Genomic DNA, 68240 nt, shown 5'->3' on the forward strand with positions numbered 1-68240 from the left:
AGTGGTGTGGGAACCGAGAGGCCCCCCGAGCTGAGCAGAGGGAGGGGATCCACTTGTAGCCCGTGGTGAATTAGCATTTTATTTGTGTCCATTTTCCTCAGTAATTTCTGCCCCGCCACTTCAGCCACAGATGGCTAACATGGCAGAGGGATTAGCATTTGTGTCAAAGATGATGATTATGGAAGTGTTTTTCCACCCAAAGAGAGAGAGAGAGAGAGAGAGAGAGACGTTTCTTCTCACAGTGTGACTGACAGTTTAATGTCGGAGATGTTGGGGCAAATGTACAGAATGTTAAATGTATTTCTGGATATTTTTTCGCTGCTTGTGATTGATGTCAAATGTTGGCGTTAACAAAAAAAAGGAGATGATGTTATGGCGGCGAATGAAACAACACGCATCTCTTTATGTTGCATTATCCACATGTAACAAGATCATCAAGTTCTCAAATGTTCTGGTTCATCACATCAGTCAATGCCAGAGATAGGGACTAGGACTTGAGACTCAAGCTGCAGTTAAGTCACACACATTGACTGGTGACTTGACTTGGCCTTTCCCCTCAACGACTTGAGACTTGACTTGGGCTTGCCCCTCAAAGACTTGAAACTTGACTTGAACTCTAGGTCAAAGACCTGGGACTTGACTTAAACTCGTCTCTAAAAGACTTGACTTGAAATTAGGCCTCAGAGACCAGAGACTTGACTTGGTCTTTGCCCTCAACGACTTGAGACTTGGACTTGCCCCTTAAAGACTTAAGACTAGACTCGGACTTGCCTCTCAAAGACTTGACTTGGACCTAGGCCTCAAAGACCTGAGACTTGACTTGGACTTGGCCCTCAAAGACTTGCAACTTCACCTGGACTCCAGCTCAAAGACTTGAGAATTGACTTGGACTTCCCCCTCAACAAATTGAGACATGGACTTGCCTCTCAAAGACTTGACTTGGACCTAGGCCTCAAAGACCTGAGACTTGACTTGGACTTGGCCCCCAAAGACTTGAAACTTAGACTTGCTCCTCAAAGACTTGAGACCTGACTTGGACTTGCCCCTCAAAGACTTGAGACCTGACTTGGACTTGCCCCTCAAAGACTTTTGACAAGGGAGTGATGATACAGTACATTGACTTGAACTTGCAAAAAATGACGTTTAAGCATGTCTGGTCCTACATACTGTGTGTATGTTATACTCAGCAGCAGCAAGCGATGCAGAAACATGCACCATTATTGATTTTAAGGTAATATGCAAAAATGAAATTGTAATTAAAATGCGATCGCTCCGTTGCTCAGGATGTCACTGACTAATTGCCTCGGGGTGTCGGCTCAACCACACAGAGCATGATTTCGAGCTTAACAACTAACTTTATGTGATTCGTGTTTACAGACATCTGCCCGCTGGCGCATACAACACGCATGCCCACCGGAGACGCTGCTGCTTCGTCGCACAAAGCTCCATTTGATCGAATTCACAGCTCCCATTGAAACGTCATGCTCTTGTGCGCAAATTCACCGGGGGCAAAGGATCAGAACACATCTTCAGCAGACGGGGTGCCGACAATTAGCAGAAAAGTGGGAATTCAATCAACTTCTGCGGACCACCCAAATAACATGAACGCACATGCTAAACACAGATTTGAATGTGGTGAATGGTTTTTGGAAAGAGATCTTCTGGAGGGCGTGCTGCTGGAAACTTGTCCCGGCACTGTTGGAGGCACACGGGCCTCCGACTCACAGAGGATGAGCTGACATTATAATGCATGTGCAGGCCAGTGTGCGTGTGTGTGTGTGTGTGTGTGTGTGTGTGTGTGTGTGTGTGTGTGTGTGTGTGTGTGGACAATCGTTCTCATCCCGAGTGACCAAGCATACCACACACGGAGGACGCATCAGTGCACCCAGAGCTGTCGGTTGATAATAATCTGAGGCTAAGAGATCAAACAACATAATACATCAAACAAATTATAAAGATATATACTTTGTCTACAGGTTTGAAGATAACGATGTGGGTATTATGAAGTATTTCCTTATTTGCATCCATCTAAATGGAAAAATAACACTTAAGTTCATGATTACACTAAAATCCCCGGTTCCCCTCGCTCCCCTCCCTGGTGTCTGTGTGTTTTAATGCCAAAGTAGAGAGTAAGAGGAGCATATCTGAGACTTTAAGCTTCACCATTTGCATAATGTTTGTTTCCATCCAATGAAATGTTAAGATACATGATGGCGAAAGCATGAAACATGGAGATTATCATTAGGAGGATCTCACGGAGGTGTTCGGGGGTATTGAGGAAGAACAAGGAACTAAGACGGGTAACATTTTACATTTTAATTAGAGATGAGGAGTGGGAGCGTGTTGGTGGAATTAAAGCTGCTCAGCTGGATACATTAATAGGCTGCTTTATTTCTCCACGTTTTCTTTATTTGAGAGAGAATATGTCTTCACTTGTACACTTGTCTGCTCTATATTTGTCAGACAAACTTTGTACGTCCAACAGTAATAACGTGGAAAAACAATGTATTTAATATTATTTTAAATATCATAATAATATGTTTAAGTCTTACGTTTTACTGAAAACACTTCTTTTTCTCTAGGTCTGCTATAGCCTAATGTCACATTGAATGCTATGATCATTGCCGTAGTATTAATATCTTAATGCCAAATAAAATCATATATTTGTTTAAGCCTCGTGCTTTTTAGATAAATAATGTATATGCATCTTTACAACAGACAGCACAAGACATGACTGTCTTTTACTTCCTTATGTTTGAATAGTGGTCAATTCTTGCATTCTTTTAGGGGAATATTAAACAAAAACAGATGCAAAACGGGGAAAACTAAATCAGCTGCAGCTTTTACAGTTTAGCTAATTGCTGAGAGTGCAGGAATAGATGAGAGGAACCTAGATTATTGCACTCCTTGTATGTGTAACGTACTTGGCAATAAACGGTTCTGATTCTGATTGCCAGGAGTATTTTTTTATTTTTATCAACTCCTCTCTTCTCCCCATCTTAAAAATGGCGGCTGTGCAGTCCTTGCTTTCAATGTGCTGCTTTATTTGTAACAGCCTGTAAAAACAAGGCTCAAAATATCAACATAGTTAATACAGTCAATCCAAAACACGACGGACACGTGGGTGTTAGCCACAGAAAAAGTAGGCTACTATTAGTTAGGCTTATATTGGGCCTACTATTGTTTTTTTTTTTATATACTTTAAATAATTGTGCAGCATTTAACATTTCTTATAACCGCAGCAGTGCGATAAACGTACGAAACTGTCTCACAAGTGACTCGACATGATTACACTAGTGAGAGGAAGAAGCAGTAGTACAAGTTGTTGTGCTGGTAGGAAATTACAAGTCTTCCAGTTTACAGACTTCCGGGGTAGCACGCGAAGGCAGCACGCGCGACTCCACTACTACATCCGGGACATTCAGCACTTTCACATGCCAGTTGGTTCAGCTGTCAAGACTTTCCTGCATGTGTAGAAGCTCTCCGCAGCAGCTATTCTGGTCTTAACCGCGTCTTTCTTTCGAGGGTAGAGATGGTAAGTTAATTCACGCACACTAACACACCAGGCATGAAGTTACCAGTCTCAACAGCCTGATGTGAAAATTCGCCTTTGAGCTATTTTTGCCTATATTTGGTCACCACGAGAGCCAGTGTGCTAATGCTAGCTAGCTAGCTGAAAGGTTTGCAGCAGCGCTGACAGGTGGCGAAGTTGAACTAAATTTAGCACGATAGCCATTTGCTAACTTTCATTCATTTTGCAGGAGCTTTCAACACATCCTATGTTACATGTTGTTGAATTCGTCTTTTTCACTGTTAGCTGTTTTAGCTATGATATGCGACTTGACTTCTACCGCAGCCTGTGATATGAGGAGTAACTCACCTTTTTGTTGTGGCAAAAACTGCCTGTTCTTGAAACTCTCTAGGGTCTTTTATGCCGAGTCAACGTTAAATACGGTCTTGACTGACTGTCACAGCTGTAGACAAGGCCCTCGTACTCTCTGACGCAGTACTTACTGACGCATAACATTGGCTGTTTTCATGTCCTAAAAGGGTGTTTTTAGAGTTAGATCTAATACTTCGACATGTGTGTGCGTTTGCTCTGGCAGGCGCTGATGGGAATCCAGCTGGTGGTCAGCTTGCTGGCTGCCAGCATCATGCAGAGGATGGCGCCACATTGCTCATTTGCACGCTGGCTCACCTGCAATGGCAGGTAGAGTAACCCTCACGGTCAGGCTATATAAACGCATGATGTGAATGCGCTCTGTAATCATGCATACCCTACGTGTGCCTGTCGTTCCCTTTCAGCTTGTACCGGTTCAAACACCCGTCGGAGGGAGAGCTGTGTGCACTGGCGGGGAAGCAGATGCCCAAACCGACCAGGAGAGACAGGTGGGAGTTTAGGGAAGGGCTCTGATGATGAAGAAAGCTGCCTAGAGGAAGAAATTGTTTTAAAATGAAAATCTTATTTCTAGATCTGTGCACTCTCAGAAATAAAAAATAAAGAGTAATGCCTTTGCGGTGCCCGATAACAGCAGATTTAACATGGCCGTGCGTCGTCTTTGTTCGATTTCTAGGAGACAGAACGGGGAGAGTAAGCCTCTCACTGTGCCCAAAGACATTGACCTTCACCTGGAGAAAGCTCCAGTCAACGCTCTTGACGCGCTCGGTAAGTAAACACTACTTTACCCGCTTCACGGTGACATTGGTCATGTACAAACACCGCTCAGGCTCCGCCATTGACTCGCAATGCATTTACAGTATTTTTTTTCATAGTCCCTGCTTGATAACAAATCATGGATCATAGTTTTGATTAAGATTCTGAGCCTACTAATGTCTTGTTTCTACCTTCAGTGCTGCGGTTTTTCCTGGAGTACCAGTGGCTGATAGATTTTGCCGTCTATGCGACCGTCGTCTTCCTGTTCACTGAGGGTTACTACAGTATGGTGGATGCCAGCAAAGAGGTCAACCTTGGAGCCATCTGGTGTGTCCTGACTGTCCTCTTCAGTGTGTATCCTTCAACTGTGAAGTCACTTTGTCAGATGTGTCTGTAAACAATTGAGCAGAATTCGCTTATTTCTACAGCTGCGGCCTCTAAGCATGACGACGCATCGGGTCACATCAGCAAAAGTGTGACATCTTATTATGGACTGAATGAATGCTGCTTTTCCTCTCGGTTACTTTGATTTAACCCACAACCCTCAGAAAGACCCTTCACACTCTCATGAGCCACTACTTCCTGTCCGAAGAGGGCGGCGAGCGCTCGGTGTGCCTTGCCTTTGGCTTCCTGTCTCTGCTCGTGGCCATGCTGGTTCTCGTGGTCAGAGAGGACTACCTGGAGTTCGGCCTGGAGTCGGCCTTTTCCAACCTCTTTGACAACTTGGAGGTCTTCGCCAAACAGCAGGGCTACGCCGACTGGTCGTAAGTATCTGTTAAGAGACGCCTCCTCGGTTACCGTGCACGAGTCCCAAACGGACTTTTACCCGACAAAGTATGTGTGCTAGACGCGGCTTAACGGTTGTTGGTTTGACTCCCTTCAGAATCCCAGTGACCAAGCTGACGGTGAAGCTCGGTCTGGCTGCCTTCTGTTCTTACATCGGCGCTCTCCTGGCGTTCCCCGGCCTGCGACTGGCTCAGACGCATCTCGACGCCGTGCAGATGAACTCAGACCGGCCGCTCATCCAGTAAGAAGCGAACACAACTCTTAACGAGTTCTCCGTGTCTGATTAACAACCATTCCGTCAGCGGTGCTTTGCGTTCTTAGATGTCTTTAATGTTTCCTGCAGGATTCTGCTGCACATGAGTTTCCTCTCTCCAGTCGTTGTGTTGATTCTGTGGGTGAAACCCATCGCAAGGGACTTCCTGGCCAATGCACCAATGGGAAAGACCTCAATAACCATGTGAGCGCACGTACACATTTGCTTATTTCATCCCCTCCAACTCGTCACTCAATTCTCAAGACGGAAACAATCGACACTAATGCAAGATGTCCTCCAAACGGCACACTTGACTTTTTTCCCTGATCCTTTTGAAATCTCCCGCCTGCAGAGTTTCCAGTGAAACCTTTGACTGCGTGCGCCTGTGGATCGTCGTGGGGTCGTGCGTGCTGCGGCTGTTGCTGACCCGCTACCACCTGCAGGCCTACCTCAACCTGGCTCAGAAGTGGGTGGAGCAGATGAAGAAGGAGGCGGGACGTATCGCTGCTATTGACATTCAGAGAAAGGTCAGATATTCATGAAGGACTTACCGTTTTGGATTCAGACGTTTTTACATAAAGGGAGGGTTTACTAGAATTAGAAAACCGTTAACTGAGAATAAATATGCTGTTTTTCAGGTCACTCGTATCTTTTGCTACCTGACAGTAATTACTCTTCAGTATCTGGTTCCTGTTTTTCTCATCCTCTTCTCCACACTGGCACTCAAGGCACTAGGTAAGTCAAAATACCACCATCACACGTTGGGTCTTTGTGTGTTGGCAAAATATGGATTTCTGGGAATAGTTGGACATTTGAAATATGTTTCATCACTCCCTTGCGGAGAGTTAGATGAGAAGATCAATACCACTTTCATATCTCTGTTAAACATGAAGCTTCAGCCTGCTAGCTTAGCGTAGCATAAACTCTGGAAACGGGTGAAACAGCTGCTGCTTCTAGCCAAAAATATATGACTTTGGTTTTAGTACGGATTGATCAAACCAGACATAACATGTTGATGAGAGGGATTTAGATGGGCTGACAGATCCTATCACAGAGCCAGGCTTGTTATTTCTAACCTGGATAGCTAACAAGCTGCTGGCTGTCGCTATGTATTTACGAGACAGATATAAGTGTGAAAGCAAATTTCACAAGATGTCGAGCTACTCCTTTTAATGTCACACTGAGACATTTGCAGCGACAGTGGAGTTAACTATTAGACGCATCCATTGTAAATGTCAAGTGACGGTGAAACGTCACTATAAATGGCTTCTGTGGAGGGTCTACTTTCTGCCTTTTTTTTTTTTTCTTCCCCAAGTTGAGCTGTAAAATGTAAATATTGCCCGATCTCTACCGATTCTCGCAGGGGACTTCTCCTGGGCCCCCGGTGTAGAGCGGACCCCCGGGGTGACACCGGCCCTGGTGATGCCCACCGCGGCCCCCGTGCTGCCCGGCGTCCTCGACGAAGACGAAGAGGGCATGGAGGACATGGAGGAGGACATCCAGGCCACAGTGGCCCGCCTGTCGGAGGCCTTCACGGCGCTGCGGTCCGTCCTCACGCCGCTCTTCTTCAGAGGGCTCTTCGCCTTCCTCACGTGGTGGGTGGCCGCCTGCCAGGTCATCAGCTCTCTGTTTGGTATCTACTTCCACCAGTACCTCATGCAGAACTAACTGAGGGGAAACTCCTAGTGTTCAACCTGCGATGCAGCTCCAGCCCTGCAGGTTTCCTTTTGCAACAGCACAAAAGCAGCTAAGAGGACATTCAATCAAAACACACAGAAAGCACCGAGGAGACAGGCGATGGACACTGTTGTTGTTGTTGTTGCAATATTGACTTCCTTGTTGCCCTCATGGCTTCTTTTTTTTTTTATGACCAGCAGGCTACTGGTATCCATAACGCAGAGAGAACTGGGGTCTGTATCACAAAAGCAACATCGACTTAGTCTGGCCCGGCGTCACCGAGTCTAACATTAGAGATCTCTGATAAACCGGTATCACAAAGCTGGTTCTTGTCTGGCTCAGTTTATCAAAGGAACCGTGAGAGGATCACTTAATGTGACTCAGAGATATTCCCGCAGGGAAAAGTTAGCTTGTTGTGGTGATATTCAGTATAATCACACAAGTCCAGTAGCACAAGAAGCTTCAGAAATAGGTGGAGTAATTTCCTTTTATGGCTGTAGATAAGTTAAGAGTGAGGTATTTTCGACATATTCAGTATTCTAGAAAAGTGACGTTCTGTTTCTTTGTTTTACCGCATTATGAGTGAACTGATCCTCTGAAGTTAGCCTTCTCTGACTCTGATCAACAGGAGTTAAGCCCAAAGATATCCAGCTCACCCACTAATGTTACTTCATGGTACAGCCCCCCCCCCCAGACATCCTCCAGCTATTTCAACATGAACCTTTTTTATTTTCAGAATGTATCTATGCCAATGTTACCTGAATAGTTCTGAATAGAACGTTGTTAAATGCTGCATTTCAGATGTTTGATTGGCTCCAGGGGTAAGTGTCCGTACTTCCTCCCTGTGTAGCTCAGACGTCATGTTGTCACGAGGGACTCTTCGTCCCCCGTGAGGAACCGATTCAAGAGTGCTAAATGTTTTTTTTTGTTATCTTGTTTGTTGTTGTTTTTTTCTTCCTGCTGTAGCGTGTTGATTGCACATGTGTAGTAAGACTCAGATCCATCATGCTGAACGCGAGTCCAGCTGTGGTTCCTGTCTGTGTGTCGCTCCAACAACTGAAGGCTTTTCCTTCAGTTGTTCTTAAGTGCCTGGGAGCTCAGGGATTTAGAGTCGATCTTAAAATCTCCTTTCTCCCTAATCATGCGTATTTTAGAATGAATAGAATCCGTTAATAGATGAGATTAACGCTCCAAACCCATTTCTGTTTCCTTCTTCTTTTCAAACACTACTCACTGGCAACGCCTTTAGTTGCAGTGTCTTAATTAGCTCCATCGGCTTTTAGTATTTTGCTGTTTTTATTGCCAGTTATTCATGTGCGTTTAATCAAAGCCTACTTTGAACGAGTTTTGCGTCGGTGGATTTTATTTATTTATTTATGAAACATTGCCTCGAATAACTTTTGTTATTTAGAAATGATACATTGATGATATTCTGAACATTCTGTGTATCGTTTTGTGGCAATTTCCGATTTTTAGATAGTATATTTGAATTGAATGCTCTGAAATCATTATACTGTGAACTTCATATGAAAATGTTATTTTTTTTTTTTTGATTTTCTGAATGCATGGTGTGCAAACTTTTGGCTGTAACCTGAAACGTTTTTTTTTTTTGGTTTGTGTGGCTCAATAAAACATTTATTATTTTCAGATTATTTCCCACTTCATTCTGCTTTCCCTGCGAGGAGCGTGGGACATGCTGCTGATTGAATCATTTCCTTTTTTTTTTAAAAAAAGTCGGCGCTCCAATGGACAAAAGGCCTCGTTCATGACAATGGAGTGTCTCGCCGCCGGGCTGGGTCCTGACCTCTGACCCCCCCCCCCCCCCACCAACCTCCTGAGAGGATCATTTTTAATCACCGATAATTACTATGAACTGGTGCCCCTCAGAGGCTCGGGAAGAAATATTAGCGGATGCTCAACTTGGCAACAGGAAATGGTATTTTTCTGGAAATATTCCAAATCTTTACCATTTGTCAGTGCGGCCTAAAAACATTCAAACTCGATTTAGAAGCTTCGTGACATTTTCAAAAACTTAGTGTTTCATGCCAGTCGTGTATCAAACAGTTCAGGAATGTGACCTCCTCACCAGAGCGAAGCTGGAGAGGCTCTTTGTCTGAAAGTCGAAATGATTTATTGCCGATTATCGTTTGACTTCCACGTCCAATCGAAAGCCTCAAAGGTTCTCCGGTTCAGGGAGGGACGGCCTCTTGGCTGTCTTCTTAAGTGCGCTGGGACGAGCTTCACTGGAGGACACCAACAATCACGAAGTCAAGTGAAGACATTCAGGAGGTACCGGTTAATAACCTGACGTCCCATCTATTCTGTTTGAGAGTTAGCATTGGGATGTCGTGTATCAATAGCATTACATTTTGTCATTAATATAACACTTTCTATGTCTATAAACTATAAACACGTGTTATAATCTGCTTATAGAACTGTATAATTGTTATTTTTGCACTCATAAATATTCATAATGCTATCTAACAATAACCAAAACACATTTTAAAGCATTTTTATTTTAACTTAACGGTCAAGTGTCAAGATACTTAATGATTTCTGGTAACTCATTTTACATATTTTGTTTTACTTAAAGCAAACAATGACCATTTATAGAGAATTATATTTGCATTATGAAAATATAATGTATTACAACCATAGGAATTATAATACACTATAATTCTTTCCAAAAATATGATTAAACTTGGCTGTATAATGAATTGATAGTGTTATGATTGCTGTTGTAAAGCATTGTGAATATTATTGAGTGCTTTCATACAGTGCTGTAAGCAGATTATAACGCATTATAAGTAAGTCCAAAATCATAGACATGGGCGCCATTGAAAGTGTGCCAAAATATGTCCAGTGAAAATGTTCCTGTTACTGTACGACATGACGGATGAACATGACATCATGACGGAGGAACATGACATCATGACGGAGGAACATGACATCATGATGGAGGAACACGACATCATGACGGAGGAGTTGAGTTTCTCCTGTTTGGACGTACAGCGGTGGATCTCTGCTCCTCTCTGAGCCTCAGGTCTGTGAGAGCGCTCGGCCCGATGAACTGAAAGGTGACGAGGTTGACGTATCTATATAATCACATTAATTATGTGCATCTGTGCCGGAGGCCTCGGGGCCCCCACACACACACACACACACACACACACAGCACACAGTCTGAGCTGCGGACTGCAGAGGGGCCAAGTCAGTTAAGTCCGTGCATGTGCAGGACCCAGACATGCCCTACAGACTGGGCCGGCCTGGTCTCGGGGGAGCAGACCAGACATGACCCCGGTGAGAGCCTCTTTTCATTCAGGGAGGAGAGACGACAGAGGAGGAGCCGCGCTCTGCTCTGAGACACTGGCAGAGTTACTGTGAGACAACCAGCTGTGGAAATTCTGGAGAAAAAAATATGTTGTGTTTTTTTTGAAGACATAAAGGTCCCCGGGCTTCTAAGTGGCTCATTCTTGTCGCTCTCGTTCGGTGGCTGCGTGGAGCGCTGCCTGACGGGGGCCAGACATGATAATGAGGGAGTGAGTGTGTTCAAAACGATGGAGCGGAGGTGGGTAAGACTAAATAAAAGGACACATGAAAGCTTGATGGCCACACATTGGATGGCATTTTATCTGTCTTCAGATTGAAATGTACAAGACGAAAAAAAGAAACTGTGGCAACAGTCACATTTCTTTAAAGCAAGGGGAAAAATGTCCTTTGTAGAAAATAAAAAGCAGAGCAAGACAAACGTACAAATCAAACCGTTTTTTTTTTTTTATTTAAAAGGAATCACAACAAATGTCAAATAGAAATCTGTCTTTGTTCTGTTAGTGAAGCATTCAGCAAACATATAAAAATCCAAACCTCCCAAAAAACATCAGAATACTGATCATTTGGTTCTTCATGCTGATATTAATCCACATAACTGCATAAAAAAAAAAAAGATGAAAAGAAAGAGCTAATTCCACAGCAGCACTTGAAGCTTGAAGACGTCTGCAAAGAGCCGCTGCAGTTTGTCGCGATGCATTGGTTTGCATGTGTTCAGGGTGAACCTCTGAACCTGTGTGCTGTCATAGAGATTCATTCATTAGGTAATTAATCACCAATAGTTAAGGCTGGTCTTAATAATTCAAATCTGACCCCTTGTGGACAACAAGTGGAAATTCATTCAAACCCGCAGAACAAAAGTTGAATATGCAAAACTCAAATAAACATAAATCCAGTGCACAAAAATACAGATATAATGAAAACATTCCTCAATAAAAAAAATAATGTGTGTCGGTGTGTTTCTTTAATTGAAAATATTTAGACTCATTCATTACACGGTGACTCATATATTTCTAAATATCATAAGATAAGACAATGATATCAGTAAAGCTCAATTCTACCTACAATATGCAGCTACTAAATAAAGCCCTTCAAATAATTCATATTAAATTAAATTAAATTAGACCCAATACAGACAAACGCATCATGTCTTTGGCTGTTGCAGCATTTGATTGCGATGCATAGAGACGATATTTAAACACTTTGGTCTTTAGTTGTAGACTGCCGTAACTTTATTGACGGGGTAAAGTAAAAAATATTTGGAGGAAAAAAGACAACTAAAGCTTAGCTTATCCACAATTACAATCTCACAAATAAACACAGAAATAAGCCATTTTCAAACTTCCCAAGAAAAACATCATCCAAGCCCCTGAGAGACACTGACGCCCAGACTTTTAAAGGATAGGTTCATGTTTCATTTCAAGTCTGTCTTAAAAAAAAAATCTCTTAATGTCCGTATGTACTTTTAAACAGAGATCCTCTGCTCAATATGAATCCAATGTACAGTAAAACATGGGGGGGGGACAACAACATTCACAGTCCTTCTCTGTAAAAATGCATTTTAAACCTAATCTGGAGTTTATAAATTGCTTAAACCAATCTGAGACAAATCAAGTTAAGATGTGGCAAAATAACAGTATTTTTAGTACAAGTTACTCAAGCGATTAGCCTTCCTTCACTATCACATTGTGCTCTTCAGATAAATTAGACATGGCTCCCTCCACCGATGAGCAGATTATGAGACTACGTGGAAACAGACATGCAAAAGGCCCCACAAGAAACACAGAGTTACTATCGTTGTTTGACCTCTTTTGTGACTTTTGTGGTCATTTTGAGTCTCTTTGAAGTTGCCTGATGTCTCTTTGTGGTAATTTTGTGTCTCTTTAGTCATTTTGAGTCTCTTTGAAGTTGCCTGATGTCTCGTTGTGGTCATTTTGTGTCTCTTTAGTCATTTTGAGTCTCTTTGAAGTTGCCTAATGTCTCGTTGTGGTCATTTTGTGTCTCTTTAGTCATTTTGTGTCTCTTTAAAGTTGCCTGATGTCTCGTTGTGGTCATTTTGTGTCTCTTTAGTCATTTTGAGTCTATTTGAAGTTGTTTTGTTTCTCTTTGTGGTTGTTTTGCCCCTTTTCATAGTCCTTTGTGAGTCTCTTTGTGTTCTCGCTGTTTTATGTTTTTTTATGGTCATTTTGAGTCTCTTCCTGGTTGGCACCTGTCTCTTTAAAAAACATTTTGTGGGTGAAGGCCAGGAGGGCCCCTGACACTTTGGGCCTCTGGGTCCTGTGCCCAGTAGGCCCGTTCAGTAATCCTGCCACACCTCCACCAATGCAGTGCAACACTGTGCGGGCAAACACCAAGTAGGACTTTTGTACTAAAAACACAAAATTTCAAAGATAACAACTTAATTTGACTGATTGAAACCTACAGCCTACAATTAGCTGAATTATAGACTGCAGACAGTGGATTTAGTCCCCCATTTATTTACATTAGAATAACATTTTGAAGGGATTTTTTCACAGACAGGAAGAACAAAGTCTTTCAATATATATGGGAACAGAATGTTGTTTTAAGACAGACTTGAGAACATTTAAATTACTCCTTTAAAATAGTGTGTTTAAAAAAAAAGGCCAAGGCTCCAGTGATGGGGGATAACTGTCTTTATGTGAGGAGACCATGTCAATGATTCTGGGCTAAAGGCTAAAACATTAAAGCTTGTATAACAAGAGGGGCATAAGGTGTGACGGTTTACTGAACACACAGACTAAGGTTTAATCTGGCTGGTGTGATGAGTCGTTTTCCAACTGCATTTTTAGTTTGCTTTTCACTGTAACATTTATATGAAAACAGTGAAAGGTAATTTTACAGCTTTTACCAATTTTCCCACCACACCTCAGTTAAACACTAAAGACCGCTGGGAGAGACAAATATGTACTTAAAAAGTTTTGCTGGTCCCGATGTGCTGCTGTAGCTAACTTCAACGAAGGAAAACAAAAAAAACAAACACATTTCAAATTGTATTTTCGAATTCACATTGGCTCCACGCAGAAAAACTAAACCTAACCAAACAAAAAGAAAATGTCTACGCATCTCGTCTCCTCGTGGGATCAATCGAGTGATAAATTCTCCTTCGCCCAGGAGAGACCAGCTCTGTGTGAGGAGACAAAGAGAGGCATTCCTCTCTGGGATGATGGGGACAAATCGACCCCATCTCGCTATCCCGCTGTGTTATACATCTGTGTGTGTGTGTGTGTGTGTGTGTTTGTGTGTAAGAGAGGACCGGTTTCGATGGAGGATAGCTGATTGAATGGGAGATGGTGTTAGACTGCAGCAGCCAGCTATCTCTGCCACCCATCACTTATCTCCAACTGCCTGATCGCCTGCCCTCCGTCCTCTTCGCCCTGCTGGTAGCCGGCTTTGGGAAAGTCCTTCGTCTCATTGGACGGACGGGCTTCTGGAGGGGTTTGGCGAGCCGAATCGGGGTTGCTCATTGGAGAGTGCTGCCTGAGGTGGTGAAGAGGAGGGGAGCCGGGCGAGGACATGTGCTCCGGAGAGCTGCGCTCCAATTTGATGCTGAGGTTGAGGGAGGGCATATGTGGAGAGGTGGAGGAGCAGGATTGGGAGGGGAAGGAGCACCCTCCACTGGACATCCTGGAAACAACAGGACAAGAGAAATGGTTGAACGTCGTCAGTAAGTTCATACGGTGCAGCTTAAAAACAATCAATTTAAACAAAAGGCTGTTTTGATTGAATGAACAGTTACAAAAAGGATACTTAAACATCTTCCATTAAAACAAGAAAAGAGAAAATAAAACCAGTATTGAAACCCGAGAACATTCATGAATGTGTGGATCCATATTTCACAAGAAATGTTTACAGACTCAATCATCAAGTTCTTTATTTTATGTATATCTTTTCACTTTTTTCATGTATTATGTATACTATACTTGTTTTCCTTTATTATTATTTAATATATCCTTTCTCTCATTTTCTTGTTTCTACTTCTTCTATTATTTTCTATCTTTTAGTTTATTTATTTTGTATGTATTTAATCATATTTAACTTTTATTTTTGTAATGATAATTTTATTATTACCATTAAATATATATTTGTTAATGTTCTTGTTTAATTAATCTTTTTTTTTCTTTCTTATTTATTTCTTGAAAAAAAAAAAATCTGTTATTTTTCCAATCCTTTTCTTTTGATTGCATAGTCTTCTTAATATGTTTTCTTTTCCTTAACATATTGTTTTGCATGCTGATGCTGACACCTGTTGCATCATATTGCGATATGTATATGAAACGTGATGTTTGCTATTTATTTATTTTTGTGCCTGATGACGACGTTGCAGAGCAAGAGTGAATAAAGAAATCCTTGCAGGGCAAAGACTAGAGTGCAGATTCAACTTTGTGCCATAATTCATCCTCACAGAGGTACCGTATCACGCATTAATATCCTCACCCTGGGCTTATATGAGGCCCATGGGAGTCCTGAGGCGGCTGTGCTTGCTGCCAGGGGTTCACTGCTCCTCGTTGTAGACTAACAGAGTGATAAAAACCAGGTTGGCTGTACTCTGGAGAGAGAGATATTAATCAAAAGATGAAAAAGAAGAAGACACAAAGATTTTAATAAACCAGAATCAGTGAATGATAGATTGTCTCCACTATAAGACCACAGTTCGAAAAGTTCACTTTCTTGCAGAGAGTTAGAAGATAACGTTCTCATGTCTGTACTATAAACATGAAGCCAGCAGCTGGTTAGCTTAGCTTAGCATAAAGACTGGAAACGGGGGGGGGGGGCAGCTAGCCTAGCTCTAGCGGTAAAACCACAACCTGTCCTTTTTGCTCCTTGGTTTATGTACATGTGCTGGTTCAGACCCAGGCTAGCTCATCCCCCCCCCTGTTTACAGCCTTTGTGCTAAGCTAAGCTAAGCTAAGCTAATCAGCTGCTGCTTTCTTCGGAACAGACGGACATGAGAGCGGTATCAATCCTCTCATCTGACTCTCAGCAAGAAAGCAGCCACCAACTGGACAGATGACGGACGCACCAGAGGCTCCGGGAGAGGGGAGGCCGTAGCCTCCCAGGCTGTGACCCAGCAGGCCGGCCTTGCCCATGGCTACCATGGAGCTGCTGCTGTGCAGGCCCTGGTACAAGACACCCCTCTGATGAACAGGGAGAGAGAAACAGTCAAACGATCTCAAGTCTGTAGCGATAGAGTGACATCATCGCATGCATAAAATATGAATATTATGTGTGTAACACATTTTACAGCAGCTCACACTGGAGAGTGACTTACAGTGGCGTTGTGGTTAGCGCGTGAGGCCCCCATGCCCTGATTAGCGGCATCCCCCCGCAGGTTCTCGCTGCCCAGGTTCAGAAGAGGAGGGCTCTTCATCTCCAGAGCTCGATTTAGGTTCCCGTGGGAGAACACGGAGTAGCCGATACCTTCACGGCAAAAAAAAAGAGGAGAGGAGCAGGAAGTGAAAAGAGATGTGAGCGTGTTTCACTCACGGAGGGATAATTTATTCTCTGTGATACTTTTCTTCTTTTTTTTTCACCTCGCTCGGTTTCTGTGCACAAGTGTGATTAAAAAAAACCCCAGCAAACTTCTGCTTTTAGGTTGGCCCTTGATTTGGTATCTGATCATTATAGGACAATGGACAACGCACTAGCAACTTCATGTTGCATTGATGACCTGACAGAATCCATTTTGAACCGATCGCAAAAATCAGGTTCGTAGAAAATCACAAAGGCTGTCAATGATCAGTGTCTAATAACTTCAGTGAGCAGTTAAACACTGGCAGGTGTGATACGTTCTGTACAGAAACCACAGAACTGGTGACAGCCACTGTTCACACTGGTGGAGGGCCACATACACACACACGCACACACACGTATGCACTACACACACTTCCTGTGAGCTCACAGCCAGCTGCACAGAAGATTGAAAGTGCACATGTGAATTGTGCAGCGGGCGTTTAGCGAGCGTATAATGGATTATCATGCTAAATGCTTCGCATCTATTTTTAAGGCTGAAATGTGTTCATTGCTCAATAAGGCAACCAATGGTGGCGTTCTGTGAAATATTGCCAATTTGTAAACAGACAGTTGCAAACCGCTGGTGTCTTTGAAAAGCAATTTTTTCCATTCAGCAGAGAGTTTTAATTGAATGCCATTATCATATGACGTGTGAAAAAAAAGTCCTGCGAATCTTTCTCTTTGTAAGTAAAGTGACAGTTCTGCTCACCTGAGTGCGGAGACATGAATGCAGTGTGTGCGTGTGGAGCAGCCGGGTTGGCAGAGCCGGGTCTGGAGCTCAGAGACTTAAAGGCCTGGGGTCTGTGGGACGCCGTGCTGGGTCCGGAGGAGTTTGGGAAGCCGTTCTCGCAGCCTGCGGACACCAGGAACTGGGCCTCCGGTGAGAGGAGGGACGGAGCCTGAAGAGAAAAACCAGCATGACAATTAAAGTGCAGAAACTGTCAGGAAGGGAAGACATATCTGGTCATTTTAAGCTGTTTTAACCCATTACAAATAACAAGAATTAGAAGAATCCACAGTTTTAAACACATCAACTTCAGGTGTGTGTGCTTGCGTGTGTGTGTGTGTGTGTGTGTGTGTGTGTGTGTGGACTGACGTAGAAGCGTTGGCGAGCCAACGAGAGATCCATGCCCTCGCTGAGAGGATACTTTTCTGCAGCCACCTGCATGCTCTCCTCACTGTCGAGCTCCGTGCCGTCCAGACCGAGGCCTTTCCTGCGCAGAGTCTGACACAGAACACAAAGCGCACGTGGAAAATCACCCACGGTGATGGGGAAAATTTAGAAAAGCAACACGCGAAGGATTTTCATGCGAAATACAACAATCTTGCAACTGGAATTTCATGCGAAATGCTTCCTGCTCTGAAATAACGAGGCGTCTCGTGAACACTAAAATCGTGCGTCACTGTCATTTCCTTAAATAGCAGAGTGCACAGCACCTCCAGTATGTCCGTGTTGGTGCGACTCTCGTGCGGCTCGCTGTACTCCGTGTACTTGAGCAGCACTTTGTCCATGTCCGTGCTGGCGTACTGGAACAGGCGGTTGGTGCTGTTGAAGATGATGAGGGCGATCTCGCAGTCGCACAGCACGCTCAGCTCGTACGCCTTCTTCATCAGACCGAACTTACGCTTGGTGAAAGTCACCTAAAAAAAAACAACAAAAAAAAAAACATTTTTATTTAAGGATATTTAAATCTTAAAAAGTCAAATATGTAAAAAAAAAAATGTTGGTATGAACCTGTTCAAATATAACGGGAATAAATACAGTCAAAGTGTGTTGTAGTTGCCACATAATCGGCCTATTATTAAAAAAAAAATTGTGTAACCAGATTAAAAATAATGCTGCTAAAGGTTTATTTATTTTTTTATTGGAAAAGAAAAACACTCAAATCCTAACTGATTGCTTGCAAATACTAACAGCGTTGACAGTCGGCTACATTTAAACAGCCTAAAATCACAAGTTTCTCCCAGAAGCCTTTGCAATCTGTGCAGCATACACCACTGTCTATCCTCACACCCTCAACACCGATAAGGAAAAAAACCCAAACCCAAATAAAAACAAACCTTATCACCAAAAAACATTCAGTGCTGAAGATCAGATATGAGAAACAAATCGTATCTGCCAGCACAGTTTAATACGCGTCTCTTCTTCTTCTGATTTGTTCTGTGTATGATTGATCGTTTTTTTCCCCCCATACATACCGATTAGCATATTAATAAGTTACGAGCATGATGTGATCATTTCTGTCACGATACAGTGTGTCACTGACATCACCTCAGTCTGCGGTGTCCCAGTAAAATATATGTAACTTCTGGCCGTAAGTTGACGTCAACACTGCTCTGTATATATAATCTGCTTTATCGGATCCATCTTCCATTGACTGATGAAGAACTTCCTCCACTGTATGCCGTCAAAACGCGTCTTCTTCTGAAGCTTTACCCATAGTTCCTCGCTCTGTAAAGAGTGCTCAGTTCCAATTCGTTCAGCGTGAAAGCGCCTGACCTTTTGTAACACCGAAAGAAGAAAAAAAATCTCCCTTTCACTGTTCGATCTTTCACATTTTGTTAAATTCACAGCAAAACCTTCCGCTCTAACGCTCAAGTCTCGCTCAACGCTGCTTTTACACCTATTTGGCTCAGAGTTGGTCCTCGATAGGCAAGTGAGAAAATTGTAAAATGTACAAATTACTGTAAAATGTAGATGTCTAGATGTCAAAATGTGATATTTGCTCCACTCTTTTCCACACCTCATGCTAAATCCCTGCTGCACGATGCACAAAATGTATTCTCATATCCACATCAGTGTGTGTTTGTGTGTCCTATGCATTACTGGACTCTCAGCCTTGTCTACACACTATGTGACAATTATGTCGGCATTTTCCTGCATCTCCTGCACTCTCACATATCTTATTGTTTTCATACTAGCTTGTTGCACTTATTGTATTCGTATTACTTATAGCACTAACTGTTTTTCTTTGTTTCTGCACTGTACTTTGGCTCTGAGTTATGCTCTGCTTCATGCTCTTAGATGCTTGTTTGGAAAAGGAAATGTACTTATGACTTCTGGTGACTAGTAGTTCTTTTGATTACCAATGTTGATGCACTTATTGTAAGTCGCTTTGGATAAAAGCGTCTGCTAAATGACTGTAATGTAATCTAATGTAATATCTGTGAATTCACAAATCTTTTCTCCACAGCAGCAGCATCTCTCTCCCTCTTGTTGTAAATCCGGTATTGGAAATCTGATTTTATGATCGTCACATTTGATTTTGAGATTTTGCATGATGACGGACGCCCTCACTGACGCGACGTGTTTTAGTGGTGGCGGGAAACCCCAACGTGAGCTCATGCAAACTCCTGCACAGACAACGGGGGATCGAACCGCAGACTTTATTGCTGTGAGGCGACGGTGGAGTATATTATGCGATATTATGTTTTTGAGAGACTGTATTGATTCTCATAAACACTCTATTGATTTTTTTAAATTCACACGCAAAGATTCATGTCAGACAGCGGCTCAGACTGCACAAAATGTTAGTGCTATTGATTGTTGCAGAGACTGTGATGAATGCAAATGCAGATCACTGTTCTCACACAGATTTATTGCATATGGTGTGTTCTTTATATTATGACAGTTTTCTGCCCCCTCTTAGTCGATTAGTTGACTAATCAGTCGTCTTGGTCGTCAGTTTTTATGCTTATTCATGCTTAGTCATGCATCTCCGGTAAACACAATATAGTGCGTTCTGTGGGATTATTTGTGGAGAAACTCAGATTTACAGATTTATCAATTAAATCTATCGTGTCCGTGTTAGTCGACTCAGAATTTCTTTGATCGAGGATGGCCGCAATATCTCACCTTGCAGTATTGCGATATATCGCAATATATCGCGATATAATATATCGCGATACATCGCAATATATCGCGATACATCGCAATATATTGCGATACATCGCAATATATCACGATATATTGCAATATATTGTAACCCCGGCATCATACGTATCGTATCTCCAGATCATTGCCGATACCTGGCCCAGAGTAAACATGCAGAAATAAATGAAAACAATCAATTAAATATTGCCCACCTGTCTGTTCCTCTGGTCCAGAATACGAGATATTTGTATTTTCTTTCTTCCCATTTTTCCTGCTGTCTGTCACTCTGACACCTGTGAAATAAAATATAACAATGTTACAGAACACAATATGTTTTTGCATTCATACTGCTGCAGTGATCATCAACACGTAAATGTGATATTAAACACCTTCCGTCTCAATTTCGAAGAAAATGCAAAAAGTTTTGTTTGCGTGTCACATTTTGTCCCCGGTGGCTTCTTCTTCTGCACATGCAAAACAGTGCGACTGTTCAATAACACTCGTCTTCACGTTCTAATAATTCTGGTGGGAAAATGTCACGCATTTGGTTTAAATGACTCAAGTCTCTTTTCCTCCTTAGGAAGGGCAGGGTTGTTTATTTTTACCGCCATGAGGCGATGCGGTCTAAAGTTAGAGCGGCCCTCCCCTGGGCCAGCAGTCCGCACAGCCTGACACCCACAGTCTGGGTCACCCCCGGGCCAGCGGCTCAGTGTTCGACTGCACCGCGCAGGCCCCCGAGAGACGGGGGTTAAAAATACAGCCGATGGCTCCTTTTAAAGGTTCAGCAGGCAATAGCTAAAACCAAAACAGTAAAAAGGGAAAACGGTGTGTTTTTTGAAAGACGGCTGCAGCTAAAAGCCACCCACTCCTCTCTCATGCACAGCCAGGTCAGAGGGAAAAAAAGCAAGACGTGGATGGATTGTGGTTGCCTTAAGAATGTCCATTTTTTTTTAAAAACGTTTTTTTTTCTTCTTCTTGTTCTAGAAAAACCCCACTGAGGTCCCTGACCCTGCAGGACCATATAGAGATGCACACTATAGAGAGAGATGCATTATGGGTGCATCTCAGCCGTGAAGTGAGTTTGATGCAAACTAAGTAAAACACTAATTTAAGTGCATACATAGATATGCTGTGTGGCTTATTTCCATTTTACGCTCCACTATCAGTCATACGACTACGCTGAGTGGTGGTTTGACTCCTCCGACCAAAACGGTGCTTCTCCAAAAGCCGGAGCACTTTTCTCTGGTTTTTCCCCTCAATACTGGACACGTATCTGACTTCTCTATTTTTAGCCCTCCCGGCCCTCTTGATGGTGCCTTAGCGGATATGACTCCCGTGTTCCCACGACCCCTAAAGTACCCGCTGTCCCTCGACGTGAGCTTGGCACACAGGCATCTGGGGCATTTCTGGAGGAATCCACCTCTTTGCTCTCATCATTACCTTATAAAGTCCTGTGATGTCCACTGCGCTGCAGAGACAAGACACACCTCGACGGCGACGGCTGCAGATGAAGCCGCCGCCGCCGCCGACGCTGCTGCTGTCGCGACTTTAAAACAAGCCACACTGCGGACAAATAGCTCTTGCTCAAACGTAAAGGACCACAAAAACCAGCATTGGTCTGTCTAACTAACACCTCCAGCCACACCACAAACAATTCGACTCACTCTAGATCAAGCCGTTCTGTCACTCAGAAGTGAGGCCATTGAGGCATCAAGACGTGTTGATGGTGAGAAGAGAGGGAAGTGGGACGTGTTCTAAACAGGGCGGGCAGATCTTTATCTCAGGGGTTTTACAGAGAGTTCCTCTCCTCTCAGATACAACCAAACAACGGCTATCAGCGCCGCGTTAAAACGCACGAGCGGCTGGGTAAATATAGCGACACCTCCAGCCAAACGGTGTGTGGAGTTATAGCTTTAGAAGTCTATGTGGTTTAGCAGGTTTGTCGAAAAAAAAAAGGCCCCGAAGGTCCCCGAGACAGGCAGGAAAAGGCCTGGCTGTGCTTCACACATCAGCTAATTCTGGATCTTTTCCCCACACGACAACTGCCGTTTGAGGTCTGCGAATGCACAAAGAACGCACATACTGCCTGCCTGTGATCTTTCATCGCTATAGGGTCAACTCCTGAACATGTTGTCGCTGAGAAAACGTACACAATGAAATGTCTTTTTATTTTTTTTATTTTACACCTCTCAGCTAGCATCAAAAGTACTTCGATGAGATATGAATGTCAAACAGCATCACTGTGTGTCCCGTATCAGCGCAGTAATCGCACACATGCACTCTCGCCCCTGGGTCTCGGGCTTCTTTGGGGAACGACGGCGGCCTTCGTCAGACGCCTTCCCAGAGGCGTCGCCGGTGGAAACAAGCGAGCTCAGCGGCACACGGTTTCGCCTCGATCGCTCGACGTACCCCGGGAGCTTTCGTGGGCCAATCACCGGAGACCTCACTGGGACAACGACGAACACGCAGAGGAAAAACTAGAAGCCTGTGCATCGACAGACGAGATCATTTAATAAGTTCAAATTAATCTATTGCACCGCTGGGTTTCTCTGTACGCATGAACGAGAAGGGAAATAAGTAGGGCATCGGTAAGAGTATTGGGGGGTGTTCTGCTTGGATGGGTTTCTTTCCATGAGTCATTTAGAGCGCGATGGCTTGATAACGTTGCAAAAACATGGCGAACACGTGCGAGCAGAGAAGCGTATGGCTTCCTATGTGATGGATTCCTCAGCCAATCACACTCAAGGACCGTTTGGTTGGTCGATGTGGCTCAACACAATTGACAGATTAATCAAAAGGCGTTTAATTATTAAAATACCGCAGCGGCAATTCCATTTAGTAGCGGCTGTTTCTGCACCATTATCTTCGGTGGAATACAATGTTTCACACATGCATTGATTGGACGATGGAAGCAGTCGGCAGATGAACCGTATGACTGACTGACAGAGGGAACTGTAACGGCAGCAGCAGTTCTGCAGCCGTGTGGACGACACCTGGGCCGGGCCGGGCCGAGCCGCCCCTTGGTTTCGCCGTTTGAGTCATTTCAGTCGCATCGAAGTCTCGTGCTGAGATCAAATGTGAAACCCATGGGACATATTTTAAAAAGAGGAAAGTGTAACTCTTCTTTTCTTACTGAGGTTTGTGTTTATTATTTTGTTTACATCAATGCTGTGTGTATATGTATGTATATATATAACAGGATAAATAAATGTGTGTGTGTGTGTGTGTGTGTGTGTCATCTTTAGGGTCAGACAGTTCATGCGGTTGCAGAGTAATGGTGAGGAAATATTTGTCTAATTTTAACAGCAGATAATTGAATTGCCTCGATATAGCCAGAATAGCAATAGTAGCCTATATAGGCATGAGTGGAATATTTGATCTTTCCATGAACGGAGAGAATCAAAGAGTTTTCCATGACTTTAAATGAAGTTGGTGCACTTGAGAACATGTGAAGATGAGAGACACACCTTAGCGTGAACTGACAGGAGGAAACTTCTACTTCTTCTCCTTCTGCTCTTTTGAATGAAACGCAACACGCATTACATTCATTTATATCTTCAATAAGCTCATATATGAGCTCACAGTGCACATCTTAAAACGAGCCTCAGCAGTGGAGAATGGAAATGCAACAGGTTGACGGGATGAGAAAGATGGAGAAAGAGAGAGAGAGAGAGAGAGAGAGGGGGGGGGGGGGGGGGGGGGGGGGGGGGGGGGGAGAGAGTCATGGGATGTGTCTATATCCAAAGGATTCATTTTGCACGGCACGCCATTGGAGGATAAAAATAAAAATAAAAATATAAAAATACATGGCTTGAAAGAAATGTTAGCGGATAATTAGGCCTAATAATTTGCTGACGTCAATCCAAATAGACCGTTCAAGAATAGCCCGTCTGTCCCCGAGTTGCCAAGCATCCCTGTCTAATATAGCCTCATCTATAGGCTGCGTTCAGTGACACGGAAACAGGTACGTTAAACACAGCTTCTGTCTTTAAAGTGTCCAACACAGAAAAAGCCCCAACAACACAGATCCTAAAAAAATACTAAAAATAAGAAAAAAAAAACAAGAGAGAAAAAGAAACACCTCACCTGCTGTCGATGTGATTCTCTCCACGGAGTTCCACGCGCTGTATCGAGACCAGACAAAACAGGAAATAACAGATAAAACACAGATGTCTAAGCGAATGTCTCGCCTTGTGTTCTTCTGGTGTCGCGCTGATGTGCAGATATTCACCTGGTGCGCTTTTGGTAGCGGATGGTTGAGAATCAGGAGCGCTGCTTTCCAAAAGCCGCCTCTCTCTCCGTCATCATACACCGCCTCCTCCGCCTCCTCCTCCTCCTCCTCCTCCTCCTCCTCGGCCGCGCCATTGGTGGAGCTCCTCCGCCTCCCATCCGCCTTCAAACGCACCAGTCCCTCCAGCCTTTCAGCGAGTTCACGGCACCAGTTACACTCTTTTATTTCATAATCCGTGTGTGTAGTAGGGCTCCGAAGAAGATCCGCATTATTAGCAGACACCAACCATTTGGTAAGATGGTGTCTCGAGAACCTGTTTTTCTTCAAGTATAGAGTTAGTGGAGCGTTAGTAGTTGATTCTGTGTAGAATCACTATGGAAGTCTATTTCTTATTGCCATTATAATGAGAAATATCTCAATGTTTTGAGTTAGTATTGCAAAATAATTACATTGTATTTTAAAATAATGACTTAATTTCTCAAATATTGCAAAAAAAATGACTGTGTATCTCAAATGAATGACTTAGTACCTCAAAATAATTACATTGTATCTCATAATAATGACTTTATATCTCATAATAATGACTTTGTATCTCAAAATATAGAGTTTCTCAATATCTTGACTTAATATCTCAAAATATAGAGTTTCTCAATATCTTGACATAATATCTCAAAATAATTACATAGTACCTCAAAAATAATTACATTGTCTCTCATAATAACTACTTTGTATCTCAAAATATAGAGATTCTCAATATCTTGACTTAATATCTCAAAATAATTACTTAGTACCTCAAAATAATTACATTGTATCTCATAATAATTACTTTGTATTTCAAAATAATGACTTAGCATCTCAAATAATGAGAAACTTTCTCAGTATTTTGAATTAGTACCTCAAAATAATGACTTCGTATCTCAAAATATTTAGAAACTTTCTCAATGTTTTGATGTATCGCAATATTTTGACTTATTATCTGAAAATAATGAGAACATTTCTCAATATTTTGACTTAGTATCTGAAAATAATGACTAAGTATCTCTAAAAAGAATCTTAGAAACTAAGCATCTCAGAAGAATGACCTAGTATGTCAAGATAACGAGAAAATAAGTATCTTAAAATTGATTTATCACTTTATGGGGCTATTGATGATGCAATGGATGCATTTAGCACACGTAAAACTGGGCACATGACTACAACACTAATGAATAAATAAAAGTAAAAACAGTCAAAACACTCAGTCAATTAAACAATAAGTTAAACTACCTCGGTCCTACCAGAAGGTTCAGAGGAGTGTTTTTAGTCTTTGGTGTCAGCAGGTGAAAGTGCGAGGAGGGCTCCAGGTGGCAGAAAGTGAAACTGTTGAAGTGAAGGAAGTAAAACAAATCCATAGGAATGATTGAGGATTGTGGTGAGACTGAAATACTCACCCAGTCACAGAGTTTCTTCTCTGGAATTGTTTCCACTTTGAGCGTAACTTGGGGCCTGAGGTTATGGAGGGCTTTGCAGCTGATGAGGAGAAAAACGAGAGTTGTCAGTACTTCAGAATGATTTCCCCTTTTGGGCTGTTGAGATGAGAGAAAGGACGACAAATGAATATAAATTTGCGCATCAGAACTTTAGCTTTTTCATTTAATAACGTCACGACCCCTTAGATGAATCTCACGACCCCTTATGAGGGCCTCAATCCCCAGGATGGGAACCCTTGCCCTTAAAACGCATTCTCTCTGGAAATTATGATTTGAACGGGATCAATATTTTATCACAGGTTTCATAAAGCTGCACTCTGGATTGTGAAATGATAGAAATTACACATTTTATTGAGTATTTATGAGTATTTTAAAAGCAGTTAATGGTTACAAAAATTACTTTTTGCATCTCATTTTGCAACATGTTCTGTTGTCTGAGGTAATGTTGGAGCTCATCAAGTGCTTTTCAATCCCGGATCATCGGATCAATGATATCATGTTGTGTTAGGTATTAGATCTAAACATGCAGTGTTGTGCATTAAAGGTATATCTGCAAATCAGAGTGGCCTTCTGGTTCAATAGACCGTCAAGGTTTGAGTATGTGGGCTGACATTCGCTCCGCTGAAGCGTCCCTCGACAATCGACCAAATCCCCACAGATTAATTAAGTGTCATTTAAATATCTATATGTTTATCGCCTCAGTTCCACCAGTATGTGAGAGTTGCCTCTCCCCTACATCATGGTTGAATTCTATATCAGTCAGGATGCATTCCCGTATAATTTGGTCGTTAAACCGAAGCGTTTCTAAGGCTGTGAACTGAAACTGTAATTGTATTTCAGTCCACCTCTGCACATACAGGCCTATGTGTCGGACAAAATTACAGGAACGCCTAACAAATGGCTTTTAATTTGTTAGAGCACCACCGCGAGTCACAGCCTCCAAAAATAACCTGAGTTCAATCAGCTAACTCTGATCGTCTCAACAAACATTTAAGCTTCAAAGGCTGCCATGTGAGATTGCAAACAGTTATTATTGTGTTTGATAAAAAAAACAAAACACTAATTGATCCTAATTATGACTGTTATACAATATTTACAATATTTCCACTGCTGCATAGCTCACCGTAGATCAGCAGTTGGTATTATATATAGAGAGTTTATTTGGGTATCACTAATGAAAGTGAATGGAGGTGACGGAGGAAAAGTTAAAAAAAAAAAAAAAATGGAGGAATAAATTGCTCAAAAGCAAAGCGAAGACACTAATGGAAAACAGACATGCTGTCAGCTTAATAGATATATTTAGAGGTAATAACTGAATCTCTGCATGAGCTGCATTATTGACTATTTTTGGGATGTGACACAATGCACTCCTAAATATAATACAGCGACACATTTAATAGCACAGATCATCTGTGGAAGTGTGGACAACAACTCTGTTTCTCCCTGACACACACACACACACACACACACACACACACAGACACAGACACAGACACAGACAAACACGTCAACACACACACACACACACACACACACACACACACACAGACACAGACACAGACAAACACGTCAACACACACACACACACACACACACACACACACACACACACAATTAGAGATCCCCGAGAGGTAAACTCAAACTGTGCATCTGATGCAATAGTTAAGCAACATCCCTGCAGACTACCACAGCCTTTACCTCCAGGATTCATCTGCGTGGGGCTCCGTCAATCCGACAAGAGAATATAGCGCCCGACCCACATGTGTAAATACAGCTAATCACCTGCAGCCGAAGAGGAAATTATAGCTTTCCTCCTCAGTGCAAGTGTGTTCCTCTCCGTGCATTTACGCTAAACACTGTGGGAGCCCCATCAAGCACCGAAGGCTGAATGACAACCATATTGCTGGTACAACACCAAAGGCAAGGAGCCATAGAGTACAGAGAGAGGGAGATTAAGGTGACTTTGAGAACTTTCCGTATCAAGTCCATTTTCTTTCTTTCTTTTTTTTCTTCTTGTTCTTCATTTTCCTGAAACTTCTCACTTCTGCTTTCGACAAGATCAGCCGCGGACCTTTTCGAGCATGCGGTGAGGCTGTCGAATTCAGAAATAGCCTCCATGGTCAGTGTACATGTGTGAGAGCAATTGTTCACATTGTGTACCTTTTATAGCTTCGGTCTTATCTACATCTCAACAGAATCAAGGGCTACACCTTTACTAACACCCCCCCCCCCCCCCCCCCCCACCCACCCACCCACACACACACCATCAAACCCCAACCTCTCACAGAACAATAAAGCCTCTGTAACACAAGTCGCAGACGAGAAGTCGAGGCGTTTGCGGTCCAGCGTCTATGTGAAGTCTACACAAAGAAATAAGGCAGATACTGCACAAGTAACACAAGTCACAACACGGTTGCAGTGAGAATAACAAAAAGAAGTGGATTGCAATGGTACAAAATAAAAAGAGCATCCCAGGTAAAATGTGCATGTTTCCACGGCAAAGCTAATTAGAAGCAGAGAGGAGCTGCACGAGGAATAAAAGGTTGTATTCTACAATGAAGAGCTGAGGCGGCCGCTGCTGCAAATTCCTCAAAAGTTATAGCTGTAATGCACACCTGCCGTGGGCTCATCTTGCACAGGAAATAAACTTCAGGACTTGGATTCCCATTTTAATTTTAGCTTTATTTTATTATGTCGGGTTCTTTCTTTTTTTTCTATTTGGTAAGAAGACAATCAAACGGCCTGTTGAAAAGTAGCCTACTATATAATCCTTTAATCACTTTATGAGGATGAAAGGATCATATCAGAGGAAGTAGGCTAATCTATTAGCACAGGAAAGACAATATGGACATGTTTTGTGGGAGAATAGGCCCTAGAAGTTAATGCATTTGGTGTAATTTCTGTATTTCTATAATTGAATTAGAGCACACGTTGTGTTTTTTTTTGTATAGTGGTGCTGCACTGTTTCCATGCCCTTTGTTTGTTCTGTCACGGTGTTTTTGAGTGCGGTCAGTGCAGCTCTGCCTCTCTCCCATGCAGGAGCGCGTCCACGCATTGTTTCCGAGGATCCAGAAGAAGAAAAAAAATAAAAAAAAGTCCATTGTTGTTGCGAAGTTTTTAATCTGGGGATTTAAAGCACATCACATGCTCAGACTGAGCAGCAGGGCGCTCCACCACAACAGGCAAACTGCTGCATGTTGGGGAGGAAAAAAAACACACAATTCATCCCGACGGGAGCGAGGGGGGAACTTTTTTTTATTCACACTGCAATGCCGGCGCTACTTTTTGGGAGTTTCGCACCACCGGAGAAGTTTTAATCAAAGAATCCGACCCAGGGAAGGAGACACTTTTTTTTAGTTATTCTCTGGAGAAAACCTGAGATTCGGGATAAAGATGACGCTCAAGTACAGCCAGCGGTGTCTAATAGTTCTGTCTTTACTGGGGATCTTATCGGCCATCATGTCTGTTTTATCGGTCGTTTTGATTTTCCAGCTTCAGTCTCAACAGACGGCCGTGAAGGAGTCCCCGCCGTCCACCTCCTCGCTCGTACCGGCTCAGATCTGGGCCGTCCTGCTTCCCGTGTCCACGGTGCTCTCGGCTCTGTCCCTCAGCCTCCACTTAAGCTCCGTGGTGGTCTGTGTCCTCCACGGATACTTCTCCACAGAGGTCTGCAGAGGAGAGGAGGACACTGAAAGGTATTTAGTCTGCATGTGACGCAGCTCTTCTACCACACGTTTAAAAAAAACAATAAAAGAAAAACACCTGCGGCGTCACTTTCAGCCGCTTCACTCACTTGTTCACTCAAATAGTTCAGAAACAGCTAGTTCCGGTCAGTTTTGAAGGCGTTAAGCATTCAAGCTAATTGCGATATCAATACGCACCTGGAAATCAACCGTTATGCTGAAAAGCGACCTTTAAAGCAAGACTGTGTACGTTTTAAAATAAAAAAACAAACATATTTCTCTAACAAACAAACACAAAGTTTGAATTTATAAGCAGTAAAACCGACCATTGCTCAATTCAGGTGGTGTTGTGCTAACAGTGAGCTAGCTTCGATGGCTAATTAGCAAACATTGGTCAACACTTACTTTACTTGCCTTACGTTACATTTTAGCATTAATAGTATCCTGTAAAAGTAATTTGTGGCCACTGTGGCCACATAACTTTTCATTTCACTTTAACTACTTGTTCAAGTGAAGTGAATAACAGCAATATAACCCCCTCTGTGTTATGTAATGCAAATCCCGCAGCCTAATAAATCCTACTTATATTTGAAATGTTGTTGACTCGATGTTGGAGGAATGCTAATCCAACTTTATTCTCTTTTTTTGAGGCTGTAGTTTGTGTTGTGTTCGTCCATATATGAAAATGAGCAAACTTTTAATATTGAGGTAGAGCAAAACAAAACCACCACAAAGTACAGCCTCAAATAACCCCCCCCCCCCCCCCAGACTTTAATAAATGCCTCACAAAAACAACATGCTTTAAGAAAGGTAATACTTAATAAAAGGCTATAGAACTGCATTGCATCCTGCATAGGCTCCTATTTTCTCATAAGTGGAAAATAACATTTTCTTTATTTAGTCGGTGTTTCTTCCTGCGCCCACACGATCTTCTTTAATTGTTGTCTGTAAACCACAGCAGATCCTGGTGGACCGCATTAAGTTCCATTAAAAGAAAACACAGTTTCAGAAGTATACAAGAGCCTTCCTCACATGTCAAGAGTGCAGAGGCCCGTACCGCAATGCTGTTGGCCGACCCCCCACCTCTCAAACCCTATGAATCCCATCGAAAACAATGGCCTTCCTCTCATTATTCACCCAGCACACGGCCTCTAGCTGGCCCGTTCCCACGTCGGTTTACAAATCCAGCAGCATAGCCCGGGACCTCCCCACTGACAGACGGGTACATTCCAAGAAAATGCGAATACTAATGAGCTTTTCATTTAAACGTACCCGCATAAACAATAATCAAATGTTTCAGGACTTACTGTTCTGAAACTTAACAGGGAAGAAATAAAAAAAAAAAAAAAGGACCAAGAAAAGCTGGACAGCAAAAAAGTTTTAATGAACTCACACAAAAGAAAATTGTCGACACAGAAATTGTTGCCTGAAATTGTCTTCATTTATGCACTGATCAAAGTAGCAATGTTAAAAGTGTTAACATGCCTGAGCCGCAATATGAAATATACAACATTTGTTTCCACAGAGCAGACTGGTTCCTTTTAGATAGCAGAGCTGTGCGACACGTGGCTATTGGACTGTTCTGCCTCGGGGTTTCTGTCTACTTGGCAGGTAAGAAGAAAAGAGAGCCGAAAACATCTATTTTTTTTAAAGATTCTGTTGCCCAATCTGGCAACAAATCCTGAAATAAAAGGCACCTCTTATTGCCTTCTAGCGCACATTTCTATGTTTTCCTTGTGTGTTTTAGAATTTGCATGCAGGGTCCTTTATAAGCCTTTTCACAAAACAAATTCACAAAAGACTTGAAGACTTAGTGTCCAAAACACTGGCAGCACTGCTGCTTTCTCTCTGGTCCGTCCAGCGAGTCCGAGAGAACAATGCATTCTTTGAGCAGCGTCCATGACTTAAGTGTTTTTAATGCTGAACCTGGCAGCGCTGTGTTGCTCTGTTCCACTGAGCGGCTTGTACTGGGTGGGGGGTGGGTGGGGGTCACTGGAGGCAGTCGCTCCATTGTGATGAGGAGGCGTCGCCGTTATGACGCCCACTTCAGCCTCAATCAAGAGGCAGCAGAGAAAGGGGGACCGTAGAAGCAACGCCGGCGACTCAGGAAGTCGCGTCGTCACATCCCAGCGCTGTGCTTTTCTCCCCCGTCCTTCTGCGTGCCTGACTCCATGGTCCTCTTCCTGCAGATAAACACAAGAACAACTCAGCTAAGAATAGCCAGCCTTTAAAAGACATTCCAACAACATTAAACAAACACTTTTTTTTTTTTTTTTTTTAAAGCATCATCTTGCTTGGCTGTGGAGCAAGTAATGTGAAGCAAAAACTAGCAGCAAATCCAGATGCAAGTAAAAAATAACTTTTGTTTGAAAATAATTAGGCTCTTTGCAGATGAACTAAATAATAGATGAACATTGATTTAGTGTTTCTGTGTATATCAATCCTCCGTTTCCTTCTTCTCCTCTGCAGCCATGTCCATCTTCATGCTCCTCATATTTGAGGTGGAGACGGGCATGGCGAGCGCTTGCGTACTCTCCTCGGGGATCTTCGTCTTACTGGTCGTTGTGATCCACACTCTGGTCAAAGCTTCTCGCGGCGCCAAGCCCCATCACAGCGACCACCTCGACACCCTCTTCCAGAACGACCACAGCGGCGGCGGCAACACGCCCGTCTCCCGACACCGCGAGCTCAAGATTGGCGTGGACAAACCGCGGATGCACCGCAGCCAGTCTCACCTCCAGCAGCCGATCTCCTACCCTCAGTGTGGCAACCCGAGGCAGCAGCAGCAGTACCAGCACCAGCAGCAGCAGTACCAGCAGCAGCAGTACTCTCCTCCCGGAGGCTCGCAGGGCCACGCTAGCGATAAAGACGGCTACAGCAGCGGAGGCAGCGGCTCCCGAATGCACAGGACCCTGTCTACTGAATCCGGTATTCTGCAGGCCCAGGCTAAACCCTGGAACGGGGTCAACAATGAGATGAGGAGCGTCCTCGCGCGCAAGTCAGGGATTTCCGCGAAAGACTCGACTCTCGTTTGACACGAAGGAAGCAGAGCTTGTGGTTAAAGACACTGCTGACCTTTAAGCACCGAGCACAAGAGGACTGCTAACAGACGAGTCGATTCAAACAGGCGTAGAACCGTTTGTCCCTTTTCACTCAGTATGTTCATCCTAACAGATCGCAGACAACGTGAGAAACCAACGCGTTCACCTTCATCAACTGATTTCTCCTGTTCGGATTGTAACGCATTTTTAAATTTGATGAAAAAAAAACATATTGAGCACAACTTTTGAATATGTAGTGTTTTGGTGAATGAGCTTGATTTCAAACTCACCAGTGTTGCCCAAGTATCAATCTGGAAAACGTATAGCTTTAATTGTAATAATGTGAATACTTTATCCTGCTGTATATGGTGGCTTTTTTGCCAAATATTTGTGCACAATGTGCAGTTTCTGTTATGTTTTGTTCAATGTTTCATATCAACCGATTAATACACTTTAGAAAATGTAATTCAGTTTGAAAGCAGGATGTTTTTCAAGACCTAAAAAAGGAGATTAAAATGTTTACAAAAAACAACCCGTTAGCTTTAAATGTCATTTAAATGCACATTTCAATCATTTCTGTAAAAGAAGATACATAACACAGGCCTGAATTGTGATTATTGTTGTTGTCTGGAGGAAATACTAACCTTGGACACCTCAGTCCAGTGGTCATGAGGAAGCGGAGGGGGCATGTGGAGCAGAGACAAGGGGACTGGGAGAGGGGCTCACATCATGTAAGCTTCATGCAGGAGTCAGTGGGGGAAATAAAAAGACAGCAAAAGACAAAACTGAAAACATGAAGCTCCAATTAACCACAAAAGAATACATATTTTTTGCAGTTATTGGGCTGTTAAAGTGGCATAAACTGAAAGGAAAAAAAAAAAAAAAAGTTGTTACAAATAAAACAAACTGAAACAAAGGTTATATATGAACAAAGCTATGATGTGCTGCAAAGAATGAATACAAACAAACAACTTTTGTCTCTTAATTATGCAAAGAGATTTGGGAAAATGTGAAAGAACAAGTGAATCTTTTGGGGTGGGTGGTGTGGCCACAAAAGTAATATCCCTGTATTAACAAGTATAACCCTAACACTTGAGAGATGAGGGCATTGAGTTCTGTAGATACACGTTCCACTACTTCTCTATTATGTACGTGTCGTATATGGAAGCCGCTGTACGTCTAAATTGGAGCATTTTTGTTGCTTTCACATTTCACCTCCCTACACTTCACATCACCGGGTCTCACTCATGTTCGCTGCTGCCTCCTACCTGCGTCCTTGAGAGTTGCTAATCTGTTCCTTCATGCTGATTGCTTGACGGAGGAGGCCGTCAATGTTTTTGAAGTACAGGCTGCTGTTCGTCATGCTCTTCACGGCGCTGCAGAAACAACAACAACAGATCAATGAAAGTGTTAACAGTCGTGACGTGACAGCAGAAACGTAGGCCTCTCCTCACCTGCATGCATACTCTACGGAGTAGATGGCTCCTTGACTCTGCTCCTCCCAGCTCTGCATGTCAGTCTGTGTGAGGAATTACAACATAAAACCATCAAATATTCATAACTTTGAACAACATTCAAGCAGAATAAGGGGTTCAAACTTTTGAAATGTCAAAGCGCAGCCATAGCATACAGGGATTTATAAATAATCTATAGAATCTGTAACTGAACTCTGTAACGAGCGCGGGGCCGGTGTAATACGTCTGCGGGGCCGGAGCGATGCGTTCCCTACGTCGAGTGTTTTGGGAGAAGCATTGCTGCTTCATTCTGCACCGACTGTAGCAACTGCTGCATCGTTTAGACGAGTGTTTTAATGGATTACAGCGGTCTAGACTGGAGGAAATGAGGGCGTGGATGACTTGTTGGGGAGCGATGGTAGAAATAAATACAGATAATGAGAGAAAGTAACGGAAATAAAAAGGAGGTACATAAAATAAAATAGATAATAAAACTATAGACGAGCATCTTGAGACAATTGACATGATAAAGTGAGATTAACAGCAGCAGTCTAAAGTAATGTTACTCAGTGTCTAACAGAATAGAATATTGTACACTTTCATAGTTTGTTTTGCCCCTTAACTTGCTTTTTGTTTAGTTTTTTTCTCCAACATGTCCCAGGGTGAATACCTTGTGTTGCACCAGCTCAGGCAGCGACCTCCTGACGTGTTCCTGCAGTCTGTAGAGAGCCACTGACGGCTCGTTAGCCAGCACGTACATGCTCTCCGTGAATTTGTCAGACACTGTGTGGTCAAATACGTGCAGACAACACACGGCCCATGTTAGAAAAAGAACAAAAACAACGCCCAGCGGCATGGGACGTGGACAAACAACGACGTAAACACAGTGCTGGCGTTATAGCTTTAGCTTAGCGGCTAACGTGAGCTAACAAGCTAGCTACTAGCTTAACTGCAGCGCTGCGAGCTAACAATGAGGTAAGATGTATTCCGGTTCATTTGTTTACCTCGTCTCACTTTCAGTTGCATCTCCTGGTCCTCCATAGTGCAGGCGGGTAATGTCAGTCAGAAATAATAACAAAACAATGCCGCTGTACTGGACTTGTGTCAGCTGATTCCGGCTTCTTCCGTGTTGTTGTTGTCATGTGTCACACGATAATATTCCGGGCGGAAATATCGATTATGAGAAAATCGGTTCTTCCTCGAAAATAGTGCCGAACGCTGTGATACGTGACACGGGTTGAAGCAAAGCGTGTTTCTTTTGTTAAAATAATAGATTAATGAAATAGATAATTTACTGAGCGATACGTAACCTCGGTGCACGTCGATGGCCATCAACGCACCCGTCGTGCAACTCGAAACAATTTACTTTCAGTTTTCCCTAAAGGAAGTTGGCGCAAATTAGACTGTGCGGCTGGATGTGGTGAGTGGACAATGCAACTGGCTTTTTTAAAAGTACTTTTGTCTACTTTTTCCCTTTTGAAGGCAGCACCGGGTTATTTAGTAGTCCGTGTCGTGTTTGTGTTGCAGTGATCATGGAGGCCAGAGGTGATGAAGAGGTTGCAGATGGCCAACGTGTTCAGTCATCTAACGCTAATGTTCGTCCATCCGACTCCAGAGATGAGGGGTCCAATGGTATCCGTGCATTTTTTTTTTTTATTTTAAACGTTTAATAAACATATGTTACCCGTTATGTTTGGAGTCTTAAAAATCAACCGACTAAACAGTGGTGCTTTCACTGACCCGGCTGTGGTTTGTCTTCTTGGGCCAGTGTCTCCTGAAAACATGGATGTGGATGAAGAGGGTTTGCTCATCCACTCCACCACTCTGACCAACAAGCAGCGTGGGAACGAGGTTACTGCGCGCCCTGCAACATTAGACTGTGAGTAGACAAGGATGCTCTGCAGGCAAAGTACTTACAGAAACACAAGCAGGCATGATATTTAACAGTGTTTGGGGAAACTACTAATTACTTCAAACTACAGGAAGTTTAGCTACAGCAAAGCTACCGTAGTAATACATTTAGTTTGGTTACATAAAGCTACTTGGAAAAAGTAGTTTAAACTACTTTGTAAAAAAAGAAAAGAAGCTCAAAGTAACAAACGAAATTATAAGAAAATATAATACTAAATATAATTTGTGTGCACACTTGTTCACAGGTCGTACATAAACAAAATAATAAATAAAAACCCCACACTGAAAATATTTAACTTGCCCCCTTCTAGACCATTTGACCGACTTGAGCTCTAGTCTAAAAAATATGGGACTCCCTGACAAATGCATTGAAATAAAAGGGGGACGGGTCAAAGGGGGGTTTTAATTACATTAGAGAATCAATGGTACAATAAAAAATAAAAAAATAATTTCCTTTTTATGGCAGTTTCAGTAGTTAACTACACAAAAAATGGCAAAGAAATGTAATTAAACGACTTGAATCACTCTGCAAATATGAATGGTGTGGAAATACCAGCAAGGATACTGCAAAATGCATTTTTATAAAAACAAGTTTACTCCCCAACACTGGTATATTCACTGTCTTGAGCATTTGAAGTCAAATCATTTTTTCTTCCTTCAGCTCTGTCCATCCACCAGTTGGCAGCTCAAGGCGAGGTTTCACAAGTGGCTGCACACCTGACTAAAGGTGAGAGGTCTGGATGTCACTCAGCAGTATAGCAGAAGGCAAATGTCGGCCTTTAAATCGCAGAAAAAAAAAATCCCACCGATGCACCGTGACCCGTTTTTATTTTTTGCAGATGGTTCTCTGCTGAGCAAACAGGACGAGCGAGGCTTCACGCCTCTCATGTGGGCCGCGGCGTTCGGGGAGAAAGCGGTGGTGGATTTCCTCTTGGAAAAGGTTAGAAAGCGAGCGACTGTCGTCCAGACAGACATGCACAGACAGACATGTACAGACAGACATGTCCAAACAGACATGTACAGACAGACATGTACAGACAGACATGCACAGACAGACATGCACAGACAGACACGCACAGACAGACACGTACAGACAGACATGCACAGACAGACATGCACAGACAGACACGCACAGACAGACACGTACAAACAGACATGCACAGACAGACATGCACAGACAGACATGCACAGACAGACACGCACAGACAGACACGCACAGACAGACATGCACAGACAGACATGCACAGACACACATGTACAGACAGACATGCACAGACAGACATGTACGGACAGACATGTACGGACACACATGTACAGACAGACACGCACAGACAGACACGCACAGACAGACACGCACAGACAGACATGTACAGACACACATGTACAGACACACATGCACAGACAGACATGCACAGACAGACATAGACAGACATGTACAGACAGACATGTACAGACAGACATCCACTCTCTCACTGATGTTTCTGGGATTTTTTTCTTTTAGGGCGCAGACCCCAAAACCATTGCGAGGGAGCGGGAGAGCGCCCTGACACTGGCCAGCTCTGGAGGCTATGTGGACATTGTTGAGTCTCTTCTCAGACATGGAGTGGACATCGACGCCTTTGACTGGGTACACAACGTTCTTTACATCCGACATGTCATCACAGGTCCACAAGATGAATAAGTTACAGCAAGCCAACACACATTGACATTCAAATAGAACTACAACGTGATCTACGTTTTTGTTTTATTTCCTCAGAACGGTGGAACTCCTCTCCTTTACGCCGTGCGAGGGAACCACATCAAATGCGTAGAGGCACTTTTAGGTACATTGCGTGTCTAAGATGTGAAGTCCCGATCAATTCCGTTTCAATGCTTTATTAATTACCGTCCTCTCTTTCAGCCAAAGGGGCAGACATGACGATCGAGTCCGACTCTGGGTACAGCCCGATGGCCTTGGCTGTAGCCCTTGGACACAAGAAGAGTACGTCTTGTCTTATTAAACCTGACAAATAGGGGTTTTCTTTTCATGAAAGGTTACTGTGAAATTGTTTTCGCTGAATCCACCTGTTCCTTTCTTTTGTTTCCTTAGTTCAGAAAGTGCTGGAGGACCATATCCTGAAACTCTACAAGCCACCACCGTGACACTAGTGTAAAACTGGAAAGCGCAGCCGGAGGCAGTTGATCTCAAGACGACCAGCGATCGTCGGTGGTGAGGTGACCAAGACCGTATAGATCGGTGCATACGCAGAGACATTTACACTGGGGAAACTACTTTTATTTTATAGTTTATTCCATTTGGATGCTTTCCATTGTATGTATTATAATGGACTAAGGACTAAAATGCAGTTTTTGTTTGGTTGAAAGGCAACAAAAAAAAAAATGAATGTGAACAAGTTTTTAATAAAAATGTATTTTTATACTCCACTGGAATGGCACTTCAACTCAAAAAAGGCACGATATAAGTACAGGGAGCATGATTTCAAGTGTTCTTAATAAAATCACAAGAAACTCATTAAATCTGTGTTTGAGGGGTGAGGATGGCTCCACAGATCCCTGAGAGCGTCCATACCAAAAAAGGCCACATTCACATCAGTTCACGGCGGTGGCAGCACAGATGACATGTTTCCCTTAAGTGCCACCACACCGTCGTGCACCCTGTACTTTACTCAGGAGCCACTTCCTCTCTCACGAGCAGAATGTTAAAAAAAAAAAAAAAAAAAAAAAAAGGAAGCAAAATGGTCACGAGGCTTTTTCTCCCAGGACGTCCAAGGAATAAACGATTATCCTCCCAAAAAAGTCGGCGCTATTCTCAAACTTTATTTTTACTTTGTCCACTGCAGAGGCCTCCTGTATGGGAAAGCTGTGGGTGTGGAGTTAAGAACAAGATAAGCATGGGCGATAATGAGAAAGCATGTCCAGGACAAATATTGTCCGATACGTATTATGAACCATCTAACAGGAAACGCGCTGCTATTTTTAAGCGTGACAGGTACAGCTGCTGTAATTACCCTGGTGATGACAGGCTGAGTCTGAATGTATTAAAGCAGAATCGCATTTACTGTTATGTTAAACAAACTGGTCTGATAGGATTTAGTGGCCTCTAGTGGTGAGGTTGCAACCAACTGAACACCTCTCCGCTCACCTCTCCTTTCCCAAGCGTGTGGAAGAACTACGGTGGCCTGCAAGGGAACGTAAAAAACGCGAAAGGCCCTCTGGAGATCAGGGATCATTCTAAGCAAACAAAAACATGATGATGCTTAGTTTCAGGTGATTAAACACAGTTATGAATAATATATTCTATTTCTGCTAATAGATCCCCCTTAATCCTACACACTGTACCTTTTAAATACAATATATATAGCTACATTGATTACTGGTAAATAATGATGTGTTGCAGTAAGAGTGAAGGATATCTGAAGAGAGTTGTCGTCCTCTGGATAAAAATTGCTGATCTCTGTAAATGCTCCATCTTTTGGGCAACCTGCGGGAAACAAGTGGAGAATCATTCATCCAACATCATGTCTGTAATAGAATAAAAACACTAAAACCAGAGGGCGATGGATAATCACATCAGGAAACTAAATTTGCGATGAGGCTTACAGCCGGAGAACGTGTGAGTTTTACCGTCTAGTCTGCACGTTTTTGCTGAGAAGCCTCCCTGGAACTGGACCTTTAACTCAGACACCTTGACCGATTGGGGGAACTCCAGAAACACCCACTGACATTCACCCTGTCAAAGACACGACGCAGAATTTTAGAATTTGTATGTCTAGTGTGTTCACGCTGGAACGATTACTAGATACGTGTTAATCAGCTGTGGTGCATTCTAACAAATGTTTAATTTTTGAGCGTGCACACTAGTCTCCCACAATGCAATGCAGGAAAAAGAAGCTGCAAAATACTAAAACAAATTGTGTTTGGTGGTGAAACTGATTCATACTAGTACATTTTTAAAAAAACAAAAAAACATTGTGCACATCTGGAGAAGTTTAAGAATAGACTGTATTAGTTTATGTGGCATTCTAAAGTCGCAGAAATGATTTCCTGTTCATATACTAACTATTGCATGTCGGTTTCTTGTATATTAACTGCAAAACATACTATGACAATTTTGGAAGACCGGTGAAGAAGAGAGCATTAATGTACTTGAAATGAACGTAAGACAGTACAATGAGTGTACTGTGATGCTGGGATACAGCTGTAGTTCTACCTGGTCAGAGTTCCAGCACGTCTCTTCGTTGCAGTCGAACATGTACTTCTTTCCATACTGCTTCACGTCTCTGTTGAGCACTGAACTCACCCTGAAACAGGAAACAATCCCCCCCCGCAAAAAAAAAATCCCATTTGGTTCAGTTTACACCGCTGCTAGCGAAAAGGGAGGCTGACATATTGTTACAGCAGAACATCTACGAGTCGTTTCGTGTTGTATTAATGAGAGGCAGCCGTTTAAAACACGACAGTTAAATCCATTAACTACGTCTTAATGATTAAAAATAATCCATCTATAGTTTGTATTTACCTGCTTTGAGTTTCGCTGCAAATCAACGAGGATGCCATGTCGAATTTTTTTAAATTACAAATAACCGTAAAGCAACGCTACTTGTTTTTCTTTTTTTTACGACAGTGGCGTTAACGGGCGGCTTGTTTCTCTTCCCGCCACTAGATGGAAGCCCCGTACCGTCCACATTTTGAATGGCGGTTGTAGCCGTTTCATTTTCTTCTAAGTGTCCCGTTCGGCAGTTCGTAATGAATATTTAAGAGCATAAAACATTAAATTTAATTCGACTCTTGCTACCTTGTGTGCCCAATAGTCTGGCTAGTAAGGTGCTACGTGCTGTTCTCCATATTTGTAACATTTAGCCCTGCGCGGCAGTCTACAGGAGACACAAAGGTCAGGGGGAGATAAGAATCGATTAGGAAGAGAGGACTGGAGATACTGAGCCCAACAATAGGAGAGCCGATCAGCTTTCACGTTTTGCAAACTTCAAGTGAAGCATACAGAAAGATAGAGGGAGAATACATCTGTAAATGTTACATGTGTGTTCAGATACAGCTGGGAATTATTGAGCTGAATCGCAGCGCATTGGATAATCCCATCAAAGAAACCAACAGCATTACCTTTAATAGTGAGCATATTCCTGTATCTGTCTTTCAAAACCAGGGAAAGAAATAATACAGCAGCCCAAGTGTGTGTGTGTGTGTGTGTGTGTGTGTGTGCATGGTTTATTGCAGATAGAGAACTCCTGCTGAGGTTTTGTCACAGTGCCCCTCACTGCAGGTAATCAATAGGGCTGAAATACAAAACCTGATGAAACCCAGCCTCCGTGAAAATTGCGCAGGGGGCCGGGGATGACTGGATTGGACCCCCTTACCCCTCCCACAATCAGCACTACACACACACACACATACACACACACACTTTGACTTTGTGAGCCTTGCACTGATGTCACAACGTTGGTTCATACTGCAGTTTTTTTTTTTTTTTTTTTACGGTCCCCCTTGTCAAGTCTAATTGAGTATTAAATTGTGATTTAAAGCGGCGGTAATATTTGTGCTGTATATGTGAGCGGCCGGGATGTATTTCGTTGGGAGTTTTGTAGAGTTGTTAATCAGAATCGCTGGCTCAACAGTTAATTTGCCAGGTGCCTCACATTCTGGCCCGTCGCCATTTTGGACGCTCCAGCTGCCAGACCTCTCCATGAGGGCCTCACATGGGGGGGACTTGTGTGCTGGCTCCATAAAGGTCCCAGGTGTGTTCAACCCATGTGGGCTGCTAATGAGGCCAAGGTGGGCTGCAAAAGGAGCACAGCAATCCTACTAAGAACCCACACGGGCTCTCATTGTGCCCAATAAAGGAATAGATCGACACTGTCGAATGATTGGCGGGTAAACAATGGAGACTACAGGAAGTTACCGCACCTGCCCACAAAATACACGGCCTGTAAATGAGCTAGTGGTTACTACGGGTGAAGTCATGCACACAATGTGCTTGACGTTCAATAGTGCGAACACAGCTACTAGGCAACAGCAATATTAACGTTATTGTCGGCGTCTAAAACCGTGGCTAACACTTTAGCGAACTAGCGAGCGGGTAACGTAATACATGAAATACGACAGAGGAGAAAGGTGAGACAATAAGGGAATATCAACGTTTTCCTCAGACGTATTATAAAATTAGGAAGAAAAACTATGAACTAAATATATATTAACTTATCAGCAACCAAAAAGCTAAGCTAAGCTAACTAGGCTCCTGGCTGTGGCCTGGAGGCTAATCTATAGTTGTACACTGGTTCTAAGAACCACGCCTTAGCTTACGCAAGTAGCCTACGCTGTCGTGAACATTTATGTTTGTGCGCTGGTGCGTCTGCTAAAAAAAAGCTAGTTGCCGGTGAGCTTTCTATACCACTGTGATGAGTTTCTTCATGTACAATGGCGTCTGAAACTGAGCAGATCATGTCGGAGTTGAAGCTAATAAATGTTACAGAGGAGGGTGAATTTTCTGCGATTGTCACTGGGCAATTGGTCCGTGTTTATGCTACCAAGCGGACCAATCACAGCTGTAGCGGTCTGACGCGTAGTTACATTTCTGGGGGAGTCGTACGCGAGGCTACAGGCGTGAGGTTTGCATCTATACTGTACCATGCGGGAGTGTAAATCATAAGAGTGCTATTGATCTTCTCACCTAACACTCGGAGAAAATGACAAACTAATCCTTTGACTTGGGCCTAGTTCACACGCACACAGGTATTTTTTTCTTTGTTGAAAAAACAAAATCATAAAGCTACGTTCACAAAAACAAGGCCTTGCTCGTCGTCGTTGTCACTACGGATTTGATTACTCGTCTCCAAAATCTCCAATGATTACTTTTGTTGTCTCGTGGAACGTCTCTGTTCTAAAATGTCTCGGTCAACTTTGTCACAGTGAAACATTTCTGTCCTTTCTTCCCCCGCTGAGCTTGTTAGAGGATTATCTTCACCTCTGCCACTGATACGGCTTAAAATCAGCCGCCTTTGTCACTTTTTCACCGCACCGGTTGCCGTTGCTCTCTTGGGGTTGTTGTTTTTTTTGTCACTTCTGTTTCGGGGGTTTTGTCCCATGAGATGCTGGATTAGTGGAGAGTAAACTTAACTTTAAGCTTAACCCCAGCTAGCTTTTGCATCTCGCCGCAGTGACTCCATTTCCATCAGGTACAAAGAAGGATGTAAAAATCTGAGTCCTCACCATTCAACCCTGAGAGAATGTCGTTGCTATTTTACTTTTTAGAGGTTTATGTTTAAACGAAACCTCTTTCCTTGAGTCTCTGCAGCAGTTTCTCCAGAGCACCATTTCCCTCACTTATTACCAAGAGCCTCTTCAAAATGATAAAAGCTATTTATTAATTATCAACAAAAACGTAATGTCATTTAAGTTGTAATGGCAACAGATTGCACCAGTAGTGTCCCATTTAATGGAGCTTTCGGGAGAGTCTGTGTGAGCTGAAAATCCCTTTCATGGCCTCAATGTGACCATTAGATATTGTTTCATTAAAAGCGTACGCACATTGAACCCTGGATGATGGAGCAGCGAGAAACATCAGAAAAAAAAAAAATTGTCCATTCTAGTTGGGTCCCATTGTTGCGAGCTGTCCCTTTTGTGTCGTACATATTTCTGTGTTACGTGATGGAGAACGATGAGCATTAAAGCGACACTATCTGCAGTTTGCCTCCAGCGATCCTCTCAGGCCCTGGCAACAGAATCAGGGTCACTCTTGACAGATATATTGCTCATTTCTTATTCATAATAATAGCGTGTTCTTCTTGAGAGAAGTGCATCAGTGTTAGGAGTCAATTCGTTTTTCCCCGCGTTACCCTTGGCGACAATTTCAGTGCAATTCCTCACCAACGAGTGCTTTCCTTTTTATTGTTCACAGATACCTGAAGAGAAACAACGTCTGTCTCCGTGAATGCAGATGATGGAGATAAACAGCCGTACAGCCCCGTGTCATCATGTGAGGTGGGTGTGCGCAGGGGTGGGTTGGCTGTATGGAGAAGTAAATAAGCGGATGCTTCCGGAAGGTAAAGGAGTCACTGTGGTCTATTCCAGAGTTTATGAGCTGTGGGCACTTGTGCAGATTGTCTTAATGAGTTTGGTGATTAATGCCTGCGATGCTGTCGGCGGAGGGACACGGCTCTCTGGCTGGGGGGGGGGGCAGCACCACAGCACCACAGTGCATTGAGCCGTCTCCCTTTTTTTGGACCACGAGACAAACGGACTCTGTGACTTTACTGGAACTTAGTAGTTTAGTTTGATTACGGAGAAAGCCCGTCTGAGAAAAATGAAACTTTCCGGGGCCACCGGGGAGTCAGCTGGTGTGAAAGTAGTCGGTCTCGTCACCGGGTGGCGCACCTCGAGGCTTAAACAGAACAGATAGTGAACTTGTGAAGTTTGGTTGTTGGAGGTTGTACCTGTTACATGTCTCATTTAGCTGTGGTTAATGATTTAACACTCGCTCAACCGCCTCAGGCCACAGACAGCATCTTTTCTAAACTGGGTAGAGAACGCTGGAAATTAGAACGACATGATGCCGCTCGTAAATCATTTAGTTTAGGAAGACAACATTTTGGCGTTCTTTTGGGGTCCAACTCCATTTAATAAAGCAGGAAATGGGCAGAAACATGAGGCTCATCTGCATCAATCAACCAATCACCGCTGCAGCAATCGACGCGGGATCTTGAGACGTTTTTTCCTTTGGCAGAGCTCCTCGCTCATCTGCACGATGAAATGTTCCAGTTCGAGCGAGCGTTCTCTAATTAAATCGCTAAAAAGCAGAGCGCAATGCACAACATGCTCCGCTGCCCTCATTACAAAAGCTCAATCTCGTGTCATTTATTCTCCGGGATCTGATTGGCTGCGTGTGGCTCTGTTTGTGTGAGTCCGCTCTCCTCTTGGTTTTGTGTTGTTCTCCCAGGCAGTAGGTGGACATGCATGCTTTCGCAGCTTTAAATTACTGAGAGATTGATGGACGACGACTGGAGCGTAATTACTTAGCGTTGCGTCCGAGAGGTTGTGCACACGTTGCCTGCAGAAATCACAGAGAGAATACACTTCGTGTCCGAGCAAATAGAATGTCACAAGCAAATATAGACCAGCAGTTTCACATATTGGTTTGAATTATTAAGAACTTGTTTACAAAGACGAGATATAGCAGCAACAATACTTGTGCTGCCTGAAGGAAACAAGCTACAATGCAGGTGTCTGCCCACTCCTATATTGTATAGCTGAACACAGCATGTAGGAACTGCAATTATTTTGTCCCCCCCCCCCCCCCCTTGGAGCTTTGCATCCCCGACCGTGGGCAGGATTCATGGAGTGTGGCCGCGTCTGCTTCACGCTCGAGCACTCAGATTCCCCCGCTTGCTCGCGATGTGGTCGGAGGCCCCGAAGGACGCGTCGGTCGCGCCCAGGCCCTCCGATGACCCGAGCGGGGGGAAAACGGTGCCTTTTTGGGGTAACGACTGGTGCAGGCCTCTCACAGGAGGCCGCTCGAGGAGCCAGAGCGTATCATTTTTTCACGGGCGAGGTCGCTGGGATTCGTCATGAGGGGTAGCGGGGTGGGGGGGGTGGTGGATCTCACGGTTGAGGGAACTCCTCTTCAGGTTATTAAACTAGAACAAAAGCAGAGAAATTGTCAAAGATGTGTCGTTGTTTTTTTTGCAATTACACGCGTGTTACATAGGGTAGCGGCGGCATTGAAGACATGTTCTTTGAGGTCTTACACATCAACCTTTCAGCTCATCTTCAGCTCCAGCCGCCTGGACGAGGCCGAGGGCTAATCCTCGATACTTTGTATTCCGGCGGACTGGAGCGGTTGCATGCTTGACCCCGCCGCCCATCCTCTTAATCGCCTTGTCTCACTTTATTCACAGCAGCACACCCTGTGAACATGAGCAGCCAAGCATCAGAGCGACGCATCGCTGACCCTCCTCCCCCCCCTGGTTTCCTCAAGGTAAGACGAGGCAACGCAACGCTCATCGTCAGAGATCGCTCCACACCTGTAGTCAGCTGTTGTCTTCCATGTCACACCGGATCATTGATGGCGAGGGGGGGGGGGCGGCTGACGATGTTGTTTCCTAAAACACTCAAATGAGACAGAACCCCCTAAGTGCAGATCCCTTTAACTTTATTTATCTGCTGATTATAAATCAGGTTCACCACCACGAGAAGCTGAATCGGACTGTTAACAGTCTCCACTTGCACCATTAGTGATAATGTACAATTCACTTGTCTTCGCAACAAGCTGACGTACACCCTTTTAATTATTCACTCAATTTCCGCCTAAAAGCTTTTTCTTGAGATTCTGTTTTCTGCAGATGGAACAGTCACGGGAAGGAAAATGAAAACTGTGTGTGTGTGTGTGTGTGTGTGTGAGAAAGAGATTGAAACAACCATTCTTACAACAGAATAAAAAAGGCTTCCAGCTACTGTAAACCCCCGGAGGTTGGGTGTCTTTAGCAGCAGTATAAAGAGTAGTCGAGAGTTGATACTGGTATGTTGTGGTTCTTATAAAATGCAAAAATAATGCTTTATAATAATGCATGAATACACTCATATTGTGCATCATGTAAATATAGACCACATATAAGAACATTTTGAGAAATTTGCAACCAATGTGCAAATACATTAAACTGACAAAGAGCCAGATAAAAACAAAAAAAACAGGAAGGAAGTTGGTCTTTGGAGGTTTTTATTTCACATGTTATATTATCTAGCTGACGTACAACCGCAAAGTATTGCAATCGCTCAAAATATTAGGTGGCGAAAAAGTGCCAACCGTATTTTACATTGTCGGCAACCAACAGCTGAAGCCTGGCGACAACTTTTAAGAGTCGTTGTTTAGCCGTGTTACTAAGGATTCAAGGACAATTCATTGTCATTATGTCAAATGCACGCTACTAGGAACACACTACTATTTTGTTTTTCTGGCCACAACTGCATGTCATTGTGCAACCCTGTGTTGCATAATGACAATAAATTGTCCTTGAATCCTTTTAAACACTCCTTTATCCACCCGCGCCACCCTATTATCATGACTAAATTACATGACACAAACAATAAAGAAGCTTCGGCCGACTTGTTTTATAATTAAGCTCCATAGAGCAGATAGAGATCATGTTAAAACAGACCCACACTCTCTATAACTATGGGACAAAATGTATATTGTGTACTTAACTGAGAGGCGTTGCTCATATATATATATTTATATTTATATATATATATCGAGTGTCTCTCAGCTCTTTCTTTTGTTTTCACGTCTTGCAACTTAACTGATTCCATTCAAATCATCTTTTTGAGATGCAGCAAGCGGCTGTTTTCAACAAGAGAAGGTCTGATTAGCCGGTCGTGTGCTACCTGCCCAGCATTTACACAGCAGGCAGACTAAATGAGACACGAGCGAGTGAAGCATTTAGCAGCTGAAGAGCACGATGCTTACCTCAGGAGTTAGTGGAGATCAAAACAAAGAAACACGACAGAATGAACGCATCAACCTAACATGTTAGCCCTTAATAAATGAATGAGGGGATTACTGTCAAAGTTGTGTTAACAGCATGTTGCTCTGCTTCCAAGTGGCAACAAAAAAATACATAATGAATACGGGTTTAATGCAACTTTTCAGACAAAACATTTAGGAAATGAACACGCATCACTGCAGGACCACAGAAATGAGAAAACACACATTTAGCCATTAGAGGTGTAAGAAAATATCGATACACGAGAGTATCGCAATGTTATTTTTTTTTTAATACTGTATTGATTCTACAGCCCTGGTAGCTGTTCAGGTATACAAAGAATTTAAGGCATGCTAAAAAGAGAAAGTAGCGTATAAATTACATCACCTCAGCCTCAGAGTGGCTTTTAAATGTCTGCGTAATGTATTTCATAGGAAGCTATTCCTTCTGCAATAATAACGCCACAATAATTCATAAAGGAATGAAAGATTTCCCCCTTCTGAACCGATAACAGAAGCATTAAGCTTTCCCCCGCGTTTGCGATTTATTAAACATAGAAGTGCGGAGTTAAAGAAATTGAGGGGGCAAATGAGGTAAACAGTTTTTCCCCGAGCAGCAGACAGTAGCTCACGCATCCAGACGATAAGAGACGGCTCAGTGAATGATGGGGGACACAACGGAGAGAAGATTAGCTCGCTCTCTTGAGGTCGCGTTCAGCATCGGAGCACCTGTGAGGTCAGAGGTCGGAGACGGGAGCTGGAAAACCAGCTCGGTCTGGTAAACTGTGTCTACAACAATTAAAAAAAAAAAAAGAGAGAAAAAAGATGGCACCTTCAATTAGGAGCTCCCGTTCTCATTACTGCTTGTTGTTTCTTCCCGGATGTGACAGACAGCAGCGGCAAACACCTGCTTGTTGTGTGTGTGTGTGTGTGTGTGTGTGTGTGTGTGTGTGTGTAGGTGTGTGTAGGTGTGTGTAGGTGTGCGGTCGATGGGGTCAGGTGTGTTGTGCTGACAAGACTTACGAGTGTCGGGTGAGTTGTTACAGAGCGGAGCAGCCAGGAGGACGTATATATATATATATATATATATATATATATATATATACGTGTTCACGCGTCTTCAGGCTGATGGGGGGGAGATGTCCCGTTTGTGAGCGTGCATGTTGAAGTGTTTAGCTGCTGTCACATGGGCTGCCTCTCTAATCTGTGCAGACAGTTTTGTAATTGGAGCGCTGGAGTGGGCGGGGGGGGCTTGCAGCTGATAGTACACCCACTGTCTGAAAGATGGAGAAATAATAGAGGTGGAGGATGGGTGTACGTGTGTGTGTGTGTGTGTGTGTGTGTGTGTGTGTGTGTGTGTGTGTGTGTGTTGGGGGTTGAGAGTACAAGGACTGGCGGCAGAAGTCCCGGTGATCGGGGTCCTCGGTCCCCGTCGCCGAGGCAACAGCATCATTGTCTGGGTCGATTCACTCGTTCACCCACTCAATCCGGTCAAAACCTATCGAGCGCCTCTCTGAATGAATTCCAATGGCAGCCATAAGAGCCGGCCCAGATTTTCCTTTCAATGCATTTCAAACGCATTTCAAACAGTTCCGTCCCCCCCCCCCCCTTCTCCTCCTCCTCCTCCTCCTCCATAATGTGGTTCTCTTCCTCTGGTCCCGGCCTCCTCCTCTGAGCACACCCACCGCACGGGAGATGAACTCACCAGACAGGTTCCATACTGCTCAGAATGACAATTTACCTTTTGGAAATCAGCCTCTGGCTCCATTGTGTTCCCTGAAATTGAGTTAGCCCATCAGCAGACACTCAACAGCTCCCTCTTGTTCCCTCCTCCCTCCATCTCCCTCCCTCCCTCTCTCCCTCCATCTCTCCCTCCATCTCTCTGTCTCCGTCAGGTCCTTTTAATGTTTATGCTAGCGGAGGAGGGTGCTCCCATTTTGAACGTGTTCACAAAGGAAGCACATTTTGAAATTGGAGGAGCGTCGCATATTACGCAACTGTTCGGGAGATGTCTCTCATGAAGGTTGTAATAAAAAAGAAACCTGGGCCAGATGCAAGTGAGCAGGCAGCGGTGTTCATTTCCACGAGGCCCACATGGCGTCAGTGCAGTCGGATTGCTCATTCCTATGTGATACCAAACAGACAGGTCGGGGTAGGAGATCCCTCTGCGATAAAAGGAGGAATTACACCCTTTAGAAAAAAGCAATTAAGCTCCAGAACCTGGAAAACAGTGGACCAATGTCCCAGTAATTGAAAACACATGAGAGAAATGAGAGAAAAAAAAAAGTAAAATCTTGTGTTTCTCCTTTTCCCACTGTCTATCAGAGCTTCTCAAATTGGATGAAGTTGCCATCCGAAAGGGCAAAGTTATGTTCAGGATCATAGTGATGTTATAATGGTAGTTTTTGGACGCGAGTGTTTTTGAACAGGCTGCTCTCGGTTATGATGTGGAAACGCGTCACATGGAAGCACATGCAGGCTTTGATAGACAACGTTGCTCTTTCTTCCCAACTTGTTCCAAACGGTTGTAGAGTGTTACATTTGTGAGCATGTTTCGGTTTATTTGCTAAAGTTAGTGTGCTTGCCAGCTTGTTTCTGGCTCAGACGGTTTAGATTCGTGAAGGTCTGGCTAGTAGCACTGTTTTATAAATGTGTGTTGAGAGAGTCGGACGATAATGAACGGGAAGGCGGGATTTAAAACGAATGAATGGGAGTCCCAAACAACGGCTAAATGCTGGCTAACTTTGCTAGCGTCGTCGCTTCAAATGCAGCGCTCCAGTAGGAGTAGCTTCACAATGACGTAAAGGGCTTTTTATCTGCATGCGTGTTTGCATTGTTCTATGATCATTTCCAAGCTTTCTAAGAGATGATTTCATAGATAAGTCATAGCCGTAGACGCCACGTCTTTTAAATCCGCCTTCCACACAGAGGATCGCTGTCTGTCCCACCAGCTAGATCGACACCCTGAGAGGGGAAAGCGACCACCTCGTCCGTATAGATCTCCAGCAGAGCTGACTAGCAGCAACTCCTGGGACGTCATTCACCATATCAGGTGAGGCCGACCTGCAGAGCTCTGCTATTGGCCAACAGAGACGGAGGTCATCGGGTCAAGCCTAATTAAACTCCTGCGTCAAAAAAAAAAGAAGAAAAAAAAAGCAAACGAGTTATCCATCAGGAGAAGCGGCCCGAGAGAGATCCATCCATCTCCGGTCGTCCTGCAGAGCATATGGTGAGAGATCTACTGGAGTGCACGAGTAGCAACAACTAACCTAGTTAGTGATGCAGCGAGGCGTTCAGGACCGCAGAGGGACGCTCCATTCATTTGCAGTCTTCTACGTCACCTTTATGGTTTCTTATATTAACAAAAAAAAAAAACGGCTTGCTGCGTGGCGCGTTACCCAACAGTGACAGGAAAGCAGGCGGAATAAGATTAATGTGGCCGTTAGATGCCACATTAAAGGCTTCGTGTCTCTATTTGTGAAGGCAGGTCAGGTTGTTTACCTGTATTTTGCTGCTGTCAGTCATTACGAAGCAGAACAGAGAGTTTGTTCTGCTGTTCGGTCTTTGATCACGCTAATGCACGCCTCGTTTTACAGAATATGAAGGAACTACTGGGTATTCCTGCGGGGAATGCTCGTGAATCTTCCACTTTAGAAAATGTTCAATCAGCTTATTCGGTCACTTCATGTCCACGGTCAGTCGGCCATTCGTCATCGACGGACACATTTTGTCGCTTCAGCTCAGTCCAGTATTTATCTATTTGTTCACCACTAGAGATTCAAAATGCTCCATTTAAAAAAAAAAAAAATGCATTCAGAGTAAAAGCTGCAGATCTCTATCTTTATGCGCACTGATAATGACAAACGTGTCAATTCTATGTTTTAGAATGTGATTCCTCTGTGTGCCCGTGTCTACGAAAACTCCTTTATTGTCATTCATTTAGCCCAGTGATTCTGATCTGGATCGTTCATAACGTGTGGAAGTCAGTTGAAGCGAGCTCTGATCAGGTTTCATCTGAAAGCACACGATGTACACAGGATGTACACAGTATGTACACAGGATGTACACACAATGTACGCACGATGTACTAATTAAGCTGCATTATACCTCAACGCTCCAACATTCATGGATGTTTTCTGTGATGTGGTTCTGCTCCTCTCGCTAAGTGGAAACCTGTGTTCTGTTGTGTGTTTTCTTTTTTTCTCTCTCTCTCTCTCTCTCTCTCTAAATGAAACTGGAAGAGGATTTCTAAGTGCTGAAAAACAAAAGGGTCCGGACTGTCATCTAGAGTGGAAATGATCAACGAGAGAGCGGCTCATTGCTTGTCTTCTGCTTTTGTGTGCGTCTCTTCGCGTTGAATCCAGTTGGCCCGTCCCGTTTCACTGAAGGCGGTACCGTCAGGAGTACTCCTTTCCTTCAAAGGAAACCACAACATTAACCGCCACAGGTTTTAGATCTCCGCGCTCCTCTTGAACGGTAGTTTAATGTGCCTTATTTAAAAAAAATCAAGTCATTACAGTAAATAATCCAAATAATAACCCCTACAGACACTTCTGGGCTTGTTATTGCTGGATGTATGACGTTGCTTTCTGTTGGATTAGCTTGGCAGAGGTTGAAGGAACACATCTACAGTGTAAGTATAATAGTAGAAGACTGGATTTCCATGGATGTTCTCCTGGAGCACGGCTCACAATGAATGATCTGTGTCGACGTGAGCTCCATCAGTGTCACTCTGCTGCAATCAAACACCGTCTCAGACGGGATTATCTTATATGAGCCCCCTCGGGCACATTTTCAAAACGGGATAATTGTATTTTTCTGGTTTGTTCACATTTCAGATTTTTCTTCCAGTATGCAGGTGCTGGAATCTAAATGCAATTACCGGAGAAGTGAACGGGAATGCTCGAGACCAAAGTAATACATCAATGTCAAGCGGGACCGAGATCTGCTGGTGAAATATGGTTCCTCTCTCTATCTGTGGAAATAAGTTCCCAACTCAGTAAAATGGAAATAAACTGCTTTATTTGCCAGCCACGGCCCATTTACCCGACGGTGGATGTGGACGGTGGGTAAATTGATAAAAAAAAAAAAAGAAGAAGAAGAAGCAGAAATAACTTGATGTACCTCCCATCTGCAGGAAGCGGTGAAGAATATGCTTAGTCTACACAGTAAGGTGCAGACATCACCGTCCCAAACTCCACGTTCTTCACCGGCGAATATGATTATGAAGGGAAATTGGATTTGCGGTTGCGTCTCTCCGGAGACTGAGCTTCCTGCTGTAGTTCAGAGGGAAGCACGTTTATGTGTGCGCTTTGATATTAAAGCCAGCTCACTAACACGTGAATGGTCATTGCGACACAGAGAGCGGTTGGAATGATGATAGCGGCGGTGAAAACGTTTCGCGAAACTCCCGCAGGATCCCGAAAAAAAAAGAAAGAAAAGAGGAAGAGCATCACATGAAGTTCTGTTGTAAAGAGAACAAATACCAGCTTCCTGTCATGTCCTGCCTCGCTCTCATATCTCTGCTGTGGCTCCCTCTCCCTCTCTTCACTATCACACAGCACCGAAATGCCATAAAAACAGTAACTACCGAACAGCAGACATTTTATTATGTTGATGCTCAATGAACTCTGTCAAATGATTGGCTGTCGGAGGAAAGTAATGGCATTCTTTTGGCTCACGTCTCTTATCTCCTCTCCACATCACCTAAACCACAGGCCATTTCCCTTCGCTCATGTACACCCTGTAAAAACCTTACGAGGGCCAGTAACCTGAATGGTGCTCGCTTAACTGAGACGTAGTACAAATCTCACTTAAGAGACAAAGATTCCGGCGCGTGTGTCGCCTTCAAAAAGCAGACAGGTGTGTCTGCGCCGCTGTTTTATGTCTGTTTTTGTGATGCAGGAAAAACACCTTGAAGGTACGTCATTTCCAAGAACCGCCGTTCGTCCTGCGTAACAGACTGAGGCGTTAACAATGGCTTCATACGAGGCAGGAAGGTAATTGAATTTAAAGTGCTTTTGGGCCATTTCTGCTTTTATTAGATAGTGAGAGACGAGAGGTGACAAGAAACGAGGCAATAGAGAGATGAGGTGACGACGTGCAACAACACATTCTCACTCTGAAAAAAAAAGCCGTTCAAACGCTTCAAAAATATGACGCTCCGGGTTTTGGTGCCCCGTCAGTTTTGGACGTCTTTTCAAAATAATGTTCCGTGTTCACAGGAATCTTTTCAAAATAAACTTCCAACGTAGTTTTTAAGTTTACTTACGCGACAAAAGGATGTGGTTAGGTTCAGGAAAGGATCGTGGTTCGGGTTAAAATAATACGTTTGTTACATGAAATAACTGTTTGTTACATAACTGCCGTTAGTAAAGTCCAGACGTTGCGTAGAAAAACTTGTGGTATACCTTTCATATTAGATTTAATGTTATAAATAGACTACAGTTATCGTAACGATACGGACATTTAGAAGTACTGCCGATATAAATGTTAAATATAAGACTATGGAGGTTATTCTCTCCTTAATAACATGTCCAGAGACTTACCTGTGGGTCCCGACCCAGTCTCGACTATAAAATGTTGAAAAAAAAAAGTAAAACACCGTCTTCTAATGTCTTGTTTTGTACAGATATTCAGTTTGCTGGAACCAGAGAATGTTTGGCATTTTTGTCGCTTTGATTAATGACTAACAATGAATCAGTTATCAACATTGTTGTTATTTTTCAGCATTTGTCCAGAAGGTGCAAATATCTCCTAAAGTGAATAATTCCTGATGTAGCTTGTAGAACCAGTCTTTCACAGCACCCCCGTACATCGTCACATTATGTTGGTGGTTCTACTAACACTTATGAAGAACTCAGAGCTGCAGGGCGTCTTCTATAGCAGCAGGTCTTTAAGGAGAGCGCAGGAAAAAGACTTTCTTTGTTGCTCAATTATCTTTTTATTTATTTCTCTGCCTCTCCCTCACGAGGTACAAGCACACATTCACGTAGCACAGCTGTGAGCTATGGAAGGAACAATAATAGATTCTTAGACGCAGTGTGTCTGATTGTGTTCTTGAACCAATAAACATGCGAAAAGCTCCTCGTTTTGAATTTTAACATTGTGCTCTCAGGATAAAAGTTACAAAAGAGCAGCCACAATACTAAAGACACAGTGACCATATAACGGTAGTCAGTTATTTGAATTCTGTTGATGCTGACATTAGTCGAATTTGATAAAATGAAACGACAATAATAACTGGGCCCTTAGTCACATTGAAGCCACAGTGTGGACAAGAACGACCCGCTACTTAAAGCTATTATGGGACTTTTTACATTACATTACAGTCATTTAGCAGACGCTTTTATCCAAAGCCACTTACAATTCAGTATCTATCTACGGGAGACATTTTGGGGTTAAGTGTCTTGCTCAAGGACACATTTGACATGAGACTAGCAGAGCAGGAGCCGGGGATCGAACCGCCGACCCCCTGATTGAAAGGGGGCCCTGCTCTCCACTTGGCTATAACCCACACTTTTGCCCTATGACACCCCCCTAAAACACTGCCTACCCCAGCTTTAACTTCTGCTTCTGCTGAGTTAATTTTTTTTTAATGGAAGTCAAATCCTGACTTTTTACATAATCAATGTGATCCATCAAAACGCACCGAGTATCGTTTTTTCTAACTGAGTGGACATTCCCACCTCAGCTCTTCTCCTCTTCTTCACGTTCGAATCGTGATGTCCTAAAGCTCTTGGGTTCTACGGGGTTTGATCGTGGATGTATAGATGCAGTTTGATGTGGTTTAGCGTATGTGCTGCAGCATACTTTCTCCAGCTCAGATGCTGTCGGGGGGGGGGGGTGGTGGTGTCGTCTCGCAAACATCAGCTGTGACACATGGTTCTCTGCGTCAGCCTGCTGACTCATTCACAAATATATATATTTATATAGGACCCAGACAAGTGTAGATGGCTAAAACACACATTGTAACTACCGTATTATGATGCCACACACAATTTGATCAGTTCTCCTGAATTTGCGCTGATGGTGTTCATACATTGTGTATGTGTGTGTGTGTGTGTGTGTGTGTGTGCGTGCGGGCGTGCGGGCGGGCTAGATAGAGGACACTGAGCGGCAGATAAAGAACCGAAGAAAAGAGAAAAGACGAGAGTTTCATACATCCTTAATTGTCCTCCTCTGCCGACATCAAACGGAGCAGTACATGATGACGTATGAGATGGCATCTTGAAAGAGACTTCATCCATAATTTCACAAGCAGCTCCACAACGAGCCGCGTACACTGGAATAAATAATAAATAAATAAAATCAGGCCGAGGTAGCAAGGTAAAGGGACAAAGATAAACTGGTCATGAGCGGAAGCAATGAATATTACATTCTGATCACTCGGCTGACGAACGCTTCTCTGTAATACTTCCCATAAATCAAACAGATGTTTCTACGGTTCCCTTTTTTCTTCTTCTTTTTTTTTCCTCAATGGAAGCTCTTTGTTCAAAGAAATCGTTTGTTTAATTACCCCCAGCGGTGGAGCCAATTAAGAATTCAAACTCAATTAAGTCTGAAGTGGGATTTCTTCTTCTTTCTTTTCTTTTTTTTTTTTTACTAGAAGTGTGGTAATGATTTGGGCGCAGACAGGAGCCCCTGTGGTGAGTACAGTCATTCACATGGAGGATTGCTTACCCGCTTAATTACTCTCTATGGCTTCTTCCACCGCGATGAAGATGCTGAGTAAACCACGCAAAATCCTTTTTTTTCCCCCCAGCTTCAACATATTTCTTGATTGTCAAGATTGTTCATGAAACAGTGACAGTATTTTTTGACAGAACACAGGCTTGAATAAATCGATCATATTCATGTTATTACACGTGTGCCTTCGTGAGCTTTCAGGTCGTCGTTCCAGTTGTTCTCTGGAAGCTTTCCCCCCCCCCCAGTCTCTGACTCCAACAGGTTGAGCCGCCGTTCGTTAGTCTGCCAGCGCGATGCAGCTGTCTCGTGGTCCTTTTCAAGCAGCTGATTTCTCCAGTAGTACCAATCAGCTACCTCACCAACTCTTTCAATAATAAATGAGGCACAACGTTATGCTAGTATATGGCAGCGGCTACAGGCAAGTTTCCCTTGCCAGTGAGTGAGAAACTGTTATGCTAGACTAATTGACTTCTGGCAACTTGTCCGTATGGTCGCTGCCAGTGTGTGTGTGTGTGTGTGTGTGTGTGTGTGTGCATGGTGATGTTGTGTGAGCAGAGCTGCTCTAATGAGCTTCTTTTGCTTTGGGTACCACCTTTAATTAACTCGATCGGACAAAGACGCGCCGACAGTAACAGCCAATTTGACTATTAATAGAACTATATTTTGTTTAAGTGACTGACCGCCAGCCTGAAGGGGCTTCTGTTATGACAGCTTCTCTTTTCGTACCTCCATGTTGGGGCGTACTGACAAGTTATTACACAACATGCTGATAGCTGCACTGTACCTACTGCACAGCACAGTTTCTTCTTCTTACTTAACAGCTGTGGCGGGAATATACACTTGTAGCATCTGTAGTTAAATGGCCTTTTGTGAACACACAGCTAGTGAACTAGTTATTTCATAACTAGCCATGACGACTAATCATTTGGAGAGTTCAATCTTCAGCAACAGGAGCAACAGTAACTAACGAACGGTCAATTAAGGGTGCGAAATTCATCCATCCAAAAATATTGTGGCAATTGCTGCCTCTACCTGTAATACAGTGAGTTCTCTGGATAAGGGAGCGACTTTATGAATTGTCTTGTGGGAGTGAACCGTCGGCTACTTAGAAGGCTTTAAATCATTTTCAAGTGGCAGCCAATCACAGCACCTGAGCTCTAATGTTATCTTTTAAGTATTTGAATTAGCCAGGGTTAGATAAAAAGCATTTAAACTGCGATGTAAACACAACATTATTCTCTCCCCCATTTTTAATTCGCCCCGACAAACACGGCCACGCCAGACCGCTCTCCTGATAACAGCGTGCAAAGATGAGGTGAAACACAGTGTGAGGAGCAAGAACAAAGCTATGTTGATTTGACAGGAAGCTGAGGTTGTCTGGAGTTCAACAAGTCAGGGAGACACACACACACACACACACACACACACACACACACACACACACACACACACACACACACCTGTGTGTGTAATCCTTAATTATAATAGCATTCTTATGAAATAAGAAAAGCGTTATTTCTAAAAAAAAAATAAGTAAAATCATGAAGTACAACTATGAGCGAAATAGTAAAATTTCTGAAACACAAATGAATTAGGTTTTAGGGGCTGTTCACAGCGGGATGTTGTTCCTATTATCAAAATCCCTTTAGCGCAAAAAAAAAGGTAATTTTGTTAATTACAAAATCGAGTGAAACACTCATGATTTAAGCAAAATCCTTTATATTTTTTTGAAATTCCTTAATTACAAAATGAAGTCAATTTACGAAGAAAACATTATTGCTAAATTCGTATGAAACAAGCAAAATCCTTCACTTTAAAATAATTGTAAATTCCTTTATTAGTACAATAATAAGCAAAATCCTTAATTCCAAAATCAACCAAAATGCATATGATTTAAGTAAATCCCTCTAATTATAAAAAAAAAAGCAAAATTATCCAAGCAAAATCCTTAATTATAAAAAAATAGTACAACAACATTAGTACAACAATGAGCAAAATAGTAAAATTTCTGAATCACAAATAAATGAGTTTTTAGGGGCTGATCATAGCGGGACGTTGTTCCTGTATTATTATGATTATCTTTTAGCTAAATGTTGTCCTGCTGACAAAATCTTGCTCATTACAATAAGTGAAGTCATGAAGTTCATTATATTTTTTAAAGGAAAAACACCAACAGATTCTCAACATTGAGTATCCTTATACAGAACGTAGAGGATATATGTCAATGTTTCATGTTTATTATAATATTAACATTGTTCCTGTCTTTGGTTTAGACACCGGCTGCTTGGACTCTGGTAAACCTGCTCTCAAGTCTAGTTTTCAAATGAAACGTTAATATCTGTGAGGTGTTTTTAAAGATTCACGTCTTCAGCAGGAACCGATGGGCTTGGAGCTGACAGCCACAGACAGGAAGTCAGAACGTATAGAGAGACCAACACATTGTTGAAGGTAAGAAAGACTATAAGGCTATAATAATGTGATATAATATTCCAGCCTTCTTGTTTCAATGGAACATGCGTATAAAAGGGAGCTGATGGTGGTTGTGTGTTAGAAATCCATCTGGATGTGAGATGAGCTCCTTGGAGGAGCTACTCTGCTCCCTGAGCTCCTTCTTCTTCTTCTTCTTCTTCTTCTTCTTCTACTTCAGGAACACCCAGGTTATAATGATCCAGCTCAGTGTTCTTCTGTCTGCACGGCATCTGCCCCCTGTTGGCCTGGAGAGACATGACAGCACAGTCCTGTCTTCAGTTAACTAAACACAGAGCGAGAGCTTCATTTCAGTCGCTGGTCTAAACAACAGACGTGTGTCAGTACCTTACAGTAGAAGTAAAGGGCAACGGTCACCACCAGCAGAGTCAGCGGCAGGACGATCGCTTTGATGATCAGAGGTGTTGGATCTGAACAAACACATGGACAGTCATCACATCACACGACATCATGAGTCCAACAGCTCCCATTGACCCTGAAACCTACAATCACTGACACTTATTACTCTTGTTTACTTCATATTCACTGTTTGACCCACAGACGTTATATAAGAAGTGGACATAGTCGCCGTGACGTCACTCATTGGTTTGTGGACTGTGGCCGTCGCCATCTTGTTTTTTTTGCACCCAGTGAACAGGAAGTGACCATATTTGGACTGAGGAGGAGTGACGTAGAGACGCCGTATACTGTCTCTGGTAGAGACCTGTCAATCACTGTGTAGCTCCGCCCTAAATCATACTCTGCTTTATGGTCTATTTGACTCTAAATGGACCATAATGTACTAAATGAACACCATGTGGTATTGAAGGAGACTTGAAACTACAGATTGAGACCATAAACTCATGTTTACAATATTTACTGAGGTAATAAATCAAGTCTCATAGACTATACAACCAGAGGAGTCGCCCCCTGGTGGACAGTAGAGATAATGCAAGTTTACAGCTACTTAGCTTCAGTTTTCAGACCCAAAGGTAAATCAGCTGTTTACAAGATCAAGAATGAATGATGGCCACTAGAGAGAATCTGGTTAGTCTTGGTTTCATGTTACAATGATGTCATCACCTGCATCCGGTTTTCATCACCAGAGCTCCTGGTCAGAGCTGGACCGTGCTACGCTGTGATTGGCCAGTCAGCTTTAGAGGGGCGGGACTTAGTGAAGAGTCAATTGAAAGCGTAATCGCTATCATTAGTGACTGTCTCAACGTTTGGTTTCCAGGATAACCCTGGTTCTCTAAGTGAGGTATCGGAGCACACCGCCCTTCTTGCTTCTGATAGGTGGAGGAACTACACTTGAAAATGGCGAGTTGGGGGCTAAGGGGTGTTATGACTGATGTGGTGGCAGTGGAGCTTTTGTGATTGGTCACGTCAGAAGGTGCTTCAGTTCTCAGAGAACCAGAGTTATCCTGGTAACCAAACCTGCTCTGTCCTACAGTATATTGTTAGCTGTTGCCTTTTATAGACTTTGTTTAGGTTTGGTTACTACATGACATGTGTAACACAATGACAGGAGTCACAGTGTCATTCCAGAAACAACATGCATGGACTCTGTGGTCAGCTGATCATCTTCAGTCAGTTTGGACCAATCATCTTCCCCAAACCTGCATGTAAACAGTCAGCTTACCTAAGACAGTGAGAGAGAGCAGACGGCTCTCAGAGGAGAAGGTATGATTAAAAACATAGAGGTGATAAACACAGCTGTAGCTTCCTTGGTGGGCGGGCTCTGCAGCAGGAAACAGGAAGTGGGCAGAGTGATTGACAGCTGGCTGGGTGTAGTTGTGTGCTGAGTTGGAGGAGGTGAAGGTGAGCTGGAAGGAGCCTCCTGGGTACTGTGGCTGGATGGAGCAGCAGATGGTGAAGGTGGAGCGCCTGAGCGCCCGAGCCCCCTGCTGCTGGGCCTTGGAGACCCCGTACATTGAGGAGGACACAGAGATGATTGGCTGAAGCAGCAGGTCTGTAAACACAGAGAGATGATGAAAGTTCACGTTCGCCCTCCGTTGAACAAGATGGACCCTGAATAAGGACGTGATGTCACAGGTCTGACAGACAGACAGGCAGGTGTGTCCTGCCAGGTGGAGCTCAGCAGTCTATGAAGGGTTTGAAGCTTCTAGAAACAAGCCCACCTCTCTACATTTCAGGATGCCGTTGTCCTGGATAACTTTACAGTTCAGTCCAATGGAAACCCACTGACTGTCACTGTGACAGAGGAAGGAACATACTGGAAACATTGCTGTCAGAGATGATGTCATAGATTACATTACATTACATTACAGTCATTTAGCAGACGCTTTTACCCAAAGCATCTTACAATAAGTAAATCGCTTTGGAAGTGCATAGATGATGTCACTGATGGGCTTACCGGAGCAGATGAGATCCAGGATGGAGGAAGAGAAACCTGATCTTGAACAGTCTCTCAGAGCAGATCCAGACCGAACACAGTTAGATTTGATCCTCCACACAGATCTCCTTGAGGACTCCTTTTTCCGTCTGATAGAAACAGCAGAGCCACAGTCCAGATCTCTACAGACAACAGCTGCTTCCTTCAGGCCCCAGGCAGAGTCATCTACTGGTCTCCAGTTTCCCAGGTTCATCTCCAGTGTTCCTGCACAGCGACTGTCTCCTCCCACCAACCTGACAAGTTCTGAACAAAAACAAGAGAGTCGTCAGTAAAAGAACAAAGTGAGTTTCAGTAGAACAGAAATGAACCAGATCAAAGCTACAGCTCCTCTTCTACCTGAGCAGGTGAGTCCAACAGCTTTGCCAGGCGAGCAGGTGTTTCTAATTGAGCCTGAGCTTCTACAGTCCAGGAGAGCAGACTCATTGCCTCCACACTGGAACTCTTTGGTCCACATTGGAGCCTCCACTTCTCCATAGAGCGCCCCCTGGAGGACTGAAGGAGCCCCACAGCCAAGCTCCCTACAGACCACCTCTGCATCCTGCTGGTCAAAGTCATCTTCACACACCGAGGACCACCACTGGTTAGACTGGTTAGACTTCACCTCCAGTCTGCCTGAGCACAGACTAGTCCCATTCACCAGCCTGACAGGTCTGGTGTCTGGAGAGATGATAGAAGATGAAAGAGAGAGAGAGATAAAAGACACCAGACACTAAATAAAAAGATGTCAGGAAACAATAATTCAGAAACACAATTAAATAATACAATACGTCAATATAATCAATAACCAGCTGTCTGCAATGTGAGCGTGGTCTTACCAAAGTAGGACACTTTGGAGCTGCATTTCAAAACAATGCACAGAAGCTAAGAGACGGATTAGTGCTACTGGGTTCATCATGTTGGGACCAGGACTCTACAGAGAATGGTCTTCTGGACTCACTTGGAGGAGAAGGGCTTTGAACACAGAGACCTACTGCTGCACACGGATGTAAGATGGCTGAGCAGAGGAACATTGTTGTTGAGATTTAGTGAGACTTCCTGAATATTTCATTACATGCAGAAGATGCACAGCTAGAGGACTACCAGTGGCTTTTGGATTCAGTGTTTTTGACAGATCTCCCTTTACTGTTCAACAAAGCTGATTTAGAGCTGCAGGATTATGATGAACATGTCATCACCAGGATCAGTGAAGGAAACACGTTTAAAAGATACAACTGCTGTCAAGTAGGCTTTAATGCTGTGAACTTTCCTCACATGCAGACAAAAGTGAAACATCAGGGCAAAGACATTGTGCAGCTTGACATCTATGAGGAGCAACATGAGAACATCAGAAGTGATTTACTGAGGGAAAAATAGTATCAGTGTTCCACCTGGACAGCTTTGCTGCTGAGCAAGAGACTCTCTCACTGCAGATTTACATTGAGATCAAATCAAGAGAAACACCTGGCATGAATGAAGAGTTATGGGACTTACTGATGGAACACAAGTATCCACACCTCAGAAGATGTGCCTTGAACTTGATGAAGAAACACGTCTCCACTTCAGCAACACCAGGTGCTGAGCCAGTAGAGTTAAACATGCAAACAAGTCACGTTTGAAAGCAGACAATGGGGAATCTAATGGTACACCGAATAAAGCGACAGGTGAAGGCTCATTAAGGGATAGAGCCACCTCAGAGAGTGTTTTATAGACAGATTCCCAGGATGTAGTTAGGGAGGGACTGGACCAAAACATATGAATTAGATTGGCACATACAGTAGATGATGTCACTGATGGGCTTACCTGAGCAGATGAGATTCAGGATGGAGGAAGAGGAACCTGATCTTGAACAGTCTCTCAGAGCAGATCCAGACCGAACACATTTAGAGTTGATCTCCCACACATATCTCACTGAGGACTTTTTTCTCCGTCTGATAGAAACAGCAGAGCCACAGTCCAGATCTCTACAGACAACAGCTGCTTCCTTCAGGCCCCAGGCAGAGTCATCTACTGGTCTCCAGTTTCCCAGGTTCATCTCCAGTGTTCCAGCACAGCGACTGTCTCCTCCCACCAACCTGACAAGTTCTGAACAAAAACAAGAGAGTCGTCAGTAAAAGAACAAAGTGAGTTTCAGTAGAACAGAAATGAACCAGATCAAAGCTACAGCTCCTCTTCTACCTGAGCAAGTGAGTCCAACAGCTTTGCCAGGCGAGCAGGTGTTTCTAATTGAGCCTGAGCTTCTACAGTCCAGGAGAGCAGACTCATTGCCTCCACACTGGAACTCTTTGGTCCACATTGGAGCCTCCACTTCGCCATAGAGCGCCCCCTGGAGGACTGAAGGAGCCCCACAGCCAAGCTCACTACAGACCACCTCGGCATCCTCCTGGTCAAAGTCATCTTCACACACCGAGGACCACCACTGGTTAGACTGGTTACACTTCACCTCCAGTCTGCCTGAGCACAGACTAGTCCCATTCACCAGCCTGACAGAGTCTGGAGAGATGATAGATGATGAAAGAGAGAGAGAAGGAGAGATAAAAGACACCAGACACTAAATAACATTCTGTCTTATTTTTCTTAGAAGATCTTTGACCCAGAATATAAATCTGTTCATAAAATGATCCCTAAAATCTAAAAGAGATGGGAGCTGGACTCTCTCCTTAAGGAGTGTCCAGGGTGAAGGACCTTGTGGAGATACCGACGAGCTCCCGGCTGAGCTGAGCTGCTCAAAGTTGTGTCCAGTAGGTCATTGGTGCCTGTTATGGTGGAAACCAAAGAACCTGCTGGTGGAAACCAGTGAATAAGAAAGCTGTGAAGCTGAAGGAGGAGTCCTTTCAGGCAGGTTGGTGGTTGGCTTAGAGGACTCCTGGAGCAGCAGACATGGAGGTTTCATAATAAAGATATCTTGGTGCATTCAGCACCTGATTTACTGAGGCAGCAGCTCATCAGACAAGTCTGCTGCCATTCTAGCTGGTGCATGTGTGTGTCCACCTTCGTACATTACTGTCATAGATGATGTCATAGATGATGTCACTGATGGGCTTACCTGAGCAGGTGAGGCTCACGATCAAGATAGAGTGCGATGGTATTAAACAGTCTCTCAGTGTATATCCAGACTGAAGACACTCAAATCTGATCAACCACACAGATCTCAGTGAGGATATCCTTCTCTCTCTGATAGAAACAGCAGAGCCACAGTCCAGATCTCTACAGGCAACTTCTGCTTCCTTCAGTCTCCAGAAAGGGCCAGATACTAGTCTCCAGGATCTTTGAAGTTTCACCTGCAGCATTCCTGCACAGCGACTGTTTCGTCCCACCAACCTGACATGTTCTGAACAGAAACAAGAGAGTCGTCAGTAAAGAAATTCCATTCCATTATCCAAACCGCTTATCACATTCAGGGTCACGGGGCGCTGGAGCCTATCCCAGCTGACAGCTTGGGCAGGGTACACCCTAGACAGGTCACCAGTTTATCTGTTGATGTGTTGATGTGAGGTATAGAGACAGACAACATTCACGCTCACATTTCGAGTCAATTGGAGACTCGATTTTGAGTCTCCAATTGACAGTGCTAGCCACTACACCACCGTGCAGCCTTCAGTAAAGAAATTAATTTAATTAATGTAATATCAAACTAAAACTTGACTGCTGATTCTGCTTCATTGAATCTTTATTTCTCTTTTCTTTCTCTATTTACCTGTTGATGTGAGATTTCCTTCAGCCTGGAGTCCTGGAGAAATAGACACATATTTGTTGTTTTGAGTAAATGTAAAAAACAGAGAAAGGCCCTAGGCTAACGACTGGAAAACCCTAAAAGGTTTCAGCCAATCAGAGGCAGCGAGTCATGATCGTCTCTCAGTACTCTGTTTCCTGTGAGTTCTTCACAATAAAAGCCCCCATTGTGATTGTCTTGTTGAGGTGTTTTAATGTGAAGCAGCAGCAGCAGGAAATGTTGAGTTAGCATGAGCAGTAACTAAATGCTGCTCTGATACGTCTGTAGGAGAGTGAACAGGAAACAGTGAGGCTGATATCAGATCACAAACAGCCTCACTGATCACATGCTGCATCGTTTCCTGTCTATTAGTCATGAGTCTGAATCTATGGCGAACTCCGCCACCAACCATATAAAACACTTCACACAGAGATTATTACTGAATATACATTGATTGCAGAAATATTAATTGACCACAAATATAATCAATGACTAATGATTTGATGAAAATTCGGGGGATTTTAACTTCAATGTGTAAGTTTTGACAAAGTTTAGGACACATCATCACGTTTTATAAACTAAGAGGAAACTTTTGTGTTTTTATTTTTAACATGGAGGCTGGTAGAGTTCATGCAGTCAATAACTAATTACTTTAATTCATTATTTTTCCTTAGGAATATTACATTACAGTCATTTAGCAGACGCTTTTATCCAAAGCAACTTACAATTCAGGTATCACATTTCTACACCGTAGGCACAGCTACGGGAGCAATTTTGGGGTTAAGTGTCTTGCTCAAGGACACATCGACATTCGATTGGCCGGGGATTGAACTGCCGATCTGATTGAAGGACGGCCCTGCTCCCCACTTATCCAGAGTTGCCCTCAAGAATAATATATGTATTTTTTTTTTTACTTTTCTTTATTTGATTGCAATAACCTTTACTGGTTTTGTGTGTGTGTGTGTGTGTGTGTGTGTGTGTGTGTGTGTGTGTGTGTGTGTGTGTGTGTGTGTGTTCTGATTTAATGATACAACAGAAATATTGTAATAAAGCACATCATCTCTAAAGCAGAGTCCTACCTGAGCTCCACAACAGCAGCAGCATCAACAGGTGATCCATGACGTCCAGGTAGACTGTCTCTCTGCCCGTCTGTCTCTCTGCCCGTTTGTATGTCTGTGTGCTGTCCTCGGTGTATATCTGCGTACAGGAAGAGGTGGAGCTTTACTGATGGGTTATCTGTCTTTAGTTTTACAGAGAAGAGTCTCTGTTACATGATCAGGTTCTTCTGTCCACCATGTTTCCAGTTTGACCAGTGGATCGGACAGTTTTTCCCACTGGTGTCTTGGTTCTCACTTTGGTCTGACACAAATCTGTTTAGTTATTGTCCTGTACAGCATGTGGAGTCATGGAAGTAGTATAGAACAATATAAATCTATAGAAATATAGGAAAAAGTTAGATTATCTTTATAGTTGTTTTAAAACTTTTGTGGTTGTTTGAGTCTCTTTGTAGTTGGTTCGCATCTCTATGTGGTCGTTTTACATCTGTTTGTGGTTTTCTTTTAACTTTTGGTGTTGTTTTGAGTCTCTTTGTGGTCATATTAAAATTTTTGTGTTTGTTTGAGTCTCTTTATAGTAGGTTTACAATTCTTCATAGTTGTTTCACGTCTCTTTAGTAGTAATTTAAAACTTGTGTTGTTGTTTTGAGTCTCTTTGTGGTCATTCTAAAACTTTTGTGTTTGTTTGAGTCTCTTTATAGTAGGTTTACGTTTCTTTTGTGGTTGTTTCACATCTGTTTGTGGTGGTTTTACGTCTCTTTGGAGTCGTTTTAAAACTTTTGTGGTTGTTTTGAGTCTCTTTGTAGTCATTTTAAAACTTGTGATGTTTTGAGTCTCTTTGTAGTCATTTTAAAACTTGTGTAGTTGTTTTGAGTCTCTTTGTAGTCATTTTAAAACTTGTGATGTTTTGAGTCTCTAAACACTTTTGTTGTTTAAGTCTCTTTATTGTAGGTTTACTTTCTTTGTAGTCATTTTACATCTCATTGTGGTTGTTTTACATCTCTGTTTTTTCGTGGTTGAATTGAGTCTCTGTAGACGTTTTAAACATTTGTGGTCGTTTTAGTCTTTTTCAATTTGGTTCACGTATATTTGTAGTAGTTTTAAGTTTCTTAGTGGTTGCTTTACGGCTCGTTGTGGTTGTTTTAAAGCTTTTGTGGCTGTTTGGAGTCTCTCTGTGGTTGCATTATGTCTCTCTGGGGTCTTTTTTAAAATTTCATGGTTGTTTGGAGTCTCTTTCTCACTGCCTTTGCTAAATCGGCCCATTTAAGATGGTATTTACACTCTGTGAATTTTGGCAAACCTTTCTGAACTGTGTTTCTGTGGAATTGATAATCTTTAATTTCACAAGAAGCTGCTGACTGATTGCAGATTGTACGACTGTCTCCATGACAACCAGGACAGGCTGAGATGTTCCTATCAGATTAATGCTGTCAGTGTCATCTTATTATTTCCGGTACATGTTTCAACATCAGCAGAGTCATTCAGAGGAGACATTACAGCTGCAACTAAGCATACTATTAATAGTTGATGAATCCATCAGTAATGTTTTTAAAGTAATCAATCATTGAGTCTATAAAACATAACCGATGGATCACTTTGAGGATCTGGTTCAGGTCCACTTTCTGACCCCAAAGTTCAATCTAAACCTGAAGAAGCAGTATTTAGTTTTTTTGCTCCACAAATCTGAAACAAACTGCAGCTCTGCTCCAACTCTCAGTTCTCTAAGACTTCTGTTTGCCACTGAAAATATGAATTTTATTAAGTTCAATTTGAGACTTTTTATTCATTTCTTGCACTGCACTGTACTGCTGTGTGATTTGCAGAAATAAATATATTTCCTAAAAGAAGTATAGACTTATATGTTCCTAACTCTTCATAACTCTCTCTCCAGAACTCAAACAATAAACTCAATATTGATCCTATAAACCTGTGTGACTGGTCGCCTGTCCTCATGAATCCTCCTGGATTCAGGAAAAGGAAAAGAAACGCACCTGTGATTTTAAAGGAAAACAGAGGAAGAGCTTAAAAGGGCAAATCCGGTGTCAGCCACACTATAAAAGACATTTTCCAGAGAATGACTCGGGTTGTGTTCTTTGCTTGAATAAACTATTGTTTCAAATTCTGTCTGATTCCAGTGCGTTCTTCAAAGATCATCAGGACACCAATGGGTATTAAGTATAGAATAAGAATACAGTTGGGGGAACAGTAGTTTAGACTTCATCAACTGGCCCGGTCTGAACTTCTTTTCCACAACATTTTGGCGAGCCAGCCAAGAGATTTTGAAGAACTTCTGCTACGTGAGATAATTTCATGTGTGTAATAGATGCAATCTGAAATGTACACCTTGAAAACTGCAAACCTATCTACGTCATATTTTTATGTTTGTTAAATTATCAGTAGCGATAACTAAATGATATGCTTGTTATGCATATTACAAAAAAAAACACTTTAAAAACTCTAAAAGAAATGATTTACTTTTTTTTTTTTTGCTTTTTGGGGTATTTTGGTTAGACACCCAGCCCTAGGTCCATTATTTTTAGTCATCGTCCC

At 43.1% G+C, this 68240-nt stretch overlaps 8 protein-coding genes across 10 annotated transcripts; 3 read left to right on the top strand and 5 right to left on the bottom strand.

The window, feature by feature from the left end:
- Window positions 1-3453: 3453 nt before the first annotated feature.
- Window positions 3454-9017, top strand: tmem161a (transmembrane protein 161A). The gene is made up of 11 exons (XM_068702448.1): window positions 3454-3535; window positions 4107-4210; window positions 4306-4389; window positions 4575-4666; window positions 4852-5008; window positions 5203-5418; window positions 5538-5681; window positions 5784-5897; window positions 6046-6220; window positions 6332-6428; window positions 7057-9017. Exons 1-11 carry the CDS (start codon window positions 3533-3535, stop codon window positions 7359-7361), a joined length of 1491 nt encoding a protein of 496 aa, XP_068558549.1. The 5' UTR covers window positions 3454-3532; the 3' UTR covers window positions 7362-9017.
- A 2103-nt stretch (window positions 9018-11120) lies between these two features.
- mef2b (myocyte enhancer factor 2b) lies at window positions 11121-24403 on the bottom strand. Of its 2 annotated transcripts, XM_068702446.1 has the most exons (10): window positions 24335-24403; window positions 24190-24227; window positions 20316-20396; window positions 17667-17870; window positions 17326-17454; window positions 16939-17128; window positions 15988-16136; window positions 15739-15853; window positions 15153-15264; window positions 11121-14342 (listed from the first exon to the last, which is right to left on the bottom strand). In XM_068702446.1, exons 3-10 carry the CDS (start codon window positions 20367-20369, stop codon window positions 14030-14032), a joined length of 1266 nt encoding a protein of 421 aa, XP_068558547.1. In that variant the 5' UTR covers window positions 20370-20396; window positions 24190-24227; window positions 24335-24403; the 3' UTR covers window positions 11121-14029. The 2 variants fall into 2 exon arrangements, with proteins under 2 accessions (XP_068558547.1, XP_068558548.1); XM_068702447.1 differs by lacking the exons at window positions 24190-24227; window positions 24335-24403 and adding an exon at window positions 21544-21624.
- A 4447-nt stretch (window positions 24404-28850) lies between these two features.
- On the top strand, window positions 28851-33186 carry tmem221 (transmembrane protein 221). Its single transcript, XM_068702401.1, has 3 exons — window positions 28851-29498; window positions 31012-31097; window positions 31956-33186. The coding sequence occupies exons 1-3, from the start codon at window positions 29197-29199 to the stop codon at window positions 32519-32521; spliced, it is 954 nt and encodes a 317-aa protein (XP_068558502.1). The 5' UTR covers window positions 28851-29196; the 3' UTR covers window positions 32522-33186.
- On the bottom strand, window positions 30852-35119 carry borcs8 (BLOC-1 related complex subunit 8). 2 transcript variants are annotated; one of them, XM_068702403.1, is made up of 6 exons: window positions 34986-35118; window positions 34652-34764; window positions 33982-34046; window positions 33796-33903; window positions 33172-33263; window positions 30852-31669 (listed from the first exon to the last, which is right to left on the bottom strand). In XM_068702403.1, the coding sequence occupies exons 1-5, from the start codon at window positions 35020-35022 to the stop codon at window positions 33194-33196; spliced, it is 393 nt and encodes a 130-aa protein (XP_068558504.1). In that variant the 5' UTR covers window positions 35023-35118; the 3' UTR covers window positions 30852-31669; window positions 33172-33193. The 2 variants fall into 2 exon arrangements, with proteins under 2 accessions (XP_068558504.1, XP_068558505.1); XM_068702404.1 differs by lacking the exon at window positions 33172-33263 and having other exon boundaries at window positions 34986-35119.
- A 48-nt stretch (window positions 35120-35167) lies between these two features.
- Window positions 35168-38314, top strand: rfxank (regulatory factor X-associated ankyrin-containing protein). Its single transcript, XM_068702402.1, has 9 exons — window positions 35168-35401; window positions 35509-35613; window positions 35750-35860; window positions 36554-36619; window positions 36732-36832; window positions 37394-37519; window positions 37649-37715; window positions 37793-37873; window positions 37982-38314. Exons 2-9 carry the CDS (start codon window positions 35514-35516, stop codon window positions 38032-38034), a joined length of 705 nt encoding a protein of 234 aa, XP_068558503.1. The 5' UTR covers window positions 35168-35401; window positions 35509-35513; the 3' UTR covers window positions 38035-38314.
- Window positions 38273-40503, bottom strand: nr2c2ap (nuclear receptor 2C2-associated protein). Its single transcript, XM_068702405.1, has 5 exons — window positions 40412-40503; window positions 40103-40193; window positions 39517-39622; window positions 39306-39373; window positions 38273-38754 (listed from the first exon to the last, which is right to left on the bottom strand). Exons 1-5 carry the CDS (start codon window positions 40447-40449, stop codon window positions 38632-38634), a joined length of 426 nt encoding a protein of 141 aa, XP_068558506.1. The 5' UTR covers window positions 40450-40503; the 3' UTR covers window positions 38273-38631.
- A 17446-nt stretch (window positions 40504-57949) lies between these two features.
- Window positions 57950-63176, bottom strand: LOC137866481 (scavenger receptor cysteine-rich type 1 protein M130-like). The gene is made up of 7 exons (XM_068702425.1): window positions 63102-63176; window positions 62727-63008; window positions 61284-61604; window positions 60909-61190; window positions 60174-60503; window positions 58880-58962; window positions 57950-58779 (listed from the first exon to the last, which is right to left on the bottom strand). Exons 2-7 carry the CDS (start codon window positions 62956-62958, stop codon window positions 58654-58656), a joined length of 1374 nt encoding a protein of 457 aa, XP_068558526.1. The 5' UTR covers window positions 62959-63008; window positions 63102-63176; the 3' UTR covers window positions 57950-58653.
- A 107-nt stretch (window positions 63177-63283) lies between these two features.
- Window positions 63284-65780, bottom strand: LOC137866461 (CD5 antigen-like). Its single transcript, XM_068702391.1, has 5 exons — window positions 65715-65780; window positions 64621-64653; window positions 63970-64254; window positions 63327-63416; window positions 63284-63294 (listed from the first exon to the last, which is right to left on the bottom strand). Exons 1-5 carry the CDS (start codon window positions 65752-65754, stop codon window positions 63284-63286), a joined length of 459 nt encoding a protein of 152 aa, XP_068558492.1. The 5' UTR covers window positions 65755-65780.
- Window positions 65781-68240: the final 2460 nt, after the last annotated feature.

Source organism: Cebidichthys violaceus, unplaced genomic scaffold (genome assembly GCF_023349555.1).
Source record: "Cebidichthys violaceus isolate CVI_PGR_0920_01 unplaced genomic scaffold, fCebVio1.0.p SCAF_84, whole genome shotgun sequence".
Classification (NCBI taxonomy): domain Eukaryota; kingdom Metazoa; phylum Chordata; class Actinopteri; order Perciformes; family Stichaeidae; genus Cebidichthys; species Cebidichthys violaceus.

Bases quoted from the DNA above. Each gene is read 5' to 3' on its own strand.
- tmem161a (XM_068702448.1), top strand. The intron at 4,211-4,305 runs GTAGAGTAACCC...GTTCCCTTTCAG, and splicing joins TGGCTCACCTGCAATGGCAG to CTTGTACCGGTTCAAACACC. The intron at 6,221-6,331 runs GTCAGATATTCA...GCTGTTTTTCAG, and splicing joins CTATTGACATTCAGAGAAAG to GTCACTCGTATCTTTTGCTA.
- mef2b (XM_068702446.1), bottom strand. From the start codon at position 20,369: ATGGGAAGAAAGAAAATACAAATATCTCGTATTCTGGACCAGAGGAAC. The intron at 17,129-17,325 runs GTCAGTCCACAC...TTTTCTCTTCAG, and splicing joins TGGCTCGCCAACGCTTCTAC to GCTCCGTCCCTCCTCTCACC. The intron at 15,854-15,987 runs GTAAGTCACTCT...CCTGTTCATCAG, and splicing joins GCGCTAACCACAACGCCACT to AGGGGTGTCTTGTACCAGGG.
- tmem221 (XM_068702401.1), top strand. From the start codon at position 29,197: ATGACGCTCAAGTACAGCCAGCGGTGTCTAATAGTTCTGTCTTTACTG. The intron at 29,499-31,011 runs GTATTTAGTCTG...TTGTTTCCACAG, and splicing joins GGAGAGGAGGACACTGAAAG to AGCAGACTGGTTCCTTTTAG. The intron at 31,098-31,955 runs GTAAGAAGAAAA...TCTCCTCTGCAG, and splicing joins GGTTTCTGTCTACTTGGCAG to CCATGTCCATCTTCATGCTC.
- borcs8 (XM_068702403.1), bottom strand. From the start codon at position 35,022: ATGGAGGACCAGGAGATGCAACTGAAAGTGAGACGAG. The intron at 34,047-34,651 runs GTATTCACCCTG...TTCCTCACACAG, and splicing joins CTGAGCTGGTGCAACACAAG to ACTGACATGCAGAGCTGGGA. The intron at 33,904-33,981 runs GTGAGGAGAGGC...TTGTTTCTGCAG, and splicing joins TCCGTAGAGTATGCATGCAG to CGCCGTGAAGAGCATGACGA.
- rfxank (XM_068702402.1), top strand. From the start codon at position 35,514: ATGGAGGCCAGAGGTGATGAAGAGGTTGCAGATGGCCAACGTGTTCAG. The intron at 35,861-36,553 runs GTGAGTAGACAA...TTCTTCCTTCAG, and splicing joins GCGCCCTGCAACATTAGACT to CTCTGTCCATCCACCAGTTG. The intron at 37,520-37,648 runs GTACACAACGTT...TTATTTCCTCAG, and splicing joins ACATCGACGCCTTTGACTGG to AACGGTGGAACTCCTCTCCT.
- nr2c2ap (XM_068702405.1), bottom strand. From the start codon at position 40,449: ATGGCATCCTCGTTGATTTGCAGCGAAACTCAAAGCAG. The intron at 40,194-40,411 runs GTAAATACAAAC...TTCCTGTTTCAG, and splicing joins TGCAGCGAAACTCAAAGCAG to GGTGAGTTCAGTGCTCAACA. The intron at 39,374-39,516 runs GTAAAACTCACA...TGTTTCCCGCAG, and splicing joins AAAAACGTGCAGACTAGACG to GTTGCCCAAAAGATGGAGCA.
- LOC137866481 (XM_068702425.1), bottom strand. From the start codon at position 62,958: ATGAACCTGGGAAACTGGAGACCAGTAGATGACTCTGCCTGGGGCCTG. The intron at 60,504-60,908 runs GTAAGCCCATCA...CTGTGTTTACAG, and splicing joins CCTGGATCTCATCTGCTCCG to ACCTGCTGCTTCAGCCAATC. The intron at 58,963-60,173 runs GTAAGCTGACTG...GTGTTTGTTCAG, and splicing joins GCTCTCTCTCACTGTCTTAG to ATCCAACACCTCTGATCATC.
- LOC137866461 (XM_068702391.1), bottom strand. From the start codon at position 65,754: ATGGATCACCTGTTGATGCTGCTGCTGTTGTGGAGCTCAG. The intron at 64,255-64,620 runs GTAAATAGAGAA...GTTTCTGTTCAG, and splicing joins AGGAAATCTCACATCAACAG to AACATGTCAGGTTGGTGGGA. The intron at 63,417-63,969 runs GTAAGCCCATCA...TCATCTCTCCAG, and splicing joins CGTGAGCCTCACCTGCTCAG to ACTCTGTCAGGCTGGTGAAT.